Source organism: Chlorocebus sabaeus, chromosome 22 (genome assembly GCF_047675955.1).
Source record: "Chlorocebus sabaeus isolate Y175 chromosome 22, mChlSab1.0.hap1, whole genome shotgun sequence".
Lineage (NCBI taxonomy): Eukaryota > Metazoa > Chordata > Mammalia > Primates > Cercopithecidae > Chlorocebus > Chlorocebus sabaeus.
The window spans coordinates 84,250,929-84,322,576 of NC_132925.1; the positions used below are offsets into that span (position 1 = coordinate 84,250,929).

General features: G+C 44.9%; 1 protein-coding gene across 7 annotated transcripts; it reads left to right on the forward strand.

The window, feature by feature from the left end:
• The first annotated feature begins 12,545 nt into the window (after window positions 1-12,545).
• WNT5A (Wnt family member 5A) lies at window positions 12,546-39,836 on the forward strand. 7 transcript variants are annotated; one of them, XM_007984632.3, is made up of 5 exons: window positions 12,546-12,569; window positions 24,683-24,816; window positions 26,058-26,308; window positions 31,005-31,297; window positions 35,001-39,836. In XM_007984632.3, exons 2-5 carry the CDS (start codon window positions 24,722-24,724, stop codon window positions 35,457-35,459), a joined length of 1,098 nt encoding a protein of 365 aa, XP_007982823.1. In that variant the 5' UTR covers window positions 12,546-12,569; window positions 24,683-24,721; the 3' UTR covers window positions 35,460-39,836. The 7 variants fall into 7 exon arrangements, with proteins under 7 accessions (XP_007982823.1, XP_037859710.1, XP_007982820.1 ...); XM_038003782.2 differs by lacking the exon at window positions 12,546-12,569 and adding an exon at window positions 15,540-15,646; XM_007984629.3 differs by lacking the exon at window positions 12,546-12,569 and adding an exon at window positions 17,140-18,660.
• The last annotated feature ends 31,812 nt before the right edge of the window (window positions 39,837-71,648 follow it).

Consider the following 71,648-nt stretch of genomic DNA (forward strand, 5'->3'; position numbering starts at 1 on the left):
CACACTTGTGCTTGGGAAAAGCATATAATCATGTAACTGCATGTGACCTCTGTTTCTGAATATAATCAATGGGAATAACATGGCTCCCAACTACCTGATAAGGGATGTGAGTGGACAGAACAAGGCAATTCATGAGAAAATACATTTTAATAACAAAACTTTTCCACAACTCTAACAAAGTCCTAGAGCAGCTTGTTTTCATTTTTAAAATCTACATTCAGAGAAGGAAGTCTTCCTCCTTCCTTGCACAGGTATAAGATACTCAGGTGATAATGGCTTGGCTGTGTTCCCACCCAAATGTCATCTTGAATCGTAGTTCCCATAATCCCCACATATTGTGGGAGGGATCTGGTGGGAGGTGACTGGATCATGGGGGTGGTTCCCCCATGCTGTTCTCATGATAGTGAGTGAGTTCTCACGAGATCTGGTGATTTTATAAGCCTCTGGCATTTCCCCTGCTTGCACTTCTCCCTGCTGCCACCTTGTGAAGAAAGTGCCTTGCTTCCCCTTTGCCTACCACCATAATTGTAAGTTTCCTGAGGCCTCCTCTGCCATGCTGAACTGTGAGTTAATTAAACCTCTTTCCTTTATAAATTACCCAGTCTCAGGCAGTTCTTTAGAGCAGCATTAGAATGAACTAATACATTGGGTGAATAAATCAAGCACCAGATTTGAGAATAAAAGCTCTTCAGAAGGAACTATTGCTTCCTGCTGCTACAGGAAAAAAATCTTACAGTATACTGGGTGAAAGCAGATGTACGAAAGAGGACATACTATGTGATTCTATCTATGTAAAGCTCAGAAAAAGACAAAATTAATATATAGGGTTAGAAGTTAGGATTCTTGACCTGGAAATTTATTACATAATCATGTTCAGTTTGTGAAAATTAATTAAGTGATATACTTACAATTTGTGTACTTTTCTACCTCTCTGTTTTATCTCATTTAAAAGGGTTAGCCTAGGCTGGGCATGGTGGCTCACGCCTGTAATCCCAGCAATTTGAGAGGCTGAGGCAGGCAGATCACCTGAGGTCGGGAGGTCGAGACCAGCCTGACCAACATGGAGAAACCCTATCTCTACTAAAAATTCAAAATTAGCCGGGCCTGGTGGTGCACGCCTGTAATCTCAGCTACTTGGGAGGGTGAGGCAGGAGAATCACTTGAACCCGGGAGGCAGAGGTTGTGGTGAGCCGAGATTGTGCCATTGTGCTCCAGCTTGGTCAACAATTTTTTTTTTCTCAAAAAAAAAAAGGTTTACCCTAAAAAATTTTAATGCCATTAAGCATTAATCCAGTTTCACATCACAGAGGTTGGAAAACTAAGGCCTATGGAATAAATGTAGGCTTCAGGGTTTCTTCTCTTTGTCTGTTTTTGCTTTTTGGGGGCAGGCATGATGTCTCAAAATTTTCTTTTCTTTTCTTTCTTTTCTTTTTTTTTTTTTTTTTTGAGTCTCACCCTGTCACTCAGGCTGTAGTGCAGTGGCATGATCTTGGCTTGCTGCAACCTCCACCTCCCAGGCTCAAAACAATCCTGCCTCAGCCACCCGAGTAGCTGAGATTACAGGCTTGTGCCACCACACCTGGTTACTTTTTGTATTTTTAGTGGAGACAGGGTCTCTCCATATTGGTCAGGCTTGTCTTGAATTCCTGACCTCAAATGATCCACCTGTCTTGGCCTCCCAAAGTTCTGAAATTACAGGTGTGAGCCACCGTGCCCAAAAATTTCTTCTCTAGTTGCTGTTTTTTTTTTTTTTGTTTGTTTGTTTGTTTGGGTCAGAGTCTTGCTCTGCTGCCACACCTGGAGTGCAGTAGTGCAATCATAGCTCACTGCAGCCTCCAACTCCTGGGTCCAAGCAATCCTCCTGCATCAGCCTTCTGAGTAGCTGGGACTATAGGTACGCACTACCATGCCCAGCTAATTTTTTTATTTTAGAGAGTTGGGGTCTCACTATATTGCCCAAGCCAGTCTTGAACTCCTGGTCTCAAGCTATCCTACCTCAGCATCCCAAAGTGCTGGGATTATAGGCATGAGCCACTGCACCTGGCTAAAATTCTTTGATGGTGCAGTAGTGGTAGGCTTGGAGCTCTGCAAGCCTGTGGAAGTGTTGGGTATACTTGCCATTTCCCTTGTCCTCACTTCTCTCTAAAATGTTACACCTGGCCAACTTCACCCTTGCGTATAACCTGCCTGACCCCTGAGTGCATCTGAGTTTACAGTCTCTTAAAATCCTGACTCCACAGCATGCCAAATAAGTAACCCTCGACCAGTTATTCAGTCTCTCTGTGTTTGTTTCCTCATCCTAAAATTGTAATACAGCCCCAGAAGGTTTGGTTTTTGTTTTTTAACAAGGATCAAATGGTTATTTAACACAATGCCAGCCACATAATAGATCCTGAACAAATGGAAGTGATAGCTATTATTACCAGTAATAAAATCACAAATAATAAAAATGTTCAATCAAGTAAGATTGCTGACTCCCAGTCATTCTCTCACAAGAACCACTGCTGAGCTGGTCCTTGCTCAGATCCCATTTGCCACGTCAGGGTTTTCCTCGACCACGTTTAATAACCAGTTTCCAGATCTGGATATTGGGGGCTGTAAATTTCCCTGGTTACTGTTGCCAATGACAGGGAAGGAAAGACTTGTATAATTACCACTTGTACTTCCACAAGACCCAAGAACTCAAGTTGAGAGCAAGAGTTTTGGACAATAAAACACCAGGTTTTAAAAATTCAGGAAAGACCTGCCCAACTTGTGTGATAAGAAATGTGGGCCTGGTTAGAAAAACAGAAAAAGACCTAATGCCAGCATGGCATATGCACCATAAGCCTTCAGTTTGAATAGGACCATTTCCTCTTTCCCACACAAATGCTGCATATTTACACATCTGTAAGAATTAAGGCTTTAGGATTAGCCATGGGTTGGTTAGGAATCAGTACCTTTGCCTATGTCCAAAATCCGTAGCCTTGGTTTTCAATGTTCTTTTGTAATACAGTTGCCTGTCTTAGTTGATTTTACAGCACGATTGTTTGCCATGTTGTTCAACATTCTTCAAACAAAGTAGCTGAATGGGTTCTATGAAAATATCCCATGTCTGAAACCTACTAGGACTTTTGGAAATATTAAGACATTATAAGGCCATTTGGAACTGCTTAAGATAGATCTTTGCAAGGTGTCAGATTTGGGTCCCAAACTCTAGCTGATGATGTTCTGGTTTCTGAACATTATGTTTTTAGCTTCAGAGAAACGAGGTGGAACTGGGTTGCAGCGAAGGAACTGTCTTGACTTTTGATCCCACAAAAGTGTTCAATTTTTGAAAAAAAGAAAATAGAAAAGCTTTACAATTGTTTCCTTCACAATGTCTGTGCATTAGCAAGCTAGCATCCCTGCAGTAGGCATGTCTCACAGTTGGTGTTTCTGAAAGGAGCTGACCCCATCAGCACAGGACCAAAGGGGTTGAAAAAAGATTGAACAGATTGAGCAGTGATAGGAGACAGAATTGGAATTTCTTGAGGTGACCAGTCCCAAATCTCCTGTACTTCCAGAAATTATGAAGTCATGGGAGAAGAATTTCTCCAAGAGTCTGATTTGGCTGCTCAAATAAACTGAAATCCAACAAATCCAAAAGTGGCCACTGAATTCTTAAAGAACAAGCTCATAGCATGACGTGTGGCTAGTTGTAAAGGGGTTGTTGCCCTCCCACCAATCTAACTAAATGGGGCCTTATTTTCCTTTTGGTAATAACAATTTCACCAAAACCTCACCTTGCCCCAAACCAGTCAAAATTGATAGAGTAATTTATTTTAAATCACCAAAGACTCAAGTGGACAGAAAGGAATAAAAATTTGCTTCAGGAATTTGGAAGGGCAGGGCCTTTTGCAAAATTGGACCAGAGGGGTCATTAATAGCATTTTCTCCAACAGACCGATTTTCTTTGCATATGCCCTTGAAATTATTAGCTCAAAGAATAGATTTCTCTTGGCCCACCTGGAAGTCTCTTTTCCTAAGCTATGACTTTGGATTATACAACTTTACCTACTGTTAAAAGTATACAGCTGAAAAGAGTAAAGGGTATTTGACTGAAGAGTGAACATGAACTCAAAGGTAAGTAATTGGATTCCAGATTTTGTACAATTCAAAGATCATTTATGTTCATCTTTTCTTAGTCTCAACATCAGAGAAATTGCAAGATGCTCCCTAAACCTTTTTATGTTCTACAGATTCTCTAAAGAAAAGAACACACAACTAGCACTTCTTTGTAGAACAATTCTCCCTTTATCCTCTAAAACTGTGCACACAGGTCTGATTAAATGTAAGAACTAGGTAAAATGAATACCACATTTGGAGCAAGGAGTTGTATTTTTTATTTTTTAGCCAATACTTTAGAAAAATCTGATGTCAGTTTGGACATTGCTATTGAACCAATCCAGTTCGATGCAGCTGCAGAAATCTCATTTAAGGCCAGTCATTTAAGGAGGAGGGCATATAACTGGATATTAGCACATGGTGGTAGCCAGCCAATCAGTTTTTGCATTTGATTGGAATTTCGGAAGATAATTGTTTCATTCCCAGGCCTGTCTCTGGCTCGCCATTTGACCTCAAACTAATTGCTTAATCTCTCTTGGCTTCAGATATTCTATCTTGAAAGTGATAATAATAATAACTTCCAACTACCTATCTCATCCGGGTATTGAGTGGATTAATGGGGTCATGTTTGTAAAGTCTTGGAAAATTCTCAAGAGAAAAAACGTTCTACCTCTTTTTTGATTCTGGTTGGTAATGTTTTAGGGCCATAGATGGGTAGGGCTGCATTTAATGAAGTCATTATTACAGAGTCATGTTCTTTCCTTCTTTATAACTAAGAAAAGACCTCTATTGAAAGCAGAACTTTTCATCACTATGAAATCTCTGATTCTCTTTGTTGGTGCTGGAACTCCTGTGGTAAACCAGGCTTTCTCCTCTATCTAAATAGTACATGAAGCTCTGAGGAAGTAACTATGATTTCATGGCCACAGGGAATTACTCAGAATATTTCTACTTCAGTAATTCATAGACTTTTGGGGTTAAACAGACAGGTTTGAGACCTGTCTCTGCCACTTCCTGGCTGAGTAGCCCCAAGCAAATCACTCAATGTTCCTGTGCTACCTTTATGCTTAGCAGAATGTCCAACACATGACAAGCTGTCAGGAAGTATTGTCCACATTAATAATATGTGTAATAGTAACTGCATGCATTTTCTAGTGTCATGAAGAAGTATAATGAGTGCTAGTTCTTAGTGAACCAAAACTTAACTCATCAGAGTTTGTGCTTAACTTGGGTATTCATGGCCATCTATTAACAATATTCTCATTCTGTGAGCACTTTAGATTTAGGAAAATAGTAAATCAAAAGGAAATTGTGTCAGGGATTTATGCAAATTCCCATAGTATATTTTTCTGTTCGTACTGATTTAGCCCAAGCTCTTGATTTTCCAGGTGCAATCCTGCAGGGTAGCTATGAAGAGCTGACATTTACTAAGAAAAAATTACATGATAAACACTGTGAATCCTGTTTTCTCATTTCCAGAAGGGCAGAAATTTATCTAATTTTTGCCCAACTCTGTGGCCCTGCCTGGTACATAGGAGGCTTGCAGTAAGTGTTTACTGTGGGATAAATTGCTGAATCCATAGGGAAAATCGAGTTAATGTAATTAAAAAAAATTTTTTTTTGAGATGGAGTCTTGTTCTGTTGCCCATGCTGGAGTGCAGTGGCGCTATCTCGGCTCACTGCAGCCTCTGCCTCCTGGGTTCAGTTGATTCTCCTGTCTCAGCCTCCCAAGTAGCTGGGACTACAGGCACGCGCCATCAAGCCTGGCTAATGTTTGTATTTTTAATAGAGATGGGGTTTCACCATGTTAGCCAGGCTGGTCTCGAACTCCTGACCTCAAGTGATCTGCCTGCCTTGGCCTCCCAAAGTGCTGGGATTACAGGCATGAGCCACCGTGCCCGGCCTTAAATTTTATTTCTAATGGGCATAGGGCATCTAAGGTCTTTTCTTCTCCCCTGTGAAAATTTAGACTTTAACACTTAAAGTCAACCGCTAATGGATTTAGTTTACTTAAACCATTTAAATTATGTTTCCAAAATGAAATAGTATCAGAAAAAGCACAGCAATCAATAGAACTTTTCAAAGACAGTTGGTGACTTTCCCACTGATAGTCCCAAATATGTCAAAGCCAGATGTCCTGTAGATGTAGGTGTAGGTCACAGGCTGCATCTTCTGTCAGTCAGCCTCAGAGTGGTCTGTCTCTAAGAGAAACTCCTCACCTACTGTTTTCCTGCTTTGCATTCATGGGCTTGTCCTCAAAGTACTCCCAAGCCACTTGCTTGACTCACATATGGAATCTCCTCCCACACTGCACCATTAATTCATCAGCATTCACTTCCCATGGTTTCTTCCGGGCCGGACAAGATATTCTGCCTCAAGAGAAGATCAAACCTCCTGTAGCCTCTGTGAGGCTGTCCAAATCCCAGCAGGGAACAGGGATCTTCCATTTAACTCTAAACCTGACTTTGTCTTTTTTACTTAAACATTAATTTTTCTAAAACAACCAAACATTTTTGTACTGTCAGAGCTCTTTCAACTGCAAGGGATAAACCTTGATTTCCGAGGAGCATAATGGCCTTAGGCACAACTGGATGTGAGGGCTCTAATGAGGTCAGAAGACCAGTGTCCCATTTTTCTTTGCTGGGCTTTACTTCTAGCCCGCCTCCATCTTCAATGTTGCTTTTGTTATATGATGCCTCCCAACCCTTACCCAGAAACTCCACGTTTACAGCCAAAGAGGTTAAAAATTTCAAAGGAAAGGTGGCTCCCCTCTGTCTCTATTGAAAAAAAAAAGAAAAAATCCTGAGACTATCCCTGTTAGTCTAGTCTATGTCACATGACTCTTTTCTGATGGGCCCAACCTTAGTCACATGCCCCTACCTTAAGTCAGGGGTTGGAGCTAGCCCCACCAAATCATCTGTCCCGGAAGGAGAGTATAGGTGAGTCTTCAGAGGAGAGTCAAAGGTGCTCTTAACAGAAGAAGAAAGAATTGATGCTGGACAGGTGTTCAGACTAGGTGCTCTGTCTCTATAGCTGACATAATCCTTTGTCTTCTTTCTTCAGTAGTGCATCTACTTTTCCTCTATGCCTCGTGTCTCCTACGTACCTCATTGTGTAGCATTAATCAGCGTTACTCTCATCATCCTTATTGTGCAGGCCTGGATACTCTGCTTTATTGTGAGTCCTTGAGAGCAGGAGCCGTGGCTCATTTAGTTCACCATCCTCACTGATTAGCATAATTCCTGGCACATACATAGTAGATAATCTGGTGAGTTTTCCAAAAAGGAAGCAATTGATGATCCCCCTGGAAATCAAGTCCCTAACTGGGGTGACACTGTTCAAAGGTATGAACATGGTCTTAAGGCTCAAGTGAAAACTCCATCATAAACAGCGACAGTTGTCACATAAGGAAGACACCTGGAAGCAAACTGAAGAATGTGCCATTATGAGTCTGCACTGCTGGGTTCAAAACAAAACAAATAGAAAGAAGCCACCTAATTTTGGCCTTGTGGACATTTCATGAGGTGTATGGCAACAGGCAACTGATTACAATTTTGATTTAAACATGAATACAATAATTTGAAATCCTGCCAGGATTTCATTTTAACCTCTGTACATGACAAGTAGAGGACAAATGTAATTCTTTCTCACTGCTTTTCTGGGAGAATTGTCTTGGCATCTTTCTTTCTTCCTAATTCCCTTCTCCATCCTTTTCTTCCATCCTTCCCACCTCTCTTGGCTCTTCCCTTCTATCTCTCTTCATCTCTCCTATTTTTCTTCTGCTCCTGTCTGCTTTTGCCCTTAGCAGGAATCATAGCTCTTGATTTACAGGGCTCATTTAAATTCTGCCTATGTGACCTTGGGCAAGTTGCTTCATCTTTTGGAGCTTACTCTCCTCATCTGTAACATTGGAATATTAATATACATTACTAGTATTCCAATCAGGCTCAATGATATTACATATGTAAAATGCTCAGCACAGACTAGAGGGAGTGCATTTGAAGAGAAGTAGGAGAAAATTCTATTTGCTGTGGGGTAGTGGGGATTGTAAACAAGAGACTGTTTTAGTTCTAAGTTCTCCCTCTCTCAAACCAGTCTTCTCTAACAGAGTCCAAAGTGCCCAATCTGTTGGATGACAGTGCTTGGAAGCCCTGCCAATGAAATGGCCACTGCCGAGTGTTTGTCTCCTAATAGTGAGTGACTCACTTGCTTGCTGGATCCCCTTTGGACAGATTTCTAGGGTTAGCCAGCCAGCACAAGGAGGAATCCCTAATGTTGAACTTGGGCTTTCAGGCCTTTAGCCCTGTTCCAGGACTACTGAGCTAAGAGGCCACAGGCTTAATGACTGCCCATGTAGCAGTAACATCCAGGATATGTTCACAAACATGTTTAGGGGGCTCCCACCTCACCTATGCATTTGAGACTGTCTTCCAGAGCCTGTTCAAGTCTGGCACTCAGCAAGTGCTCAGTAATTACCTGTTGACTAAAATGGACAAACCAGTGTGATCTGGCATGTACAATACTAATTTGACGAATGAATGAATGGGTGGGCCACAAATGCTTGTTAAATGAATGGTTGATGATCCACAGTAGGTGACCCGTAAATATTTGTTGAAAGAGCAAACAATGGGATGAATGAATGAATGCACAGTGTATCGGTCATGTCTACGGCCCTTACTTTCCATAAGCTTCAAGCTACTCTTTGATTTATTTTTTGTAGCTATAATTCAGTCCCAATAAACTTTTTAAATTTATGATTTGCTTTTATTTTCTGTTGGCAAATTTTGAAATAGATGTTGATATCCTCTAGATGGAATCCCATTTTCAAACAGCAAAGAGAGATTTTCAAACCTCCTTGAATGGAGCATGCATGCAGCACAAGAGAGGGAAGGCGCTTATGTTCCCACTAATCTCTGTTATGACATAGCTGCATGACTAAGGACTGAGGGCCACAGTGGGAGGATCATGCTCCTGGGTTGAGCAGAAGAGGGTTGTCCGCAAATGACACGTGAGTGGAGCCATCATGTTCCTGTATATACTCAGTAGATATATGTACCTGCCAGAATAGGTAAATTTAATCCTTTGCTATTATTCACTTCACTTTCCTGAATTCTGTGGTATTTCCAAAAAGTGACTGCTCTTCTCCTGAGTTAAGGAGAAATCTTTGCTTACGTCAAAACCACTTACCTTAAATACATTCAATGACATGGGGATCTTTTGCCCTGGGAATATTTCTGATGTTTTTCAAAGCCAATGAATTGTCATTTGACCTTAATGGACACATATAGATCACTGAACTGAAGATTAAACTGAGTGGAGAAAAGAAGCTTTTATCCAAAATTCACTGATTCATTGAGAGATTTTGGGGAAGTCATAACAGAGTCATTTTTTTCACCATTGATGATTATAGCAGCAAAGTACACAAAATTAAAAGGACTTGGGATTTAATTCTGCTGTTTAGAATTACATCAGGTATCTTTTAAGGAGGTTGGGGATATTTACAATGAAAAAAATGTATTAGGGTAACTCATGTTAAAATTCAAAAACCTGTAAAATTTTTATGTTCTAACTTTTCAGAACATTCTTGAAAATTTAAAAATATACAGTCAGTCAGCTTCCTAGATGTTTTGTGTACAGCTTGATGTCAGGAATACCAAGTAACTTACTGAATGACTAAACTCTGTCCTTTTCACCTAGAAATGTTGAAGTATTGTGTAGCTCTCTTACCATTTTTCTCTCCATTGGTTTAATATTAAAAATTGTGTAACATTTATCAGTGGGAATGTAAATTAATGCAGCCATTATGAAAAACAGCATTGAGGTTCCTTAGAAAGCTAAAAATGAAAAACTACCGTATGATCCAGCAATTCCACTTCTAAGTATATAAGGAAAAGAGATCAGCATATTAAAAAGATACCTGCACTCCCATGTTCATTACAGCATTGTTTATTACAAAAAATATGGAGACATGGAATCAAGTGTTCATCAGCCGGTGAACTGATAAGACAAATGTGGCATATATACACAATGGAATACTATTGAGTCTGACAAAAGAAGAAAATCTTATCATTTGAGACAGCATGAATGAACCTAGAGGAGATTATGCTAAGTAAAATAAGCCAGGCACAGAAAGGCAAATACTACATGATCCCACTTACATACGAAATCTAAAAAAGTTGAACTTACAGAATTCAAGAGTAGAATGGTGGTTGCCAAGGTAGGGAGAGGGACGAGGTCTAAGGAGATGTTGGTCAAATGGTGCAAACTTTTGGTTAGATAGGAGAAATAAATTCAAGAGATCTACTGTATAATATGGCAACTATAGTTAATAACAAGGTATTGTGTACTTGAAAATTGCTAAGACTACAAATTTTCACTGTGCTCATCATAAAAGAATGTTAAGTATGTGAAGTAATGGATATAATAATTAGCTTGATTTAGCCTTTTCACCAAGTATACATGTTTCAAAACATCATGTTGTACACCAGATGTATGTACAATTTTTGTCGATTAAAAATAAATCAATTTTATTTATAGAAAAATTTTTAAAAATTATGTTATGTGGTAGTCTTGAGATTTGAGGATGCACTTTTATTCTTTGGCCAAAGTCTAACACTTGTCCAAATGTGTCCCCAGGTAGGCTTTCCAGGTGGCCATGAAAGGAGGACTGTTTGTTGCTTCTTATCTGGAAGGGATACGTTTGATCCATCTAATTTTGCCATTAAAAGTAATGGCAGCCTGGCGCGGTGGCTCATGCCTGTAATCCCAGCACTTTGGGAGGCTGAGGTGGGTGGATCATGAGGTCAAGAGTTCAAGACCAGACTGGCCGAGATGGTGAAACCCTGTCTCTACTAAAAATACAAAAATTAGCCAGGCGTGGTGGCAGGCACCTTTGATTCCAGCTACTCGGGAGGCTGAGGCAGGAGAATCGCTTGAACCCAGGGGACGGAGGTGGCAGTGAGCCAAGATCACACCACTGCACTCCAGCCTGGGAGACAAGAGCGAGACTCTGTCAAAAAAAAAAAAAAAAAAAAAAAAAGAAAGAAAAAAAAAGTAATGGCAAACACTGCAATTACTTTTGTACCAACCTAATATGTTTGAATACAGTTTGGACCAAACCTGAGCATTAGCTGGCTGCTTTCTCATGAGCTCTTATACTTCTGCCATCTGTTTTCACAGCATGCTGAATTGGAAAACTTTGAAAACACTCCACTTTCCTAGATTTCCGTTCCGGAGAATGGACTTAGTCGAGCAGTTTAAAAACCTGCTATTATTAATACATACCTAGGAGTATGGCCATGTTTGAGTTGTTTGAGACCAAAAGTAATTATTGAGAACAGTCAAATCAGATTTCCAAAGCCCAAAGCCACAGATTTAGACATATAATGTTGACAATTGCAAAAATAATAATTAAAAAAAACCCAAAATACAATCCCAGCATTTTCTCCCATCTCTCTGATAAAAAAAAGTCTACTTCTTCCATGTAAGTTAAGGGATTTGTATTCCCCAGAACCGGTTAATCTATATTCTTCTAAACCCGGCATGTAGATGATCAGTGGGCCACATAGAATATGAAATGGAAAACACAGGACTGAACATACCAGCTACCATTCATAAAACATGACAGTTAGGAGCAAACAACTTTTCAGAAGAAACACTATGACGAAAGGGGAGAGTAAATGGAATCCCGTCTTTCTTCAGATGAAAACTATTTATCTTATTAGACTCTTTCCACTAAGCCAAGCCTTATACAGGTGAGGCCAAGGGAAAAAGTGGGGGCACATATGGGAAACCAGAGAGACATCTTCTAAAAAATAGTTTTGTCTTTATTTATAGGTAAAGTGTGGTGATTAAGTCCCTTGTATTTAAAGTCAGATTACCACGGTTCAAACTTTTGCTTAGCAGTGGCGTGGCCACAGGTAAGATCATTCGCTTATTCACTTATTTGGAACACGTTCTTTGTGTGAGTCAGTAGGGGGTTGTATCACAACTATGAACAAGGCCAACCAGGTCCTTGCCCTCCTGGAGCTTACATTCTATTGAGAAAAAACAAGATAGACAAGTAAACAAATACACTTGTAAATAAGATAATTTTAGATCAAGATGAATGAAGACAATCAGACAAAGTAAGGGAGTAGAGAATCATGGGGGAAGGACAGCAGCTTCTTTGAGATTGATGTGTACAACGAGGAGGTGACTTAAAGGGAGTGAGGGTGACTTCAGGTCAGAAGGGACAGCGTTGCAGGCAGAGGGAAGAACAAGCACAAAGGATGCATGTGGATGACGCTGTCCTGAAGTCCAGGTTAACTTGTTTTGATTTTATCTGATAAACTCTGGGGAGCCTCTGAAGGGCTTTAAGCAGAGATGTGACGTGACCTGAGCAGCATCAGGGAGAGACAGCCCTCGTGCCCTCATTCACTCCTTCAGGGATAACAAGCTCTTTCCAGAGAGAAGGGAATTCTCAGGGCACTGCCCAATACAAGGTAAGAATTCAAGGTGAATTGCTGAGTATGGATGCTGTCTTTCTTGAGGGCGGTGGGGCAAGGGCAGAGACGTCAAAGCCAGCCAGTTAATGAAATAAGAACAAATCTTTGACAGCTCCATTGAGCTGGGCTTGAATCAGGCGTTCCTGGTGTGACTGAATCTGGTTATGTGCATGTCTGGTGTTCAGTGGAGTGAAATCAGAAGCTGTCAGGATTCGCAACTCCTAAAACAACTTGGCTTTATCAAAATCAGGACCTCTTTGAACTTTCCCTTTTCTCCACAACGCAGATAATAATAGGATCTATCTCACAAAGTAGTGAGGATGAAACAAGGCAATGAATGTAAAGAGTTTAGACAGGGCTGGCATCTGGCACATAGAGCTCAGTAAGTGTTGCCAGCAATCATTGTGATTGTTTATTACTGATTATTATCTCAGCACATACCTGCCTCATCTTTGTTGAATTCCATCATATAGGCATAGCCGGTGATCCTATAATTGCCACATTTCTCTCCTCTTCCCAGCCCTTACCCCTACTCTCCTCAGGCTCCTAGTTTTTCTCCAGATTTCACCTGGGGACCCAGGGAGAGACATTTACAGTGCAGAAATCATCACAGTAGCTGCCATTCATCAAGCTATCTCCATGGGCAGAGCTGGACCAAGGTCTTTTATACATGATCTCAATTATGAGAACAATCCTAATATGTTTGTTTCCTATCTCCACTGTAGAGGTGAGAAAATTGAGGCTCAAAAGGGTAAGTGACCACTACAGGGTCACTCAGTCAGCAAGAGGCAGAGCTGGGATTCAGACTCACATCCATCTGACCCTCATGTTCCCTAACATGAAACAAAATTAAAGCATCCATTTAGTGCCCCCCAAGGCACCACTGACTATGAAATGGTCATAGTCAACATAACATATAACACATAACACATAAGTGTTATATGAGGGAAGGACACCCTATTCAACAAACGGTACTGGGATAATTGGCATATAACACATAAGTAAGTTAGGAGGGCATAGTGAGTAATCAGGCTCAGTGCAAGGAGAAATTGAGAGTCTCAAAGAGCCTCCTGGAGTTAACCCAGAATCCAAAAATGTCCTATAATTTCAAGCGAGCCTTTTCCCCCCACAGGCCAGTGGTAGCACAAAGTGATAGTATTACTTTGACTGTGGCCATGTGGTGGTAAGGAAGCCCCTGACCCCTTTCCGGCCTCTTTGTCTTCTTTAGGGCTCCATCTGTGGCCCTGCTCACACAGCCCTGCTGGTCTTGACTCTGAGGCGAAGGAGTAAACATCTTGGGGCTCTTTATTAGTTTATTTCAGAAGATGGAGCCTGTTTGCCCCTGGGGCCCATCCCTCTTTTATGGCCTCCAGCCTTTCTTGACAAATTCTGGTGACTGGAGAGAAAACCGCTTTCTACAGCAGATCATTAAAACACCACCATAAACCCAGGGCCATAAAATATTATTTGCTGGGCATAAAAGGGGGGTAGATTTTCCCAGAATGACAACCCAGGTCCTGCTTTCTCCTGCTGGGAAAGGCGGCACAGGGATGCAGTCGTTCATAAATTCCTTATCTTGCACTCTGCTTTGTGAATAATCCGGTTGGGAGAGCAGCCAAAAATATTGATTTATTTGTTCCACAGATTCAAAAGCATTTTTAATGAGTAGAGCGTGGTGATGCCTTGCCAGTATGTCTTCGGATGACTCAATCTGAGGCACACACCCAAATGCACACACGGTTTGCAAGGGGAAACATGAAGTTCCAGAAACTGGAGGTCTGTCGAACACGAACCTTCACAGATGGAAAGGCATTGATATCTCTCCTTCCAACTGTCTGCTCATTTCCCAGCCAAACCAATCAATACCATAATGGGACTGGTGCTTACAACTGAGCCTGGCTTTCTAAGGCAGTCCCCACCCCTACCCACTATTGAAGGGTCAAAAGGGATTTCAAGTTGGTTCTTCTTAACACCGTCCTCTGAAATAATTCTTTCATCCATTCGCCCATTCATTTGGTTGTTACTACGAAGCACCTACTAAGTGTCAGGCACTGTTCTGAGGACTGGGGTTCCAGCCATGAAAAACGCAGATGAGGTCCTGCTGACATGAAGCTTATTGCTTCTGGGGTATAATCTCAGCACACTCATTATTAATATTAGCAGATAAAACTCACAACTCTTTATCTGAAGTCCTTGGGACTAGATGGTTTTGTTGGAAACTTTGGGAAAATAAAATTGCACATTGATATTAATTTGCAAGCAGCCCAGTGAGGTCTGGGGAAATACCCAGTAATCAAATGTATTCATATTTATTCAGTGAAGAGTATTCCTAGCAAGTGGAATAAATCAAGACTATGTCTTGTCATGTGAGGTCCGGTTTTGCCACCACAGGAGTTTGAAAACCTCTGTTTTCAGAGCTGCTTTTTTTCTAGAAGAGCAGGCATTGAGTGCCAGGTAAGTGCCTGACCCATGCTAGGAGCATTCCTAGACATCATGTTTCATTATCACCACTCCCCTGATTTTCAAGCTCATCTCATTTCATTCTCAATGCATTTCTACAAGGTAGATCATGAAATTTCTGTTTGCTGCTGTTGTGTGTAAGAGGGTTCTGAAGTGCTGGCTGAGAGGCTAGAGAAGGTGTGACAGCTGGAAAGTGGCAGGGCAGGGACTGGAACTCTAGATTCCACAGCTGGCACTCTTAACCACTAACCAATACCGACTTCCACTAGAGGAAAGACTGCAGAACAGGAAATAGCACTGTTTGGGCTGTGTCTATACAAGCAAAGGCAATTGGAGAGAAGCAGGTGATTATCCAGATAACTCAGAAAATAGCCATTAAAAAAAAAGGGGGGGGGTTTGTGGTTGGGTAGCCAATGTTTCTACACTGGCTGTGTGTGTGGAGGAAATTCCCAGGTTAACGGCCCTGTTCTTCATGGAACAGGATCCTCTACACGCACTGCCTTGGACTCTGGGACACTGGGACGCTAGTTTCTCCGTTCTTCACGAGCGCCATTTGGCAGCCTCTTTCATAGTCAGCTCATATCCTGCCACTTCTCAGAGCTGCTGCACGTAAGGTGGGTCCCGGAGATCCATGCCCGCGGGGAGGGGCTGGGGTGTCTGCCCAGGAGGCACGTGCTCTCCCGCAGCCAGGGAATCTCAGTCTGCAGCTACTGGGCAGAACAGCAGGGGAGAGGGGGAAGGGCGGAGGGACGCAGCCCAGGGGCGATTTGCCGGGCGGAGACCCTTTTTTTCAGACACCTTCCTCCTGTGGGCAGATCTCAGGTTAGATTCGAAGACTGTAAAATGCCCACGGGTAGGGAAGTGGTCAAGGCTTACAGAGGAGGTTAGAGGAATGGAGACTCAGGAGGTAAAGGGAGGTGTCCCAAGGGGAGCTTTGAGGACCTTGGATTCCCTCTCCTTAAGGCCGCACACGCCTTGGGGGAAAGAAAGCAAGTGGGTTGGCGGGGGGAGGGTGCTAAGCAGGAGCATCTGTCTCTGGTACTTGGTGGGAAGTTCACACTGCCATCTTTGCGCGCCAGGAAGGAGGCCAGGGCTGGGGAAGGGTTCAGTCGGCTAGGACAATTAAGGAATGGGAAGGGGCTATGGAGGGTGGAACGGCATCGCTGGAGCCTGGGCCGGCGAGCCCTGGGGTGTGGGGGTGGAGGGACTGGAAGAACAAAACAGCCACCACCCCAAAACACCTAGGCCACGGATTTTTCGCCTTAAGGTCAAGTGCATGCCAATGAGCGGAGAAAATAGAATCGTGTGTGTGTGTGTGTGTGTCTTCACCTTTGACAGCTGGAGGATGCGGACGGCGGAAAATAACTATTACGCTCCAGTGTAAGGCACTGTTTGTGGGGTGGGGCCCGCGTCGTGCTGGAGGTAGCGGACACAATCCACCAACCCTGCCCCTCCGGAGTCCCCAAAACCACGGGCATCTGGAAGCGTCTAGAAATTCCGGTGCCCGGAATCCGGTTTTGCCAAACTTCACAATCTCCTCACCTGAGGGCACCGGCCAAGATCTCCGTGGCAGGGCCACGCATCGCGCCTGGATGCTCTGGGCCAGAGCCATATGAGCAATCATGCATCCCAGTACCCAAGTCCCTACTACTCTGGGGACTTTGCAGGAGGTGGGCGCCTAACCCTATCCGTCAGCCCCAGGGCTTAAGTATCCTCTCCCAGAGGTAAGAATAAGGAGGTCCCCCACGAGGTTCCATGTCAAGGTAGCAGTCTCCGTGGAGCCCCAGTGGGAGCGGTCTGGGATACGCGAGCGAGCCAAGGGGTCCAGCCGGGGAAGTTGGGGTTCAGCTTCCCGCCAGTCGGTGGCTCTGGAAGGAGCGCAGACAACCAGGCGGCAGGCAGGCAGCGGCTGCAGAGTGGACCTCTCTCTTTCAGCAGATGCCGCGGGGGATGGGGAACCTAGAGACGGGGAGACAAGGGGGGTGTACCCCGCCTCCCGGCACCCCAGCCCGTAGTACGGCTTTAAAATCCTGCAGAGTTTGTCATAGGCCGGCCTCACCACGCATGCGCATAGGAGAAGTTGAGTTTTTTTCTTTCGTCCCCCCCTTCCTTCTCTCTTTCCAGCCGCCCCTAGTTCTGAAACTTTGAAGAACTTTTTTTCTTTCTTTCTTTCCTTTTTTTTTTTCTTCCTTCTGAGAACAACAGGGGAAAGAGGAGTCTGGAGAGAGGGAGGGAGAGAGTAAGGCAGTTGGCCAGAAGGGCCGGGGGGTGGGAGGGGGGGACGCGTCCCCGAGGTCGGTCAGTCTGTCTGCGGGGCACAGGATCGCGTGGAAATCTGCTGCGAGCTCCACGGAGCCGCCTTCGCCGCCTAGAGCCGGGGTCCGTGCGGCAGCTGCCCAGGGAGCCCTTCCGCCGCCGCCGCTGTGCCCGGGACCGCCCGCCTCCCGCCGGCCCGCTCTCCCGCCCCTCGGACCCGGGCGCCAAACGAGGAGGTGGGCAGCCTCGCCGGCCATGGACCGCCGGAGCTGAGTCGCCGCCGCGGAGCTCCGAGCTCTCGCCCCTCCCCAGCCTCGCGCCCGCTGTGCACTCGCTCCTCTTCGCCCTTCGCCCTGGAAAAACGGGGGAAAAGAGAGATTAACCCGAAGAGAGAAAGAACGGGATACGGGTGGGGGGAGCCCGCGTCTCCCCTGGGTTAGTCGCCCATCGCACCACCCTCCCCAGCTCACCGCACAGCAATAAGTTTCGGGGCAACTTTCACCTATTTTGCGCCCCGTTTTTGCCGAACCCTAAAATGAAAGGACACAATTTGGCGCTGACTCTTGCAGCTCTGATGGCGACTTGTGCGTTTTCAGCGGCATCTCCCGGAGAAAAAGCCATGCGCGCCTGATTGTTCTGTGGCCCCAAAGCTGCAGCGGGGGTGTGTGTGTTGGGGTGTGTGTCTGTGTATGTACAGAGACGTCCACACTAACTCGCGGCTGCAGGATCAGCGTCTGGAAGCAGACGTTTCGGCTACAGACCCAGAGAGGAGGAGCTGGAGATCAGGAGGCGTGAGCCGCCAAGAGTTTGCAGAATCCGTGGTGTGAATGAACTGGGGGCACCTGGGCGCACAGATCGCCCCCCCCTTCCCCCACCCCGGGCCAAAGTTGAGTAGTGGGACATTTTTTTCACCCTCTTGTGAAGAATTTCTTTTTATTATTATTTGTCGTAAGGTCTTTTGCACAATCACGCCCACATTTGGGGTTGGAAAGCCCTAATTACCGCCGTCGCTGATGGACGTTGGAAACGGAGCGCCTCTCCGTGGAACAGTTGCCTGCGCGCCCTCGCCAGACCCGCGGCTCCCTAGTTGCGCCCCGACCAGGCCCTGCCCTTGCTGCCGGCTCGCGCGCGTCCGCGCGCCCTCCGTTCCTGGGCGCATCCCAGCTCTGCCCCAACTCGGGAGTCCAGGCCCGGGCGCCAGTGCCCGCTTCAGCTCGGGTTCACTGCGCCCGCCCGACGCGCCCCGGAGGACTCCGCAGCCCTGCTCCTGACCGTCCCCCCAGGCTTAACCCGGTCGCTCCGCTCGGATTCCTCGGCTGCACTCGCTGGGGTGGCGACTTCCTCCCCGCGCCCCCTCCCCCTCGCCATGAAGGTAGGTGTTCAGTGCGCCGCCGACTCTCGCCACTTTTTTTCTTTACTTCCCCCCACCCGCTGTTGGAAGTTAACTGAGTTCTCTTCGCCTCTTCCTATCCCTCCATTTCCCCAACCGCCTGGAGAAGCTGGAACTCCAGCGTCGCTGGCCGGAACTCCTACCCCTTCGACCCCCACGCTGGGCGCACTGCCTCAGTGCCCCAGGAGATCACTTCTCGTCGCACCACCCGTTCTGCAAACCTTTTCGTCTTTGGAGAAACACTGGGGAAGAGCGATAGTAGAAAAACTGAGTGCGGTTCACTGACGACTTTCCTTTTGCTCTGAGAACATCGAGTGTAATTTACTATGTATATTTCAGTAACAGGATAATGATTCAATTCAACAAATATTTACCAAGCGCCCACTGCGCGGGCACCGGGAGGGTATGTGGCCGGGGCTCGGGATGGGGAAAGGGACTCCTTGGTTGAGAGAACCCGCAGAGGAACCAGGGGCCAACTACCCCAGAGCGGCGTACACCTTCCCCACACACCCCCGCACCGACGGAGGCCAGATTGTAGGCTTGCCTTGGCCGGGTAACTCGAGCGCTTCAGGCCCCTTTGCCTTTAAGAGTGCCTGGCGGGGGGCCAGCGCGCACCCCGGCGCGGGGAGAGGGGTCGCGTTATTAGCATTATTAGCCGCCACTGGGTGAGCTCAGGCACTTTGCAGCAGTGGTGGGGGCGGGGAGTTGTGGTGGTGTGGCTGTAATCCCGTACTCCGGGAGAGCGCTCCCCGGCCCCCTGAGCGGAGTCCGCCTTGTCCTTTAGAAAACACTTGGGCCTCCGCGTTGGGAGAGCAGGCGGGGGCCAGTTTGTGAACTCTTGTTTGTTTTAATTGTCAGTTGTATGTTAAAGCCGAGTCACACACTCAGAGGGTCACTGAGAGTTCACTTTTACGAAAAGTTAACGTTTCTTCCTGCCAACATAAGTTGTTATTTTCTAAACAATTTTTCTTATCTGCCCTCCAAGCTTCGATTCCTATTTCCATTTTTCTGGTCTTTCCCATTTTCAGTTTCTTAGAAAATAAGGTTAGAATTGAAATTAAGATGTTTCCTAGAAGAAAACAACCCCTCTTCCCCCAAAAAGGTAAAAAAAAAAAAAAAATCTGGAGACCACACAGCCCTGTTTTACTTTCTAATCCCTGGCTGGTATCGAGGCCCCTTCTCTCTCGCCTGTCTTTTCTCTCTTCTTTCTTTAAATAGGCAATTCGCTGTTAGGAAGTAACTTGGGCCTGTCCGTGAGGTCGCACCTCCTCAGCCCCTGCCCTCCCCCCAGTCAACATTCGCACATTCACTGCCGAACCAGTCAGATTTAGTTTCTAGACAGTCTGCCAGTGGAGTTTCGAGGGGGCAATGCGGAGAGTGCACAGCAAACCGCAGGCCAACAAATGTGTGTGTGTGTGCGTGCCTGTGTGTGTGTGTAGGGGAGTAAAGGATCAGTTGTTCTCGGGTCCAGGACGTACTAGCCTTCGTCTCCTCCACCCCCCGACCCTCTCAGCGGAAGACCCTCCCCAGGAGGCCCGGCCCAAGAATCCCCTGTCTTCTCCCCCCCTCCCCAGTGCGCTGCGGTGCTCCAGGGGTTAGCACTATGCGCGCAGAACTCGGAGCCATCCCCGCGGTCTTTTCTTCCCCGCGGTGCGGTGCCGGCTGCCCCCTGTTGGCCGCCTTGAGGTAGGACTCCTCCGAGCCTCGGTTCCTTGGGGCGGGCGGGCAGCTGCTCCCCTCTACTTCCCACCCCTGCTCCCTTCATCCCTCGCGATCACCAGACCCCACTCTCCCAGCAGGGGCCCTCGGAGGCCCCCAGAGGACCAGTTTCGCTGCGCCGCCAGTCGCTGCAATATGGAAGGGGCCACAGGTCCGGCCCAGCAAATGGGACTCGGCCAACTGGACACAGGGTTGGTACCTCTTCTTCCGGGCTTGGGAAGGAGAGTGTCGCCCTAGGAGGCCTCGGGTCTGGCCTCAGCTGCCTCCCAACTCTCTGTGGTCGAGAACAAGTGTTGCTTTCCCGCTTCTCACCCCACTTCCATCGTCTATTAAAAATTGGTAGCGAAACTACCTTTAAAGAGTAGGGGTTTGACTATCATTTCACTTTCTTTCTGTGTCCAAGGACTCTGCTCCACCTCTGGACAAAGTTGATCCTCTGCCGAGAAGGTTAGACATCCTGTGTGAGAAGGTGTGAGTGGTGTGTGTGTGTATCCTGGGGTTGGAAAGCCCAGTCTAAGGGATGGACGAGGGCGTAGGAAACAGGAGAACCAGGCCAGATTGTTCTTCCCCTGGGGACTCACTGTACCCGAACCTGGAACCTGCCTTCAGTGCTGAGGCCTGGGTGGCTCTCTTTTGTCGCACTGATTCTGGCTCAAGGTGTAACCTCCGCCTTCTCTATCTGGCAATTCCCTCCTCCCCCACCCCGCTCTGCGCGCGCGCCAACACACATATTGCTGTGGACACAACCCTTGCGCTCAGGCATGGGGCGAGGCATGGGCAGTAGTGGCTCCTTTGTCTGCTCCCCTAAAGCGGACCTCCTACCCGCCTGGGCCGGCCCATTCTTCAGCTCCTCGCGCCGCTCCCCGCATTCTCCAGGGCAGGACGTCCCAAGTTTTTGGCTGCAACTGAGTGCTTTCCTGCTAGTTTCTCCATCTCTCTCCTTGCTTTAGGGAGAGATCGGAGTGGGCAAAACAGCTTTCTTTTTCCACCAAGAGTGGAGATTCTTTTTGGAGTTTCCTATCCTCCCCTTCGATGCCTTGAGCCTGTGTCAAACGGGCTTATTCCACCTAGTTGGCGTTCCTCATCGTTTGCACTCCCAGAAACTTGGGCCCTAAACGTAGAGAGTCTAGCAAAAGGGGATGCCTAGATTGAGTGTGGCAGCGCCCCGGGGCCGAAGGGAGAGGATCTTTGCCTGGCCTTTAATCTTTTCCCTTAAGGGGCTGCATGCGGAGGACTTGGGTGTTGCAAGACTTTAGGTGTGCATTCGGCTGCTCCCCGCGCCCTTCGAGCGTCCTCTGAACAATTTTGCTACTGAGGTTTCCTCTCCCTCATCCCTCATCAGCCCCGGCCCGCACCGCGGTTGGTAAAGAAGGATCAGGAACACCTTTAATCCGACGCGAAGGCTTTCAGGGATAAATAGAAAGGGAGCCACGTCGTTGAACTGCTCTGGATTGAAGACAAGGGCGCAGGAATGCCCTCCTCCACCTCACTCCTCTGGTGCGCTGAGCCCCTCAAACTCCCCCAGTCCTCCTCCCCGTGGCACGCGAGGAAGATTCTCATTGTCCTTACAGTCATCTTCCCTGGGCCCCGAAAGTGTTGGAAAACATTTAGCCCCTTCTTTGGGAAACTCAGCTTCTGATCAGAATTTTTGTTTTACCCCTGGGGTTGACAGTCTCCCCAGAGGTCTCATTTCATACTGTCTTTTCGGATCAGATCTCTTGGTAAACAGGCGGGGATGTTTTACCCTACAGAGCCGATGTATGTGTGAGTTCGCTGTGAGTTCCTTGAGTATCTCAAACTTGTGGGGCCTTTTCTGGGTTGCACCGGGATTGAAGCGGGAAGAGGGCCAAGGTGTTTCCGGGCAAGCGGCGGGGTTAAGTGGAGACGCGACTCGTGAGGCTCTCCTTTCCGATCCCCCTTTGGGACACCCTCTGCCTACCTCTACCCTGGAGCCAGGGAGACCCAAGTCGTGGAGAACGGATGGGCCCGCTCACAGTTGGCCTGGGCTCTGGGAACTGGTGGACTCTCCCCGGGGGCGTCGGGCTGGGAGTGGGTTCGGTTTGTGTGGCTTCGGCTATAACAAAGAGATCCGCTGTAATCCGCCGAATCTGTTATCAATTTCTCCGCTGCTTGAGCCCCGCCCCACGCGCCCCGCCCGCCGGGAAGCTCGGAAAGTGCAAGCGGCCAGCAGCAATCTGGGCCGCTGACTTGGAAGCATGTCGCAGCGTTTGTGTCTGTGCACGCGTGTGAGTGTGTAAATGTGCCCGAGTGTGAGTGTGTATGAATGTGTGCGCGCCCGGCATCGGCTGCCCTTGGGGAGAGTTGACTTTGCTGCCTGGGCTGCCCGTGAATCAGACTTTGCAGCCCACCCCCTCCCCTGGAGGAAACTTGACACTTAGGGCGGGGGTGGGGAGATAGCCGGAGCTTTCTCTCTCCTAGCTGGGGAAATCCCAGATTTCCATTCTCCGGGATGCGTCCCCCCACCCAGCTTTGCAGCATTTTGGGGACAACTGGGCCTTGGGTGCGGAGCTCTGCTTAGCAGGCGCTGGGGACCACATAAGCATTTCCTCTCTGAGAAGCCCCGAAGCGTCCGGGCCAATGGGGCGGCTCATGGAGAAAAGCCTTGGCAGGCTCCTGAGCCCCATAGCTTTACCAGGGCTGCCTAGTCCCGTCTGTCCCTTTTACGGCACAGGTTCCAAGCCAGGCTCTTCCACCGCCTTAAAGAGGCTCATTTTTCTTTTCTTTTCCATGGAAGGGGCTCCTTAAGGGGCTATGGGCGATGCAGCGCAGCAGGGTTACACTTATCAGAGATGTGAAAGGAGATTTTTAAAACCCGCTCCTCCCACCGGCACCGTCCACCGACTTGCTCCGCCGCCGCCTACAGGTGGAGAAGTCACCAGTGGGGAGGAACGGCAGCGGAAGCTTCCAAGGCCAACTCCTACCCCAGAAATTCTTCAGGAAGGGAACCTTCACCGCTGGGGGCTTCTTTGCCCTGGAATCGATGCGTCCAGATGCGGCTCGGGAGCCAGCGCCTCTGGCCCCGTCTGGACTCATCCGCAACGGCTCTGGCCTTGCCCCGCACCCCCGCCTTTCGGGACTGACCGAACCGAGTCTGAGTTGGGCTGGAGAGGCTAGACTGGAGGCAGGGTGGCAGAGTTCCAACACCAGGCTCGCAGTGCCGCGATGGCAAAGTGACCCACAACCCCAGATCAGGACCAAGGGAAACTGGAGTCCCTCTGGACCTCCCATCTCCTCCCTCCCTGGTATCTACCAGGTGTGGGGTGGGAGGGAGAGTGAAAAATCAGAATTTGGGAGAAAGCTGTGGGGAGGGCAGGGAAGGAATCTTCTCTCTGGGCAGTGAGACCCAGAGTCCCTTCTTTCCTCTAGGGGAAGTTCCATCCCTTCTCTCAGTCCGTGGAAGAGGCCACAGGCGACGCGGGTGTGGGTGGCACTCCTTTCCGGTTTCCTCGGTTGGGAGACCAGACCTCTCTCTCCATTATCCCCTAGGGCCCCCATCTCCTTCTCTCTTCCCCAATCTGGCTGAAGAGCGTCCTGAAGGAAATCCGGGTTGCTCTTCCCCATCTGGAAGTGGCTTTCCCCAAATCGGCTCGTAAACTGATTATGAAACATACGATGTTAATTCGGAGTTGCATTTCCCAGCTGGGCACTCTCGCGCGCGCTGGTCCCCGGGGCCTCGCCCCCCACCCCCTGCCCTTCCCTCCCGCGTCCTGCCCCCATCCTCCACACACCGCCCCCCCTCCCTGCGCTGGCCACCCCGCCTCCTCCGCAGCCGCTGGCGGCAGCGCGCTCCACTCGCCTCCGTGCTCCTCTCGCCCATGGAATTAATTCTGGCTCCACTTGTTGCTCAGCCCAGGTTGGGGAGAGGACGGAGGGTGGCCGCGGCGGGTTTCCGAGTGAATTACCCGGGAGGGACTGAGTACAGCACCAACTAGAGGGGAGCCAGGGGGTGCGGGACTCGAGCGAGCAGGAAGGAGGCAGCGCCTGGCACCAGGGCTTTGACTCAACAGAATTGAGACATGTTTGTAATCGCTGGCGTGCCCCGCACACAGGATCCCAGTGAAATCAGATTTCCTGGTGAGGTTGCGTGGGTGGATTAATTTGGAAAAAGAAACTGCCTATATCTTGCCATCAAAAAACTCACGGAGGAGAAGCGCAGTCAATCAACAGTAAACTTAAGAGACCCCGATACTTCCGTTGTTTAAACTTGTATGCTTGAAAATTATCTGAGAGGCAATAAACATCTGCTCCTTTCTTCTCTCTCCAGAAGTCCATTGGAATATTAAGCCCAGGAGTTGCTTTGGGGATGGCTGGAAGTGCAGTGTCTTCCAAGTTCTTCCTAATGGCTTTGGCCGTATTTTTCTCCTTCGCCCAGGTTGTAATAGAAGCCAATTCTTGGTGGTAAGTTCATTCTATGTGCGTGTTCTTCCTCTTCTTTTTCTTTTCTTTTCTTTTCTTTTTTTTAAAAAAAGATTTGTTTGTATGATGCGGGGATATTTAAAGCTGGATAGTGAGTGTGGGTGTATTTATCCAAGACGTATGTATATAGTTTACTTATATGTAGTTTTAAATCAGAATTTTCTTTTAACTTGTTAATATTGTAAAGCTTATCTTCAGCTCCTAGGAAATGGGAAACTATAAATCTAGGCCTTTTTCTATGAAGCCCTTGTTCAGATGTGTGCTTGTAGTACATCATGCAATAAAAAAGAACAGAAATTCACTTTGCTAATAATTGTAAGCCTATCTATAAAATTTACTTTTTGCCACCTCTAGGTAGTAAAAGTGAGGTTTCAACTTTTATTTTCTGTCACTTGAGATTATTATTAACCTACAGAGTTTGAAGTAGGCAGAGTTCTAGGAGGACAGCTAAACTCCAAGTGCAGAAATATTGGGGCTGTAATGTGATCAAAAGGAGGTTAACTTGAAGTAGTCAAATGTACCCAAGTGGGGGTTTCTTACTGGGTAGGGACCTTGTAGATAGACTGTAATATATCCAGAGCATTGTTTTTGATGGTGTTCTGGATATTTTTTTTCCCTATAAATGAACAGCATTTTTCTGACTGTCAAACATAACTTCTGTTCACTGGGTACCCTGTCTTGGGTCCCTCACAATCACATAAGGAGCCCTTTTAAAATGTCCAGAAACGTGGTGAATTTTCTCCATTCTGTATACTTGTCCCTCTGTTCTTCCATCAGTCAAAAGGAACTGCTATCTCCTACCTGTATCTAATTGCGTCTACTTTCAGCATTCATAAGTTTTTAAGGCAGATTGGTCCAATTTGTGGGGCAAAGTGGGTCACTTTCTCTAATGTCAGAGGCCTGTCCCTCAAACTGCTGTTTCCCCCTTTTCTGAGTGGATTTTGGAAATACTGGTTCAGGTATATGGTGACAGGGGCTAGGAAGGGAGTGAAAATACTAACTGAGGAGCCAGATGGCAGGATGGGGACTGCACAATACCTCCGTTTTCTGAGTGCAGTTTAAACAGAGGAGTTTTATGAAGCCCTTCTCATACTTTGTCATGAGGACAAGCAGGAGAGAAAAAAGCATCTGTGTGCTTAAAACTATGTATTGCTGACATGCTTTCAGGGGGCCCACCTCGAGATTTCACGTAAATCTTCAATGCACATCTCCCCCCCTTGCAGGTCGCTAGGTATGAATAACCCTGTTCAGATGTCAGAAGTATATATCATAGGAGCACAGCCTCTCTGCAGCCAACTGGAAGGACTTTCTCAAGGACAGAAGAAACTGTGCCACTTGTATCAGGACCACATGCAGTACATCGGAGAAGGCGCGAAGACAGGCATCAAAGAATGCCAGTATCAATTCCGACATCGAAGGTGGAACTGCAGCACTGTGGATAACACCTCTGTTTTTGGCAGGGTGATGCAGATAGGTAGGAAAACATTTAAAATATTTTTTTAAAACATTAACTTTTTTTCCTAGAAGAAATCCTTAGCGTTTACTTCATGCTTGATAGAAAGCATGAAGAAGGATGCCTTCCAGCTTGGGTTGTGGCTTGGGCATTTTTGTCATTATAGCAAATGATGTTAATTCCTGTCCCTACACCTGATGATAAGTTTTGGATTTTAATTAAATCAGGAGGCAAGTATCACAGACACCTTCATTTTTACAAACACTTAATTTTTCTATAAAGCATTTTGTTTAAAATAGAAGCAGAACACTTATTTTGGTTTCTTAAAAGTAGGTGGGGGAAAGCAAGTCATTTATACGCTTTTAAACGTCGAAACTCTCTTGCCTGTTAGTTTTTTAAGCCACAAGTCAAACGGCCCGAGCATCAAACTAAAAATTGCCATCTTTTAGAATCCTGGATATATTGAAAGTGAACAAAGTTTTTAATTTTCCTAATAGAACTATTTCCTGAGGCTATAAAGATATAGACGTTAAAAGCTTTATTTTTAGTCCCAGAAAGAATTTTAATTAAAAGTGATCCAATTTATGTTTGTGATTTCAGCAACTGATATAATAAAAGCACATGGTTGAGATGTCAACCTAGGAACTTTAAAAAAAAAAATTAAGAGTATTGCTCACGGTCCGAGTCTTAATTTTAAATACGTTGTTGAACATCTTACTTCCCCATTCAAAGAGACAGCATTTCAAATGGGCTAAAGGCAAAGATTTTGAAAAATCTGTTTGTTTGCCTCTGCTTTTGTGTAAATAGTATAGGATACTATTTGACAGATGTGGTACAATGTGTGTTTTCTAGTGTGACTATTTTAGGTTTCTCTACTTTTATGCAAAAAAGCCCTTATAATTAATATGACTGCAGTGACTCCCAAAGTAAGAAGCAGTTTATCAAGGCAATTAACTGTTTATACTGACTGAAGAGAAAAAGTTGGCTTAATATCCATCACAGATGGATAAAATGCTTTTTTTTATTAAAAAAAAAAAAAAACCCTGAAAATTACGTTCATTGAGAACAAAAAAGAGTTGTCAGGTGATGTTTGAGCCAAGCAGTTTTATAAACTAAAATAATACAAGACTGAAAGCTGTTGCCCTGATTGAATGGGAGAATGGCCTGTAGCCTCAGCCTGCAAAGTTTCATGGGGCTTTGTCCTTTCCGTTAATGATTAAAATGTGCTAATGTATATACTGGGATCTGAATCTAAGAGCTAAGCTTCAGGAACACAGGAGTTTCCCCTGCCTGTGGGCTGTCTTATGTAGTTAACTGGGAGTGTGGTAGATTTATTCTCCCGTGTGCTGATATCGTAAGTGAACTTAAATACTTTTGAAAAATTCTGTGAGGATGGTAAGTTGTGAACTTTTCCCCCTTCTTATATGTTCCTCCTAAACTGCCTTCCTCTCAAACTATGGGACTACTTTTTCACATGTATATGAGTTAGCAAAAATCATACACCTCTGATGGTAACCAAGAAGGAAAACAGCAATCGGAACTGTTTATCTGTGTAGTCACTTGAATACAGCTTTGATTTAAGATCCTCCTCTCGTTTTCATACGTAGCCTGTTTTGGGCCAAAATGTTCAGAATAAGCTATCATTTGCTAAGTGAATTTGAGTTCTGCTGGAGATTTATTTTAAATGCGGTCCAAGATTCAAAGAGCCTGCTTCCTCAGGGAACAAGCAGAACCCTTGGTACAAAAGGCTATATTTAATTGTCCCTGAAAAGTATGCTCTCTGGTCTTCAGCTGCACGGCACTACTGTCTGGGTCCATGGGAAGTGGATGGGAGTGGTACCTCCCCAAAGCCTCCGAGACAGCCCTCCTAGATACTACCATCAAGTCAGCTGATGTCCTGGGAAGATGACAGTGCATATGGCATCCTCCCCTGCCAAAGGTCCCCCAGGTGCCTAGCGTCTCAGAGCAGAAAGCTGCTGCTGGGTGGCTTGTGGTAGGACACCGATGGGGCCTTCTGTTTTTTACTTAATTAAAAAAGAGAGAGGAGAGAAGAGAAAACAATAGATTTTTATGAAAGAGGAACATGGACCCAGTTCCAATAGTTGGAAAACTTCTTCGCTTTCACTTTTCCACTTAACAGTATACTTGAAGAGAATGAGCTGAGGGAAAATTTAAAATACCTTTGATGCCAAAAGGTGTGTGTGTGTGTGCGCGCGCGCGCGCCCACCCCAAAGCCCTCAGTATACCAAGGATATTGAGAGTAATTCTTCTTTGTGAGAATCTGACCTTGTGATGGGGCCAGTGTCTGAGAAACTCAGGCCGCCACCTCTGACCCCCTCTTCAACTCATTTTTCTGAGATGCCAGTTGCCTTGGAGGCACCATGCACAATTACTTCATGAAGGGCCCACTCTTCATTTTGGAAACTTTCTCATTTTTCATCATGCTACCCTTTCCTTCCAGCTTTTGTCCCCATCTGTCTCTTCTTTGTTTCCATGCTGTGAAAAGATATGTAAGGAAGGCACCACTTGTAAGGGGTGTAGATGTGGGTTTCACAGGAAGGGAAACCTAACTGAATCAGCAGTATTCCAACAAGGATGACTGTGTCCTCCGGCAATTAGCCAAAGAATACTTTTCAAACTGACGCTTACCCTGCAGTCGCCAATTAGCTTAGAGGGATCTCCCAGGTTTGTATTCTGGGGCATAAAAGGAAATGCTCAAAATAGACTTATGAAAAAAGCAGCATTGTTTGTGTTTTGTATAAAGCCTTCTTATGCTCTGTATACTCAAAGGACAGTGTCTTCTTTTCCTCTATCCCCAGAGGATCATTTCATCTCCTCTTCCTCTAGCTACTACCTCTTTGTTCTATAAATCCCCCATCCAGGGCCACGGCATTTTCTGTACTATCAAATTACTCCTTAGAAGCTATATATTGTCCTCATTCTTTTCCATTCCCCTGATGTACTTTGCCTCTCTAATCCTGCTAGATAGATGTAACGCATCACAGGAACTTTCTAGATCTTCCTGCCAACCACCAGCACATACCTTCAAGTCATTCATTTTGAAAATATGGGAGGAGGAGGATATATGGTAAATCAGAACCATCACCATTCACAAATGGCTGTGACTGGCATGGAGCCAAAGACCAAGAATGAGGTTGCCTGCTGGATGCTTGAACTGGCATCACTGTCCTCCTGCAGAATAACCTTTCTCGTTGAGACTGAATCCTGTTGTCAGCTTTTCTTGTGTTCCCCACTTCCCCCTCAGAAAAAAGATTGTTAGCAAGCTCTCAAAGTAAGTATAGGAGAAACTGATTGGGGTACATGAATTTCAGCACCAGAAGAGGTCCCTTTCCTTGCATCTATTTAAGTACCCTTATTTTGCAATTGAGGAAAGTGAGCCTGCCCCCCAGTCCCACCCCTACCCCATGCTTCAGCTGGCTGGATGATAGATAACTCTTTCTCTCCCAGATTACAGTATTTTTATTAACTGGCTCTTGTTACATGCAGAAATGTCTCTATGTACAAGTGAAGTTTAGGGTAGTCTATGATAGCCTCCAGTTTTTTCCTTACAAATAGGGTCCCTGTAACTATTATATGCAGAGATATTCCTTACAAGTTTTGAGGAAGAAGATAACCTCCCTCCCTCTTTTCTCCATAGGTTGTGCTTTTTTCCTTCTTGCTGTCATTCTAATACTTTGAGGCAAAGGCAGTGGAGGAGTGGGCAGGGGGTGTTTGCAGAAGTGGCATTAAAGAACAACAGGCTGTTTTAAAAGCAGACACTCATTCTTGAACGAGAAGTATCAGGCCAATCAGCCCGGGATTTAAGAAGAGCAAGCTTCATTTATAACTCTCTGTGAGCTGATTTAGAATTGTCCTCTGGGAAAGTAAAGAGCCTTGTCCTGAGAAATACTTTCTGCTGCGTGAAGGAAGAGGGAGGAGAGGTTACAACTGCCAGAGGAGGAGTGGACACAAGGCCAAAACGAGTGTGGCAGAAACTAGTGTGGCCGCTGGCAGTGTCTGCCTTAGACTCAAGGCCTAGCAAATTCTGTAATCCTGCCCTATATGTAACTAAAATGAAAATAATACTAAACATTAAAATAAGTGTAAGACAGTCTACCCATATTCTGAGTGTTCCTTCAATGACTTCTTTCACGTGCATTTTTGGAAATATCAAGTTTTGACTATTTTCAAAAGAGTCACAGAGAAAATCAATCCAGCACTGCTTAGAATCCGGCCTTCAGCTCTGAAATGGCTGAGCAGAGACACCGGGGATCTGCTACTCCTTTGCTAATTGTTGCTTCTGTGTGGTTTGGGGGATCTTGCTCGGCTTCCCCTCAAGCTGGGCCCAGGGCCTGGTGCGTGTTAAGGATGGGGCAGCCCGAGCTTTTACCTTGTTGATCCCCTTCTCCCTACCCCCACCAACCCCTACTCCCTATCCTCTACCCCCACCTCCCCCAACCCCTACCTGCCCTTCTACCTCCCCTCTACTCTTGCTTCCCCACCTCCTACTTCCCCCCAACCTCCAGCCTCTCCTACCTTCTACCTCCCCACTCCCTTCCTCGCCCCCACCCCACCTCCTACCTCCCCTCCATCTCTACCTTGTCCCCCTCCTCCTACCTCCCCTGCATTCCCTACCTTGCCCCCATCCCCGCCCCCGGCAGCAACCCGACCCAGCTTGTGGGGCAGGCGGCCATTGACCCCTTGTTCTTACCCGCAGGCAGCCGCGAGACGGCCTTCACATACGCGGTGAGCGCAGCGGGGGTGGTGAACGCCATGAGCCGGGCGTGCCGCGAGGGCGAGCTGTCCACCTGCGGCTGCAGCCGCGCCGCGCGCCCCAAGGATCTGCCGCGGGACTGGCTCTGGGGCGGCTGTGGCGACAACATCGACTATGGCTACCGCTTTGCCAAGGAGTTCGTGGACGCCCGCGAGCGGGAGCGCATCCACGCCAAGGGCTCCTACGAGAGCGCTCGCATCCTCATGAACCTGCATAACAACGAGGCGGGCCGCAGGGTGAGTGCCCCCGCCCACGCATCTCTGTCCCCTTGCCTTGCCCTCCAGCCTCCCTGTCGCTCCTTCCCCTCCTCTGCCGCTCCTTCGCTATATGGTCCTGTCTGTCTCTCTCCGCCTCTTTCTGTCTCTCCTTATCTTTCTCTGTCTTTCCTGTCTCTTTGCTCCTCGTCCTGTTCCCGTCTCACTTTCTTTCTCCCTCTTCCCTTCTTTTCCTCCTTCCCTGTCTCTCTCTTCTCCCCCTTTGTCTCTCTCTCTTTCCTCCATCTCTCTCCATAGTTGCCCCCGCACATCCCAGAAGGGCCTCCTGGGGAGATAATCTTCCCTTGCGCCCCCAGCTAAGGTGATCCAGCAGTTGTCTGAAAAATACCTTTCCTTGCCTTTTTAGTTAGTCCCCGGTACCCTTGGCTAGTGGAGCACAGAAATAAGAATGGGAATAACTGTCTGCCTCCTGCCTGGACGATGTCTGTGGTTGGCTTTCAGTTTGGGACAGGGATTTTTTGTCTTCCTAGGTCCCCAGATGGGAAAGCCCTCACCCCAGCTTTCAGGCTCTTTCCCTCCTTTCTTTCTCCCTGCCTCTCTTTATGTCATTAGGTAGCAGGCCTGATGGATGCAGGGTTTTTTTAAAAAGGGCTTTTCTAGGAAAAGGACAGCATTTTTAACAGTGTGGGATTTTATAGGTCTGACCATCAGGCCAATCACAAAGTGGCTCTGGAGAGAAGAGAGCAGCAGAAGTGCTCAGGGAGGACCATCTTTGCAGTCCTCACAAGTCTCCTGGTTCCCCTTCTTTCCTTCCCCTGGTGGGGATATGAAAAGCTACTTCTCAATAGTTAAAAAGACCCTTTTTTTCCTGCGGTTAAACACATGGCACTTTATGGCTGTTTTAAAATGAAGGGGTGAAAACTTTTCTTAACTTTGGCAGCATTGAAAACCAGGGCCATTATTTTTTCACAGAACCCAAGGTAGGTGCCAGGAACTTTCTGGTCAGAGATTTCACTCTTCTGTATTTTGGGGTGAGGGAGAAGGAAGATAATCACAGAGTAAACTGTAGATTGGGAAACTGAGGCCCAGAAAACCACTTCATGACCATGGGAGAAAATTTAAAAATGGAAATATAAGCCTAGGTACATTTTTATTGAATTCATGCATCTCAGCTAAGTGGTGAAGAGCTAGCAGTGTGGGAATTAGAGAAATCTCAGTTAAAATGCAGCATTGTCTGTTCTTTGCTTTTTTTGAGCCTCTGTTTTCCCATTTCCACATCTGTTAAATGGCCATGGCAAATAATCACATGAGGTTATTGTGAGGACTGAGATCATCTAGTAGGTTGAACCATGTGAAATTGCCAACATTTGACTCTTTTTGACCTCCAAAATAACAGTTTCAGTTGGTTTAATTAAAGGTCTTAGTTTAGTGTCGGTCAGTAGTAAATGCTTGATAGATGATAACTACTAAACATTATAAGCAAAGGACATAGAGAAGTCAAAGATCGTGTAGATAATTCCAGCTAGCGTATCTTCTCAAATTTGATGTTAAACATTTGGGTGTATTGGGGAAGGACTAAACTCTACAGAATTTTGCCTGTGCTGCCCTGAGGGGTCGAATAATTGCTACAGACAGAGTGTGGCCTCTCCTTTCTCAGGCCTCTCATTGCCATGGTGTCTGCAGTGTTGGTTGCCTCCTCTGTGGTGGACCCAGGGCCATATGAAAATTTGGGGGGGGTGGGTTGGGATCAGCCCCATTTTCTCTGGAAGCCCATAAAACCTTGCTTTCACCCTCTTCAGGGATGCATCACTGGGATCTCTATATATGACATGCCTCAGATCAGAAATGCCTCAGATCAGAAATGCCTCCAGAAGAGAGCTATGTCTGACTCTTAAAGGCCCCTATCCAGGGGTATGCCCATATTTGGTACTCTCATACATCTTTGGGACTTTCTTAGCCTTCTGTCATGTCCAGAAATCATCAGAGACTTGGCAACCAAGAAGAGAGGGTCAAGGGATTTCCAAGTGGCAAGAGAGGATTTGGGGAAGTTTGAAAAGCACTATAATGTTACACTTCTGCTTTTTTTTAGTAGACAGTTTTTTGGGGGTAAATTTGATCATTGGAGTAGTGAGCTGAGTTTGGATTTCGGTGAGTGACTTTACGAAGAAGATAGTTTTTTTCTCTAGGATGGTGGGGCTAGGGGATGGAAATTTGGGCACCATGCCAGGAAATCATATTAGAATTTCCACAGGGCATTAGCTTTTAAATTTTCCTCAATGTGGAGCAAAGGTTAAATACATTTGCAAAACCCTTCCTCAGACTAGCTGAGTGCCTGAAACTCCTTATGCCAAGAGAGTACACTTTGGCCCCCTTTAAAAGAGCCCCTGTGAATCCCTGGAGGAAGAAGGTGGCTGTTGTCTGTGGAAGAGGCCTTCTGACACACGCCCAGCCTCCAGGTTCCTGACAGGTCTTCTCCAGCACACTCACACTATGTGGACTCTGGAGAGTCACTGGCACAAGGAACTGTGGGCAGCCGGGTCTATAAATAGGCAACCACCACCTCCCAGACTGCTGGGCAGTGTTGTGGGCCCAGACCCATGGGCACTGCTACTGGGAGGCCCGAGGTGACTGAGAAAGGGCCCAGATGCCATGTCCTCATCACTCTGGAGAAAGACCAGATTTATTGTGTCCCTTGTCACCCTAAAGAAAGACCAGATTTACTGTGTCCTAAGTGCCAAGCACTTTCCACATCTCCCCTGATTTTATCCTTATAACAGTGCTTGGAGGTTGGTGCCATCACTGCTGCCTTCACAGATGGAAAACAGAGGCCCAAAAAGGGGCAACCTGTTGTCTGAATTCAAGGGTAGAGTCAGGAACACAATCCACGTCGCTTGGCTCCAGGGTGGGTGCTCTTGGCCTAGGGGGGTGGTGGATGGGGTAGGGACTGTGTGAGAAACAGGAGTGAGGATACCTGAGTTCCAGACCCAGTCCCCCCACACTTTAGCTGTGTGACCTGTGCAGGCTACTCAGCATCACTGTGCCATCATCCAATCCAGCCCATGTCATAATGTTGCTGGGATGGTTAAATGAGATCATGAGTATAAGGACACTTACAGTGCCTGGTGCACAGCAATAATAGTAGTAGTGGGTTAAGATTTGAAGGTTGATCCCACTAGGGCTGGACTCCTCCCAATTCTGCACTTACCGGCTGGATATCCATGGGCAAGTCCCTAAGCATGGGCTTGGAGTCCAGCTGCCTGGGTTCAAATCCTGGCACCCTTACTCCCAGGAGTTGGTTGAGTAGCTCATCTTTCTGGGTTTCACTTTCCTTCTCCGTGAAATGGAATGATACTAGCACATCTCACCTAGCTGGTACTGGGGATGAATTCAGGTAATGCATTGTGAACAACCTCTGGGATGAGTGTCCACATGTGCTGTTGCTGTTTCTCTGAAAAAAAGCAGCTGGAACAATTTTTTTTCCTGTTCCTATTTAAAAAACCACGGTTGTTGATAATGATGATATAATAATGAGTGGCTAAGAACATATTTATTTGGAAGAATTTTTAAAGAAGGCAATACAAGACTTCTGGTGAAGGAAATATCATACAGCCCTTAATTCAGCTGGGGAACATAGCTCCGTGGAGAAGGTGGAGAACTTTGTTCCCACAGCCTGCATCTGGCTCCTCCATGAATGTGTGTACTGATTGTCCCCATTTCCCTGCAGACGGTGTACAACCTGGCTGATGTGGCCTGCAAGTGCCATGGGGTGTCTGGCTCATGTAGCCTGAAGACATGCTGGCTGCAGCTGGCGGACTTCCGCAAGGTGGGTGATGCCCTGAAGGAGAAGTACGACAGTGCGGCGGCCATGCGGCTCAACAGCCGGGGCAAGTTGGTGCAGGTCAACAGCCGCTTCAACTCGCCCACTACACAAGACCTGGTCTACATCGACCCCAGCCCTGACTACTGCGTGCGCAACGAGAGCACCGGCTCGCTGGGCACGCAGGGCCGCCTGTGCAACAAGACGTCAGAGGGCATGGATGGCTGCGAGCTCATGTGCTGCGGCCGCGGCTACGACCAGTTCAAGACCGTGCAGACGGAGCGCTGCCACTGCAAGTTCCACTGGTGCTGCTACGTCAAGTGCAAGAAGTGCACGGAGATCGTGGACCAGTTTGTGTGCAAGTAGTGGGCGCCGCCCAGCACTCAGCCCCGCTCCCAGGACCCGCTTATTTATAGAAAGTACAGTGATTCTGGTTTTTGGTTTTTAAAAATATTTTTTATTTTTCCCCAAGAATTGCAACCGGAACCATTTTTTTTCCTGTTACCATCTAAGAACTCTGTGGTTTATTATTAATATTATAATTATTATTTGGCAATAATGGGGGTGGGAACCAAGAAAAATATTTATTTTGTGGATCTTTGAAAAGGTAATACAAGACTTCTTTGGATAGTATAGAATGAAGGGGAAATAACACATACCCTAACTTAGCTGTGTGGACATGGTACACATCCAGAAGGTAAAGAAATACGTTTTCTTTTGTCAAATATGCGATCATATGGGATGGGTAGGATCCAGCTCAAAGAGGGTGGTAGAAATCTATTCACAATTCAGCTTCTGTGACCAAAATGAGTTGTAAATTCTCTGGTGCAAGATAAAAGGTTTGGGGGGGGAAAACCCCAAAACAAACTTCCCTTCCCCAGGGGGGCTGCTAGCTTGCTTTTTGCATTTTCAAAATGATAATTTAAAATGTAAGGACAAGAATCTCATATTCTCAAGGAAAAAAGGTATATCACATGTTTCATTCTCCTCAAATATTCCGTTTGCAGATGGTCATATTCTAATAGCTCATGAAATTTGGGCAGCAGGGAGGAAAGTCCCCAGAAATTAAAAAATTTAAAACTCTCACATCAAGATGTTGATTTGTCGCTGTTATGGGAATTAGGATTCCAGATTGTAAAAAGATCCCCAAATGATTCTGGGCACTAGATTTTTTTGTTTGGGGAGGCTGGCTTGAATATAAATGAAAATATCCTGATATTTTCTTAGGGATACTTGGTTAGTAAATTATAATTATAAAAATAATACATGAATCCCATTCACAGGTTCTTAGCCCAAGCAACAAGGTAATTGCGTGCCATTCAGCACTGCACCAGAGTGGACAACCTGTTTGAGGAAAAACAGTGAAATCCACCTTCCTCTTCACACTGAGCCCTCTCTGATTCCTCCATGTTGTGATGTGATGCTGGCCACATTTCCAAATGCTAGCTCCACTGGGTCCCCTTTGGTGGTAGGACAGGAAATGAAACTTTAGGAGCTCTGCTTGGAAAACAGTTCACTACTTAGAGATTTTTGTTTCCTAAAACTTTTATTTTGAGGAGCAGTAGTTTTCTATGTTTTAATGGCGTAACTTGGCTAACGGAATTCACAGAGGTGTTGCAGCATTTCACTGTTATGATCCTGTGTTTAGATTATCCACTCAAGCTTCTCCTATTGTACTGCAGGTGTACCCTAAAACTGTTCCCAGTGTACTTGAACAGTTGCATTTATAAGGGGGGAAATGTGGTTTAATGGTGCCTGATATCTCAAAGTCTTTTGTACATAACATATATATATATACATATATATAAATATAAATATAAATATATCTCATTGCAGCCAGTGATTTAGATTTACAGTTTACTCTGGGGTTATTTCTCTGTCTAGAGCATTGTTGTCCTTCACTGCAGTCCAGTTGGGATTATTCCAAAAGCTTTTTGAGTCTTGAGCTTGGGCTGTGGCCCTTCCGTGATCATATCTTGAGCACGACGAAGCAACCTTATTTCTGAGGAAGCTTGAGTTCTGACTCACTGAAATGCATGTTGGCTTGAAGATATCTTTTTTCTTTCCTGCCTCATCCCTTTGTCTCCAACCTCCATTTCTGTTCACTTTGTGGAGAGGGCATTACTTATTGTTATAGACATGGACATTAAGAGATATTGAAAATTCAGAAGCATCAGCAATGTTTCTCTTTTCTTAGTTCATTCTGCAGAATGGAAACCCATGCCTATTAGAAATGGCAGTACTTATTAATTGAGTCCCTAAGGAAAATTCAGCCCACTACATAGATAGCTAATTTTTTTTTTTTTTTAATAAGGACACCTCTTTCCAAACAGTGCCATCAAATATGTTCTTATATCAGACTTACATTGTTTTAAAAGTTTGGTAAGATATACATCTTTCATACCCCTCTTAGGCAGGATGGCTTTCATATCACCTCAGCCAACTGTGGCTCTTAATTTATTGCATAATGATATTCACATCCCCTCAGTTGCAGTGAATTGTGAGCAAAAGATCTTGAAAGCAAAAAGCACTAATTAGTTTAAAATGTCACTTTTTTGGTTTTTATTATACAAAAACCATGAAGTACTTTTTTTATTTGCTAAATCAGATTGTTCCTTTTTAGTGATTCATGTTTATGAAGAGAGTTGAGTTTAACAATCCTAGCTTTTAAAAGAAACTATTTAATGTAAAATATTCTACATGTCATTCAGATATTATGTATATCTTCTAGCCTTTATTCTGTACTTTTAATGTACATATTTCTGTCTTGCGTGATTTGTATATTTCACTGGTTTAAAAAACAAACATCGAAAGGCTTATGCCAAATGGAAGATAGAATATAAAATAAAACGTTACTTGTATATTGGTAAGTGGTTTCAATTGTCCTTCAGATAATTCATGTGGAGATTTTTGGAGAAACCATGACGGATAGTTTAGGATGACTACATGTCAAAATAATAGAAGAGTGGTGAATTTTACCACAACCAAACTATTTGGAAGCTTCAAAAGGTTTCTATATGTAATGGAACAAAAGGGGAATTCTCTTTTCCTATATATGTTCCTCAAAAAAAAAAAAAAAAAAAAAAAAAATCAAGCAGATGGCTTAAAGCTGGTTATAGGATTGCTCACATTCTTTTAGCATTATGCATGTAACTTAATTGTTTTAGAGCGTGTTGCTGTTGTAACATCCCAGAGAAGAATGAAAAGGCACATGCTTTTATCCATGACCAGATTTTTAGTCCAAAAAAAAATGTATTTTATTTGTGTGTGTTTACCACTGCAACTATTGCACCTCTCTATTTGAATTTACTGTGGACCATGTGTGGTGTCTCTATGCCCTTTGAAAGCAGTTTTTATAAAAAGAAAGCCCCGGTCTACAGAGAATGAAAACTGGTTGGAAACTAAAGGTTTGTTGTGTTAAGTGCAATTAATACAAGTTCTTGTGCTTTTCAAAAATGTACACGGAAATCTGGACAGTGCTGCACAGATTGATACATTAGTCTTTGCTTTTTCTCTTTCCGGATAACCTTGTAACATATTGAAACCTTTTAAGGATGCCAAGAATGCATTATTCCACAAAAAAAAACAGTAGACCAACATATAGAGTGTTTAAAATAGCATTTCTGGGCAAATTCAAACTCTTGTGGTTCTAGGACTCACATCTGTTTCAGTTTTTCCTCAGTTGTATATTGACCAGTGTTCTTTATTGCAAAAACATATACCCGATTTAGCAGTGTCAGCATATTTTTTCTTCTCATCCTGGAGTGCATTCAAGATCTTCCCAATACAAGAAAATTAACAAAAAATTTATATATAGGCAGCAGCAAAAGAGCCATGTTCAAAATAGTCATTATGGGCTCAAGTAAAAAGAAGACTTTTAAGTTTTAATCCAGTTTTATCTGTTCAGTTCTGTGAGCTACTGACCTCCTGAGACTGGCACTGTGTAAGTTTTAGTTGCCTACCTTAGCTCTTTTCTCATACAATTTTGCTAATACCAAGTTTCAATTTGTTTTTACAAAACATTACTCAAGCCACTAGAATTATCAAATATGATACTATAGCAGAATAAGTACTGTAAATAAGAGACCGATACTAGCTAACTCCAAGAGATCATTAGCAACATCAGTCCACAAAGACTGAGTGGCCCACAACATATAGAGAGATAGAAAAGGTAGTTATAACTTGAAGCATATATTTAATGCAAATAGGCACCAAGGCACAGGTCTAAAATACTACATTGTCACTGTAAACTATACTTTTAAAATATTTATTTTTTTAAAAGTATTTTCTAGTCCTTTCTCTCTCTGTGGAATGGTGAAAGACAGATGCCTTGTTTTGAAAGTAAGATGATGAAATGAATTTTTAATTCAAGAAGCATTCAGAAACATAGGAATTAAAGCTTAGAAAAATGATCTAATTTCCCTGTTCATACAAACTTTACACTTTAATCTGATGATTGGATATTTCATTTTAGTGAAACATCATCTTGTTAGCTAACTTTAAAAAATGGATGTAGAATGATTAAAGGTTGGTATGATTTTTTAAAATGTATCAGTTTGAACCTAGGAGATTGAATTAAAATGCTGTCTCAGTATTTTAAAAGCAAAAAAGGAATGGAGGAAAATGGCATCTTAGATCATTTTTATATGCAGTGTACAATTTGCTGGGCTAGAAATGAGATAAAGATTATTTATTTTTGTTCATATCTTGTACTTTTCTATTAAAATCATTTTGTGAAATCCAGTGCAGTCATGTGTGTGTGTTTAGCAGAGAGAGTGTTCATTGAAGTTTGATGTGGGCATGGATTACGGCTTAGGGTATCCAGAAAATAACACATACATTTCAGGTATGTAGATGATATGGTGGTTGAAGCTCAAGCATGTATTTTGTACGTTAGTGCTCATTTTTCTTTTGCCTATTGCTGATTTTCTTCATTTCTTACCTGCTCTGCTGCTGTTAATCCCTAAGAGTTATAGTGAGATTTTTTTTTTTTTTTTAGTGTAGGCATTTAGCACAGTGAGATGGGACTACTATGAAATTCTAGGGCAAGGAAAGAAAGAGTGACTTGAGGAGAGAAATAAAACAATGTTGAAGATGAAGAACAGACTGAACCACCTGGAATATTCTGCAGGTGGCTTTTTTCATCTTGCAACAGTTGGCAGTAAGCTCTTTAGATTTTGTTCCGGATGCTTGATCTTGGCACTATTGGCATTTTGAGCTGGATAATTCTTTGTTGTAGGGATTTATTTTATGTGATGTTCAGCAGCATCCCTGGCCTCTACCCACTAGATGCCAATAACATCCTTCCATTTGTGACAATCAGAAGCATCTATAGACATTGCCAAATGTGCCCCGGGGAGCAAAATCACCCCCAGTTTAAAAACCATGACTTTAGTTGGAGGGACTGAGGTTTGAGCACTTGGGAAATACTGGCTGACCACCATGGTGGACTGTTGCTTGCCTAGGTTGACTCATGAGTGAGACAAGTCCTCGGGAGTTTCACTGTGTGGAGTATGGAGAGGTGGCATCTCTTCCAGGGAAGCCTGGCTTAGCAGTTAAGAACATAGGCTCTGGAGCCAGATTGCCTGGGTTCAAATCCCAGTACCCCTTTCACCTTGGGAAAGTTGCATAACCTCACCCTGTTTCTGAGGCTTTTGTCTTTAAAATGAGAGAGAACATTGCTATCTACCTCTTCAGGCTGTTGTGAAGATAAAAATGAGTTAACACTTAGGGAGTGCTTACAGTATGTTCTACTGCATAGTAACAGCTCAATAAATGTTAGCTGAGAGAGAAAGGTGTTGAGGAAAGGGACACTGGAATAAGTATGAAGCCTAAACCAAGGCAATGTGGGCTCAGTGCTGTTGAACACACCTAACACTATTGGCTCAATGCTGGGAAGGCACACTTCCCAGTGTTTTAGAGAGGTTGCAAACTTATGGCTTGCTGTCTACACCACAACTCCAGATGTGTTTTTTTGACTGGCATAGTATTTAAAAAATTAGTTGCCAACATTTAAAAGATGAGTATTTTCACCTTAAAATTTGGATTTCTGGCTTGAAAAATGGGGAGGGCTGGTCACCAGGTAGCATGTGGCACAGGTCCCATGTAGCAACAATCATCTGGATCCAAGCAGCTGCTACTCCCTTTCAGACAGGGCTAGGCATGTCTAATTAGCCAGTCATTTATGTCACCTAACTGGTCCCTGCAGGCTTTTGCATTTGTAATTGTTTTTTAAAGTGTTTTCCCTCTGAGAGTTTCTCAACCTCATTGCTATTGACATTTTGAGCAGGATAATTATTTGTCATGAGGGCGGTCTTGTGCATTATAGTATGTTTAACAGCATCCCTGGCATCTGCGCACTAGATGCCAGTAGCACCCTCCCATTTGTGACAACCAAAAATGTCTCCAGACATTGATGAGTGTCCTCTGGGGGGCAAAATCATCCCAGGTGAAAACCACTGGTTTAAATCAAAAACGTCTGTACATATTTATAAGCTAGCCAATGAGGCTAAAACAAAGAAATAAACAAAACGGATTAGTTTCTTGGTGTAAAGAATGCCTGGCCTATCACAGGAACTCAATAAATATTTAATAAATGGATGAAAAACACAACCATTCCCAGGTTTCAGCCTCACTACTTACTTGCAGTGTGGCCTTGAACAGATGCTTGAATCTCTCTAAACTTAGCGTCCACAGGGAGAACATGAGAACAAAAGCCACCACCCAATTAGGCTTGATATTTAAATTACATGATAGAACCTGCAAAAGGCCACCTCCAAAGCCTAATGATAGGAGCAGTTCCATGAGAGGTGGAATTCGTTTTAAAAACAAAGATAATAAATTGCCAGGTAAATGTTTCTAGCCAACCTGCCCTGCATAGCTAAATAAACACGAGCTCCAGGCCGGGCGCAGTGGCTCACGCCTGTAATCCTCCCACTTTGGGAGGCTGAGGCACGCGGATCACCTGAGGTTGGGAGTTTGAGATCAGCCTGACCAACATGGAGAAACCCCTCTTTACTAAAAATATAAAATTAGCCGGGCGTGGTGGCGCATGCCTGTAATCCCAGCTACTAGGGAGACTGAGGTAGGAGAATGGCTTGAACCCGGGAGGCGGAGGTTGTGGTGAGCCACGATCGCGCCATTGCACTCCAGCCTGGGCAACAAGAGCGAAACTCCGTCTCAGAAAGTAAAAATAATGGCCGGGCGCGGTGGCTCACGCCTGTAATCCCAGTACTTTGGGAGGCCGAGGCGGGTGGATCACGAGGTCAGGAGATCGAGACCATCCTGGCTAACACGGTGAAACCCCGTCTCTACTAAAAATACAAAAACATTAGCCAGGTGTGGTGGCGGGCGCCTGTAGTCCCAGCTACTCGGGAGGCAGAGGCAGGAGAATGGCGTGAACCTGGGAGGTGGAGCTTACAGTGAGCGGAGATCGCGCCACTGCACTCCAGCCTGGGCGACAGAGCGAGACTCCGTCTCATAAATAAATAAATAAATAAATACGAGCTCCAGTTTTTGATGCTTGTTTTTGAGTTGCAGTTTCCAAAGAGCGTTCCATCACTCACAGATCCAAAGGATGCTCAACAGGAAGTGTTTCATGGCCGAACAAGTTTGGGAAATGAGGACTGATGGCTCCTTGCCCCGCTGAGAGATGTATGATGGTCCTTAGCGTATTGGCAATGCTAAAATCAAAGAGCTGCAAGAAAGAGATCTGTTCTTTAACTGGGAGTTTTGTCAACTTGAGTTTTTGACTTCCTTTCATGGGAGACCTGTTAATATTACCATCCTCTCAGCAAGTTGGGAAGTGCTGGGGTGGAGCAACCCATTTCTGGCAGGTTTTGTGGGCATATGTTCTCTTGAGGTCAAGAGCTCCCTGGCTTGAAATTTATGGCTGCAAAGGTAGGGAGTGCTACCTGGTGACATTTCTGTTCCTCTTCCTAATGGAGGGCTGGTCCCAACTGGCGGTTAATCTACTTATTTATAGCCCGGGTGGTGGGATGGGGAAGAATGTGCTCTGGGAGGTAACAAGGAGACTCCTAAGACATAACTAAACCTAAAGGTGGGAGAGGGGAAGAAAGAAAAAGCAGAAAGGGGATAGGAAAGGAGGGGAAAGGCATAAAATGCAAAGGAAGCAAATGAGGAATGAGAAGATTTAGCTGTCCTCTGACCATGACCTTCAGAAAAATCTCATTTCTACTAGCAAAAAAAGTTACAGTAGTTTAGGAAGGTAATATATGACAAGCATTTCTTCTGTGCCTGGCACTTGGTAAGGATTTTATCTTTCATCCCATTTCAGTAAGATTACCAAGACACTTTTGAGATAATATTGTTATCCTCATTTTACAGATGAAGAAATGGAAGATCGGAGAGCTTAAGTCTGACCCAAGAGTCCATTTGTCCAACAAAAATGCATGCTCTCCCTTTATCAATGTGGCCTTGATCCTGCCTAAACAAAGACTGCATTTCCCAGACCCCCTTGCATCCAGGTATGGCTAGAGGACTAGTTCCCACAAATGGAACGGGAACAGAAGTGAAGTGTGTCAGTTTTGAAGTCCAGGGTTTTGAAAAGTCAGAGTGAGTTTTTCACTGCAACGTTCCCTCCATCAGCTGGGAGCAGACGACTCTGAAGTCCTAGGGGTTGATTGGGCCACACATGGGAGAAACCTGGATCCTTAGCTCACCACATGGAAGAAAGCCAGCAGCTGACCAGAAACTCCTTCCTTAGACTGTTGAGTGACTAAATTGTAAACTTCTATTTTATGTTAAGTCAGTACCATTTTGGAGTTTGATACAGCAATTAGTAATTCTACCCAAAACATTGTTTCTTCTGGTACTTTCCAAGGTTGTCACTGAGTCCCCAAACTCAATGGGAGACCCCTAGCCAGGAGAGTCATAGATTGGGAAGGTCCCTTGCAGGCCATCCCACCCTACCCCAGGGTTCACAGGCTCCTGAGAGGCATGCCATTTCACCTGGAGAACTCCATCCCCTGGGAAACTCAGACACATCCTGATTGGCCACACTCAGTATCAAAAGGGCTCCTCCCTCCATCAGCTGGGATGCCTCCCTGCCATCTGAGAAAGTGGGCCTCATTCCATCAAGGCAAGCCCTTTTCCTGATTCTGACATAACTTCTGTGTGATATGGGTAAGTCTGTTACCCTCACCGAGCCTCTCATTTTTTGTTGTTGTCATTTTTTTCTCTAAGGACTCAGTCAATTCATTTATCAGTTCATCATTTGCACACTAGGAAGGTGATATAGTTTTGCTGTGTCCCACCAAAAATCTCATCTTGAATTATAATCCCCATAATCCCTACGTGTCAAGGGTGGGACCAGGTGAAGGTAATTGGATCATGGGGGCAATTTCCCCCATGCTGTTCTCGTTAAAGTGACTCTCAGGAGATCTTACGGTTTTATAAGCAGCTGATGTTTCCCCTGCTTGCAATCACTCCATCCTGCCGCCCTGTGAAGACGGTGCCTGCTTCTCATTTGCCTTCTGCCATGATTGTAAGTTTCCTGAGGCCTCCCCAGCCCTGCGGAACCATGAGTCAATTAAACCTCGTTCCTTTAGAAATTACCCCGTCTCAGGTATTTCTTCATAGCAGCAAGAGAATGGTCTAACACAGGAGAATTTAATGAACACCCACTGTGTGCTAGGTACTGATTTAGGTGATGAGATTACAGAGGTGAGCAAAGCAAACTCTGTTCCTGTCCTTCCAGGGCACATGTTTCCCATAGTGAGCAGTTGCAGTGATGGGGATCATGGAAGAATAGGATTCCATGAGGGCTCAAGGAGGAGAGACACACCCAGACTTGGAGAACTAAGGATGCTCTCTGGAGAAAGGGATATTTTAGCTGAGATTTTAAAGACAAGCTAAGGTTATCCAGGTTAAGTAGGGGAAGGGTAGGTAATAGTATTCAAGAAAGAAGACACAGCTTGAGCAAAGGCCAAGAGGTGGGAGGGAATGCAGTACCCCCAGGAGCTGTGAGTCTGGAGGTTCATGGGAACTAGAGGGTGAAGAGGGAGTGGTGGAAGATGAGGCTGGGCACACGGAGACTCAGACTGCAGTCAGTAGGGCCTCTGATAAGGCATCTAGACTTCCTCCTGTGGGTGAAAGATATTCAGCAGACATGGGGCAGGTTCAGGACTAACCTTTAAAGCAGACAGTGGATGCCAGGTGCAGTGGCTCATGCCTGTAATCCCAGTGCTTTGGGAGGCTAAGGTAGGAGGATTGCTTGAAGACAGAAGTTTGAGACCCACCTGGGCTACAAAGTGAGACACCGTCTCTACAAAAGAAAAAAAAAATAGCTGGGTGCAGTTGTACGTGCCTGTAGTCCCAGCTACTCAGGAGGCGGAGGTGGGAGGATTGCTTGAGCTTGGAGGTCAAGGCTGCAGTGAACCATAACTGTGACACTGCACACCAGCCTGGGAGACAGAGTGAGGCAGTCTCAAAACAAACAAACAAACGAACAAAAACACATGAGCAAACAAAAGACCCTGGGGAGACAATGCTGCCTCCACAATTCCTTAGTTCCTGGAGCCTCATTTTGGCCATGGAACCTCAAGGTCTCCATGATCTTGGAGATATTTTGTTGTTGCACTGGCATGGCTCAACCACTGCCCCCCAACCCATCCTGAGTTTCCTGCCACACTTGGAGCGGCCTAATGTGCCTGTAACTGAGACAACTCTAGCCAGATGCTTGCCCACCCCTGCACCACCAGGATGACTGGCTAGAAGTTCTACCTCATAGTCTTGTCCCAGGGCTGCCCTCTACAAACACGCCCCCACCACCCACCCACCAAAGGGCTCACCTCCTGACCTTTGTCTCAGTGTCCCTAACCAGAGCTGCCTGCACCAGCACTGACCTCCTCAACACTGATGATGCTCACGCTGTGCCAGGCTCAGCGCTCCATGATTTGCAGGCTTCATCTCATTTATTCTTCACACATGATTCCCATATTACAGATGAGGAAACCAAAGCTGGGAGAATTTAAGTCACTTGCTTTATTTGTTATCTATCGCCTAATCACACACCATACCCATACCAAAACTTAATGGCTTAAAACCATAGCCACTGTATTTGCTTATGATTCTGTGGGTCAGCAGTCTGGAGAGGGGTAGCAGGGAGGGGATTTCTTCTGCTGCCCTCACTCGGGGTCTGGCAGATAGGCTAGGGGCTGGATGATCCTAGAAGCTTCACCCACAAGCCGAGAGTTGATTCTGGCTGTTGGCTGGGTCTTTCTCTTCATGTGAATATTCATCTCTTGGGTGGCCAGCCTGGGCTCTTTCACTCTTTGGTTCCACATTTCATGAAGGTGAGGCCTGGACTTGGAAGTTACACTATATAACTTCCACCTCATTCCATTGGTCAAGGCAAGCCCAAGGATAGCCCACATTCACAGAGGTGGAGAAGTAGACTCCATCTTTCAATGAGAGGATTGGCAGAGTCATGTTGCAGAGGGGCATCTATATAGGATGGGAGACCTTGCTGCAGCCATTTTTGCAAAGTCTCCCCCACTGGGCTGAGATTGCACTGTGTATACAGGGTGCTTTACCTATTCTTTCCTATATAATAGCACCTTCAGGCCAGGCGTGGTGGCTTACACCTGTAATCCGAGCACTTTGGGAGGCTAAGGCAGAAGGATTGCTTGAGCTCAGGAGTTTAGGACCAACCTGGGCAACACAGTGAGACCCTGTCTCTATAAAACAATTCTTTTTTTAAATTAGCTGGGTGTTGTGGCATGTGCCTGTAGTCCCAGCTACTCGGGTGGCTGAGGTAGGAGAATTGCTTATGCCCAGGAGGTCAAGGCTGCAGTGAGCCATGACTGTGACACTGTACTCCAGCCTGGGTGACAGCAAGATTCTATGTAAAAAAAAAAAAAAAAAAAAAAAAAAAAAAGCACCTTCAGTAGAATATCTTTCTCTTGCTACAAACCCACCATAAGCATGGTGCACATGGATGAAAAAGAATTTACAGTCAAGAAAACCTGGCTCCAAGCTTTGCTTGTATTAGCTGCACATCCTGTGGCCAGTTAGTGAACCTCTCTTCAGTATTCTCATGCATAACACAAGGCTGTGAGAATGCTACCAGCTGATTGTGAGGATTGCTCATCATGAAAGTCAAGGGCCCTGACACAGAGTACGCATTCCAGCAGTAGTAGGGATGAGGATGGTGGCCATTACTGGCATTGGGGAAGAGCCAGCCACATTTCCATCACCGACTTCAATGACTCATGAGCCTCCCTGACTCAGCAAATTGCAGGGTGCTCCCTTCAAGGCACTGGGAGGGGGCTCCTGAAGGTTCTCGATGAGGTTCAGGCTGGAGAAACAGAGGGTAGGGAGGCAGAGGATGGGCTTAGCCTCAGATCAGACAATCCAATCCCTCCCCCATCCATGGGAAATGCTGCAGCATGTTTTCCCATGTCTCAGGAGAGACCTATGACATGAGCAGGGTGGGGACTTACCTTCTCTTTCCAGAGTGAGATTCTGAGGCTGAGAATAGGGAAATGATGTTTTCACTGAGAAGGTGAAAGCCAGTACTGCAACCTGGGCTCCTGAATTTTAGGTGGACACACCTTTGCACCCCACATCGCTCCTGTGGGCGGCAAGCTGTGCTCCCTCGGGTAAGCCACTAAGCTTCCCCTGGGCCTCACTTTCACCATCTATAAAATGGAAAAATAAGACCCACGTACCTGCAACACAGGGTTACTAGCAACTGCTCTCATTTACCAAGCACATTGACTGGGCTTGTTGTTAAGTTTTTTCATTCACGTTATTTTGTTTGATCTCGTGGCATCTCAAAAGGAAGTGTTAGTCTCCTTATTCCACAGATGAGCAAATAGAAGCCCTGGAAGACTAAGTGTCTTTCCCCAAACTACATAGCTAGTAAGAAGCAAAGTCAAGTCTCTCTGATTTTATAGGTCTTGGTTTCATCCACGAAGTGATGGTGCCTCAGGAGTAATGGGAACAGGAAAATGGAGGGTTAGAAATGCTGGAAACCTAACACTGAATTCCCGAAACCAAGGCAGTTGGCCTATTTTTCCAGTTGAGGCCACCTCAGAGTTCCTCCTCTACGTTCTCACTCTTGTGTCATCGGAGGGCCCCGGTGAGTGTCAGGTAAGGATGTTTCCTCCTATACATGACCACGCCTGGGAGAATCCTGGACCCAGACTCCATGACTGGCCCAAAGGGACTTTCACTGTCGGGATTCTGGTTCCACTCTGGTCACCATTTTGCTGTGGAGCTTTGGGCAAATCCTTTCTCCTCCCTGGATCTCTTTCCTTGACATGTGCACGATGGTTTACATGGGGTCACATGAGTGAGTCTGATTAAACAACATCATGCCTCAAGAAGTTGATGTTCTATCGAGGTGGAGAATAGGACGTCAAATCCTGCCATATGGGAATAAAATGGATGCAAATGGAATCTGGCCTACACTGCTTTGACCCAGCAATACCAAATGATGTAGGGACAGCTTCTCTCTGGCATGTCCTTCTATACACGCTCACACACTCACCATATCTTTATCAGGTGCTCTATCCAGCACGGGGTGGGGGAACAGGAAAACTAAGAGCTTTGGAATCAGAAACACCTGCACAATCCTGGGCAAGTTTCTTGACCTTTCTGAGCTCTCATCTCCTCATCTGGAAAAGGGGCAAACCCTCTTCACAGTGCGAGGGTTTCGTGAGGATTACAGAGGAAGGGGTTTGTACAGTGAGAGGCACATGTAACCACTCAATAAATTGTAGCTATTGTATTATTATCTTCATCCATAATCTCTCACTTTTGCTGGGACCGCTTCTGCCCTGGAGAGAAAAACCTGATAAATTATCTAGTGGAAGGTAATTCATTAGTACAATATGCTGTTCAGCTCATTGGCTCGTGAGCCTGTGTTTGCTAAGAGAATAGACGGAAAGGGGGCAGTTCTCACCACCCCCGTCTTCCCATTCACCCTCGCAGTCTTTAATGGAGGGATTCTGGCATGGAGGTGGATTTCCCTTCCCAGGGCCTCTTTTGACTTTCATGATTCAGGCCGTGCACGAGGGCTGTCTGGGTTTATTCTTTCATTCCACATTTCCCGAGGGCCTCTGTGTGCCAGGTCTCTTGCTGGGTGCAGAAACAAGTAAGACCCTCTCCCTCCTTGAGGAGCTCAATGTCTAGATCAAGGTCTATATGTGCTGCAATTCCAGGGGGAACCAGGAGTGAAGACTCGACTGTGAATTCCCAGGGCGGCCTCCATGTGCTGGCAGAAAAACCACACTCCAAGCACGTTTTCAACGAGCAGTTTAAACCACTTGAATCCGAGTCTCGAAAACCAAAAAACCAGTTCTAAGTGTTTTCACCTCTCCCACTGCTTCCTCCTAAATTTCATTAGGGCTGACAATTTGTATATCCACTTACAGTGTAATATGATTTAAATGGCTGACCGTAACTGTTAGAAATGGAGTTTTCCCTGGGCGCAGTGAGCAGAGAAGGCAGCTGGGGACGCTTCCCAGGGTAGTGAGGCCCTCTCCTCAATGGTGCGGTATTTTAAAGGCCTGAATGCAGCTTGTCACACGTGGTGTCCACCCGAGGAGATGGGAGGGACAGCTTTCTGGCCCCCTTCCCTCTTCACCCTGAAATCACTTTTGTTCTTGGAGGCTGAGCTATCTTGGAGTTTTCGGCATGCAATAAAATATGCTCAACCACAAGGGCTGTGTCGAGCCAGGACGGCTGGAGGAGAAAGCCAAGCCCGCTGGCCGGACCGTCTTCATGGTTAGGCAGAATTGATAGTGTGTGTCCTGCTCCATGGCTTTCCTTTTTGTTTTGGCTTTGTAACTAAAACAGAGTTGATGCCTGAGAGCTGATGGGATGTTCAGTTTTATTTTGTCCCCTATCAAAGTATTGCACACATTGTGTATAGCGGTTATTGCATCGTAGATTGGATTTGGGTTTGAATCCTCGTCCTCTCACTTGATGACCTTAGATATGTCATTTTCCTTCTCTGGGTACCCGTTTCCTCATCTGTAAAATGGCTGGTGCTTCATGCCTTGCTGAATTAATTACAGTATCTAGAACTGCACTGTCCAATACAGAAGCCATTAGCTGTGTATGGCTATTTAAATTTAAATTAAATAAATAAATAAAATTAATAAGAAATTAAATATAATAAATAAAATAATAAATAAAAATGATAAATAAAATAAAATATTCAGTTCCTCAGTTGAACTAGCCAGATTTCAAGGGCTCAATAGCCACAAACCCAAAATGATAGTATGGCTATAGGATTTTTCACCATTGTGGAAAGATCTACTGGACAGCACTGGTCTAGAACCATGCCTGCACCCACTAGATGCTCATTACAAACCTAAAAGAGGAGCTACGATTTTCACTGTCTGTCCCTCGTACAAGCACCTGCAGTCAACAGTGGATGGAATTGTCAGAAATACATTTTACAGACAGCAGTGTCCCCTAGTATTTAGAATTTGAAACTCTCACACCAGTTGTCTTGTTCTTGTGGACCCCTCTTCTTGCATATATAATGTCCAAACACGGGAAAATGCTCCCCAGCGTGGCAAATGAGCCATGAGAACAGCACAGATTGCAAAGGGAGGGCTGGGACCCTGCGGGTGCTTGGGGTCCTAACGTTCTGGACCATATTAGCTAAGGTTCTTTTAACTGCAATTACAGAATCCAATTCCAACTCAAGTAAACAAGACGCAAAGTCACTGGAAGAATGTTGAGATGTCTCCTGGAATCCAAGGAGAATCAGGGCAGCTCTGAGGGTGCCACTGGTCAGGAACTCAGAAATTTGCCTTTGCTGAGGTTTCCAAATTTGACAGAACTTCAGAATTGACGAGGATATTGGTGAAGTACAGATTCTAGTCCCGTCCCTTGGATATTCAGATTCATTATGCTTGGAGTGGGTCCTGGATATCTGTATTTTTCTAGGTTCCTTGGGTAGACCCAAGCAGCCATTCAAAACGCTGTGCTGTGGTCTGCGCTCCTCATGGTGGCTCCTTAGCTCTCAGATTGAGCACTGTGTTCCTGAGCCAGAGGATCTCATTGGTCCAGCTGTCTGTCCATTGTCCAAACAGCACAATGCAGGGGTAGAGAAGGGAGGGGAGTCTAGTGGCTCAGTCTTGACTTTTGCGGGCTAGCTTCCTCAAATTACCATATGATCCAGCAACCCCACTACTGGATCTATATCCACAAGAACTGAAATCAGGACTTCTAAGAGATACATGAACTCTCAGTTTCATTACAGTATTATTCATAATAGCCAGGCATAGGGGCAACCTAAATGTCCATCCCTGGATGCATGGTTAAAGAAGTGGTATCTACATACAATGGCATATTATTCAGCCTTAAAAAAGAAGGAAATCCTGCCATATGAGACAACAGGGATGAACCTACAGGACATTATGCTAAGTGAAGTAAAACAGTCACAAAATGACAAAATACATGTGATATGGGATTCCATTTATATAAGGTATCTAAAATAGTAAAACTCATAGAAACAGAATGGTGGTTACCAGGGGCTAGTGAGAGAGGAAACCTGGGAGCTGTTAGAGGGTATAAAGTTTCAGTTATGCAAAACGAGTACGTTCTAGAGATCAGCTGTACAACACTGTGCCCATAGTTAACAATACTGCATTGTACCCTGAAAAATTTGTTAAGGGGATAGATCTCATGTTAAGTGTTCTTATTACTAGAAAGACAGAGAGAGAGAGGAGAATTTTAATGAGGTGTTCAGGCGTGCAAAAACGTCTCCTTTTGGAGGGTAATGCCATTTTCAGTGATTTGGTTTGTGATGTCTGGGGGTGGTGAGGCAATTTGTTGTGCAATAATAGATAACTAGTAGCTAGAGTTTCTTTTGGGTGGAATCATTTGAAAGTATTTCTCTTACTATTTAGTGTGTTGTTGATTATGGAACATTTTAAAGAAAAACATAGTTAATCTCATGAACAGCAGAGATTGCAAAATGGGAGCTGCTTAATGCCTGACTTTGATGGTGTCCAAGGATCTTTATTCTTTTTTGGATTCAGGCTGAATGCCTATTTCATAATGGGAATGAATGGGTACAATTATTCATGTGTGTATGAAAAAAAGCAGTGCACCAAAGTGTTCCCAGTAATTATCCATAAGTTGCAGAATCAGTTTTTAATTTTATTAATCTTTTGTTCTAATTTTTCTGGGATGAACATGATTTCTTGTTGCAATAATTAAAGGTTTTTAAACATCAGAATGGATAAATTAAATAATGATTGACATGTTTGTAATTACCCTCTTGAAAACTTTGGGAAAGGATCTTTGTTCATTAAGGGCTACTTTCATGCTTGAAGCTGGGAGAAGTTTTAGCTTCCACTATTTTAGGATTGCTCAGCAGTTTGGCAGTTTGGTATCATAGCACCTCACCTCTCAGGATGTAATAGGAGCAGTCTTCCAGGCTAGCTCCTGACAGTCAGACTGGGAACTATCAAGAAGTTTTTCCTGTGTAGCTAGGACAGTGCCCAGCACCTAGGCAGTGCGCTAAAGTGTGGATAGAGTGAAAGCATGAAGAAAGAATCTGAGAATCTGATTCATGACCTCATATAGTAAAGCTTGGGGATGAAGGAAAATCAAAGACGGTTATTTGACATAGAGCATTTGGGTTCCTTTAGATTTCTGACCTGGGGCTGGAAGAGCAAGAGACCACTGATATTTGTTAAGCAATTGGGAACTTAAGTGATGGCCCTTGAGAAACTGTGCAAAACAGTAGCCCAGACATCAGACTACCTGGCCAGCAGCTGGGGGAAACGAAGCCGTGTTGAACTTGGGGAGGTCTTTCCACTTGAGGAAGGTGGTAAAGGATGATCACATGCTCTTAGCATGGTGACGCATCCTCCGCCAACACGTGAGTTTGTTCCCTGGTTTGGACAGACCTACTTCCTGTCTGTGGATGTGTTTTCCCAGTCACTGGAAGATGCAAGTTAATTCATGGCAATTTACTCATTTGTTCATTTGATATCTTTCTGGGTGAATGGAAACTTTTATTATCATATAGTGTCCTTCTTTATACCTGATAATGTTTTACACCTCAAAATCTGGGTTTGGCATTAATATGGCCACTGTAGTCTTATTTTGGTTTGTATTTGTCTCTTTCAACCCTTTTATTCAACTGCTCCTCTGTGTCTTTAGGTTTTGAGTTTTTCTTTTAAACATCCAGGAGTTTAGTCTGATACTCTTAGTCATTTAACTCAAGAGTTTGGTTCATTATATTGATTGTAATCACTGTCATATCTTGAGCTTTCTATTTATCTTACCTTTAATTTTTATTTTCCTTTTTTGATCTTTTGCATTGGTTTTTGTTTCTTTATTCTTACTCCATTTCCCCTCTTTTTGTTTGAAAAGTTATATTTTCTTTTTTCTTTTCTATTTTTTTTCTTTTTTTCTTTTTTCTTTTTTTTTAAGATAGAGTCTTGCTCTGTCACTCAGGCTGGCATGCAGTGGCTTAAACTCAGCTCATTGTAACCTCCACCTCCCGGGTGCAAGCGATTCTCCTTCCGAGTAGCTGGGATTACAGGTGTGCACCAACGCATGTGGCTAATTTTTGTATTTTTAGTAGAGACAGGGTTTCGCCATGTTGGCCAGGCTGATTTTGAACTCCTGGCCTCAAGTGATCGGCCTGCCTCAGACTCCTAAAGTGCTGGGATTACAGGCGTGAGCCACCGTGCCTGGTCTATATTTTCTATATTTAGTTTTTATATGGCTACTTTAGACACGCATTTATACTTAATAAAGTCTAATCAGTATTTTGATCCTTTTTTCAAACAGTGTGAGATTCTTAGATCATTTTGTTACCCTCTTTCAAATATATATGCTTTGTTTTGACCCATGTGTTAGCTGTTTAACCCCTAAAATAGCACTTGTAATTATTATTTTATATATTCAATATAAAATAATATAAAAGTTTTTCCAAGCTATTTGCCAACATCTTGTCTCCTAGAACTTCCATGATCTGGATTCATTTTCCTTAGTACCTGAAGTACAACCTTTAAGAGTTCCTTTAGTGAGTCGGTGAGAATTGTTTCAGTTTTTGTTTTATTGAAATCATCTTTATTTAACTTTCAGTCTTGAATGAAGGCTTTCCTGGGTATGAAATGGATAACTATCCATCCATTGTTTTTACTCATAAAATATTGTGGTCGCCAAGTTCTATGTTGGACATAAAAGATCAATCATGAGATTAACCAGATAATTGGAAACACAGACAACTAAATCATCACACAAATAAATGTGAAAGTACATGAGATGGTTCAGCTGTGTCCCCACACAAATCTCATCTTGAATTGTAGTTCCCATAATTGCCACATGTGTGGGAGGGACCAGGTGGAGATAATTGATTCATGGGGGCGGTTACCCTCACGCTGTTCTCATAATAGTGAGTGAGTTCTCACGAGATCCGCTGGTTTTATAAGGTGCTTCTCCCCCTCTGCTTCGCGCTGCACTTTTCCTTGTTGCCACCATGTGAAGAATATGTGTTTGCTTCCCCTTCCACCATTATTGTAAATTTCCTGAGGCCTCTCCAACTATGCTGAACTGTGAGTTAATTAAGCCTCTTTCCTTTATAAATTACCCAGTCTCAGATATGTCTTTATTAGCAGTGTGAGAACAGACTAATACAGTACAATTGACAAATTATATGAAGGACTGACTCATGGTGCTCTGAGAGTTTGTAATAGGGAGCTCAATCCAATCTGGGGAAACAGGGAAATTTTTCCCAAAGAAGGAGAAGTTGAGCTAGGGATTAAACTAAGCCTTGATAAATATGTTAGAAGTTACCTTGGCAAAGACAGGCTGGGAGGAGTGAAGTTAGGAGAGAGTATTTCAGGCACACATGCAAAGGCCCTGTGGTGGATGACATATTTGAGAGCCTGAAAAATGGCTGATATGACTAGGTGACCAAAAATGAGGGGAATGGTGGCCATTTGGGCTGGAAAGATCAGCTGAAAGTCACAAAAGCCTTATAAATTATATTGAAGATTTTAGGCTTTACATCAAAATTCTGTATATCTATTTGTAATTCAATGTAAAGCAGCTGAAGGAAGGAGGGAAGACAGAAAGGGAGGCAGGCTTTATTTCCAAGGAAGAGACAAGATCCAGCCTGAACTCTGAGTCACTTGCTATCAAAGTCTTTCTGCTAACATTTCACAGCTAGGAATGAATATGTTATAGGAGGATAAACTTGCTACAGCTCACTTTAATAAGAGATGAGAAAGATGGATAACCACTTTTTTTCTTGACCAGTTTTTCAGAAGAGTTGGTAAAAAGCATTAAAATCAGTGTCAGCAATCGCCTGTTCTATTCTTTACTTGGGTTCCTGCTCAGTCCCTTCCTAAATAATTACCGCAAATCTCTTTTCCCAACACTAGAATCAATGTTTTTCATCTTCTGAATGTAACTTTAAATTACACGGGTGCAGTACCAGATTGCAGTACCGAATTGTTTCAGAGAATTAATTTCCAATTTTCTATAAGCCAGTATTTTGTATGTTTCATTATATTGCAAATAATCATGTCCATGTTGTATAGCAAACAGAGTTCATACACTACTTACAACCCTAAACTATGGGATTTCTTTTTTTTTTTTTTTTTTTTTGGTGAATAGAATCACCCTGTAACACATATTTATCCTCTGATGGATTTTTACAATATATATATATATTTAAAAAGTCAGTACATACAAATGTACAAAGTTGTGTGTAATTCATTGCTATTTTCAGCAGATAGTAATTTAGGTGACTTCTAGATGAGGTGTTCCTCCTGTTTTATTTGGAAATGTTCTGAAGAATCTAGTAAAAGAAGATTGTATGGGACTATGCTATCCTATATAAGAGAGCCGACTTCAGACTCTATCACCTTTATTTCTGCCCATTAGTTGCACTACAGCCTGGAGTAATGGTGTTTCCTCTAGAGCCAACTTGGGTTCAATTCTTGGCTACACAACTACTACTGAGTAATCTAGGCCAATAACAAACCCTCTCTGTCTCAGTTTTCCCATCTATAGAATTAGAAATAACATTACGAGATTAAAGAACAAATATGGTATTGCATGTGAAGAGTAGGTTACTTTGAAGCACTCAGTAAATATTGGTATATGCCTCCTCTTTTGCTTATCTATTCTGTAAAGCTGGGCTGTTCAAACCTCTGATTTATTTATTTTGCCAGCCACAAGTTAGTGTCACAAACTGCAGTTAAATTTAATAACAATGTATTTTTAACAAACAAATGTCTAATTCCAGCTGGTTTCAAATTTAAAAAAACATTTATCCTACTTGTTTTTCTTCCAAAGCCAGATTATCAAAACCCGAGTGCCAGTTATTCCTCACTAGTGTTCAAGGTAATTCAAGAGTATCATAAAATGTTATTAAAGGACTAAAAAGAGATAATCATGCTGATGAGTCTGTAGTGAGATGGGTATTCTTCTACATATGCTATTCAGTGTGGATAGTGAGTCAATTCCAGTAATCCTGCTTCTAGGAACCTGTCATAAGAAAATAATCAGGGCTAGGTAGGTGAATAAAATTTATGTAACAGCATGTTCATGACAGCATTTTTTATTGTAGCATGATATTAGAGATGACCTAAATGTCCAAAATAGGGAAATGGTTAAATAAATTATGGTGCAACCAAATGATAAAATAGTATTCTGCCCTTAAAATACGGTTTACAAAAAAAATTTTAATGACAAGGGAAAATAGTTGTGATGTAATATTGAAGGAGAAAGGCCACAGAAGACTATCTGTAGCATGAGCTCAGCTAAGGAAGAATCTAAAGAAGGTCTCTCTTCTCATATAGGCCTTAAAGAGATGGGGGAAAACACACAACATTTTAATGGCATATTGTCTCTGGATGGTAAGATTAACATGTATTTTTTTTTCTTTGTGCTTAAGACTATTTCTGTCTGCACTATTCCTTTTGTAATTGGGGAAAGGAATTGTGTTGTGATGATAGTGGTTTTTTAAAACATGGTCTGGACTCCATGATGTGTGAAGCGTTCAGGTAGAACACACTACTTGGTCAGTGTCCAGGGTGCTGGGCCCTCGGGCTTGTTTCTCATACAGAGACTATTACAACAGATTTTTCTTGGTTAAGGGATCTGTGAGAGAGGTGGTGAAAAGACCATCTTCCTGCATTATCCATTAGGGCCTCCATGCTGAGGAGCTCTTGAGACTTGGAGATTTTTGTGAACCTGGGCAGCACCATTCCTCACCTTCTGAACTTTTCTAAATGAGTAGCAAAAGCAAATCAAACTACTGTCTTAGTCTGCTTGGGCTGCCATAACAAAATACCATTGGCTGGGTGGCTCAAACAACAGAACCTGAATTTCTCACAATTTTGGAGTCTGGAAGTCCGAGATCAGGGTGCTAGCATGGCTTGTTTCTGGCGAGGGCTCTCTTCCTGGCTTTAATTAATTAATTAATTTTTTGACACAGAGTCTCACTCTGTCACCCAGGTTGGAGCGTAGTGGCACAATCTTGGCTTACCGCAACTTCCGCCTCAGCCTCCCAAGTAGCTGAGATTATAGGTGCCCACCACCATGCCTGGCTAATTTTTGTGTTTTCAGTAGAGACGGGATTTCACCATGTTGGCCAGGCTGATCTCGAACTCCTGACCTTAAGTGATCCCCACAACTCAGTCTCCCAAAGTGCTGGAATTACAGGCGTGAGCCACCGTGCCCAGCCTCTTCCTGGCTTTTAGATAGCTGCCTTCTTGTTTCCTCCTCTCATGAGGGTGGGGCTAAGAAAGCTCTTTCGTGTCCCTTCTCTAAGGGCCCTAATCCAGCATAAGGACCCCACCCTCACGACCTTCTCTAACCCAAGGACCCCTTTCCAAATACCACCATGTCTGGGGTTAGGAATTCAACATACAAATCTTGGGGAACCACACACATTCAGTGCATAACATCGACATGCACCCAAATCCCTCTGTCTCACTGTCAGGGTACAGCACCCTCACAGACCATCACTAGAGACTTGGATAAGAAGAATGGCCCAGGGCACATTGCTCATACTCCAGGAGCTCACAGCTGAGGAGAGATCAAGACTGAACACTCATTAATATCAGTAGCTACTGTTGAGACTTATTACATGGCACCTGTAGGCATTGTTTTACGTGTAAACCCTGCACTAACTCACTAATTCTCACAACTCTGAGATGCCTCCCTTTTATAAATGAGAAGACTGAGTACAGAGAGAGTAAGAAGCTTGCACAAAGTCACGGACCTTGAACATGGTAAAGCTGGGATTCAGACCCTGGTCCATCTGTACTCGTCTTATGATACCAAATAGCATGGATGCATAAAGACCAACTTCCTGGGTTCAGAGCCTGGCTCCTGAGTGAGTTCCTCTATCATTCTGAACCTCCTCGGTTTCTTTTTCTGGAAAATGGGGATGATTCTTACCACATGGATTGCTGCAAGGATTAAATGCTGCAGGTGAAAGTGCTAGATAAGGATCCAATGACCTCAGACAATAAATCGGGGCTTCCATCTGTGCCAGTGGTAAGTGCTTCTGGCATCCCAAGAGTGAAAGCATGTCGATCTGAAGGAAGGGAAGCCTGGGGGTAGGAGGGGGTTTCTGGAAGAGACACAGCCTAAGTTCTTGGCGGAAGAGCAGCCAGGGAGACAGCCACTAGCAAAGAAGCCTCTCAGGAGGACCCGAGGGAGCTGGGAACATCCAGTTCCTGTTGCTCTGCCCACTGTCAATGCCTAACAGGTGTGCAGCTTGGGGGTGAGAGGCTGGATCCAGTGGACCCACACCTGTTGGGCATGAGCACTAGGGCGAGGTGGGTGTGGCTGGGCAGCAACCGGCTTCAGACAGAGGGGCAAGTCTGGGCCCATGTTCCCTGCACCCTGGGAGCCAGAAGCTCATTAAAGAGGAGGGGAAGGAACGATTACACGCAAACTTCTGAAGGGAAGGACCACAAAGAATGGGGGCAGGATGGGGGTTTTTCTCTACCTGGGGCCCTGGCATAGCAAAAAGGTGGAAGGGATGAAAGGAGTATGGAGACAGCTTCCAGGGGCCCTTAACTGAGATCAGGACAGGGGCCAGTGAATCTACCAGGGTGGCTTAGGATGCTGGAAAGAGAAACTTAGGGTTGATGTGACCTGTAATGGGGAGCCCTGGTGAGCTCTGGAGCAAGGGAGGGGCAGGCTTCAAAGAGGAGGAGGGTGGGGCTGGTGACTGCACCGACTGCATTTGAGGGAGTAGAGGAAGAAACCCCAGCTGTGCTGTGTCTGGGGCCTGGACTTGGGTTGACCGTGTGCTTTATCCAGGACAGCACTGTCAAATAAAAATACATTGCCAGCCAGATATGTAATTAAAAAGTTTTCTAATAGCCCATTCAAAATAGCAAAAAGAAGACCCTGCATGGTGGCTCATGCCTGTAATCTCAGCACTTTGGGAGGCCGAGGCGGGTGGATCACTTGAGCCCAGGAGTTCAAGACCAGCCTGGCTAACATGATGAAACCCCCCCATCCTTACTAAAAATACAAAAATTAGCCAGGCATGGTGGCAGGCACCTGTAATCCCAGCTACTTGGGAGACTGAGGCAGGAGACTTGCTTGTACCCGGGAGGCAGATGCTGCAGTGGGCCAAGATCAGGCCTGGGCGACAGAGCAAGATTCCATCTCAAAAACAAACAGAAACGTGTGAAGTTAATTTTAATATAACTTATCTAATCTATCAAAAATATGTATCATTTAAACACGTAATTCATATGAAAATTAAGATATTTAATATTTTTCTTGTACTGAGTCTTCGAGATCTGGGCTCTATTTCTTGCAGCACATCTCAGTTGGGACTAGCCACCCTCCAGGAGTCACAGGTGGCTGGTGACTGCTGTCTTGGATGGTGCAGGTGTAGACCTAGAGGTAACTTGTGTGATATTGATTGCAGCTGTGCCTTTTCCCCAAGTTTCCGTTTGGTCACCTCAACTGCCCCTGGAGGGTGGACACTGGCTAGAGGGTTACACTTTCCCCTGACTATGAGACATGAGCAGGGAAGTGCCCCTTGGCTGGCCTCTTTCCTCTCTGCTCTGCTGAACCTGTGGGCTGGGTTGGTCCCCACTGCACACCCGGCGTTGAACATTAACCCTGGATTTCTCAGGGATATTTCGAGTGAAAGAAGTTGTTTTGTTTTGTGTGTATGTGTTTTTTTAAAACTTCTCCCTGTTCAGAAGGACTCTTGTCTTCTGGAGAGCAGGGTGGGGCTGCGGAAGTGGATGTTTCAGTCCCTTGTAGCTGCTCACCTGTGTGAACTCCTGGGAGAGTGGTGAAAATTTAATTTGAAAACTAGATTTGATTTGGGAGCTACAGCTGAGGGTGGGGAGGGCTTAATTTAAAAGTCGTCAGTTAGTTTTTGCAGATAATCAGGTTCCATGAGTAGGAATGTTCCCCCTACATTAAAGCCTCTGAATCTCCTTGATTTAGGAGAAATCTCTGAAGCTCCTTGATTTGGCTTCTAGACTGATTATTTTCTATTCTTGGGATATTGGTGTGGTGCAGAGGTTATGAAGCAGACTTTGGTGTCAGACTATTCTGGGTTTGAGTTTCAGCTTTATGAGCATGGGGGAATCAGGTCACTTTTTAAACCCTCAGTTTCCTCATCTGTGAAATGAAAATGTGAGTACTTAAGATTTGAGGGCTTATTCAAAAGATAAAATGGAAGAATGTATGTGCCTCTTTTTACCCGGTACATGAGGGCTCAGTAGATGGGAAATAATTTGTGGCTATTATTATTACAATTTTTATTCATGGAGCAGGGCCTGGGTTGAGTTTGATTTGGGTCAGGGGAGGCAACAGGAGAAAGATAACATGGGAGGTGGGCTAGGGAGGGATGTCTTCTTCCTAAAGTAAGACTTGGGGATCTCTGATGGGTGAAGGCAGAGCCAGAGGCCTCCAGATGGGTAGGACAAGAGTGGGGGTTGTCCCAGGCTGGCATGTGGCATCACTCTGGCTGTAACCATGAACTGTTTCAGAGGTCATACTCTTCTCCACAGGTTTCTAGCCCCACCTCCCATGTTCAGAGTTACCCCAAACACGTTCCAAACCAGTCTGACCCCTTTCCAATGTGTTCCAGATGCATGTGTGTGGAATGGGAAAAATGCAGAGCCAAGTGGGAAGTTGCCCATTTTGGCACCATGTCCAGCCTGACAGTCTTGCCCAGGGGGCACCCTATCCCAGGGGAGGGATTGCCTCTGCTCCTTCTCCTCTTTGTTCCTCAAGGAGGAGCCTTCCACAGCCTCTTCCCAAGTATGGCATTTGGAGTTACCCCAGTGGGATTTGTCCGAGGCACGCCGGTTGGCTGGACCTCGGGTCTGTCAGTGGGACTTCAGTTCACTCATTTTCTGAAGATTTATTGAGCACTTACTATGATTGAATTTGTATATCCCTAGTGATTAGTAATTGATGAAAGTAGTTTTGATCTTGCAGATTGCCTGAAAGGGTCTTGGGGAGCTTTCAGGGGTCAAGGGTCTGCACTTTGGGAACTGTTTCTTTAAAGGAAAGGTATATGGGCCGGGCGCGGTGGCTCAAGCCTGTAATCCCAGCACTTTGGGAGGCCGAGACGGGTGGATCACAAGGTCAGGAGATTGAGACCATCCTGGCTAACCCGGTGAAACCCTATCTCTACTAAAAAATACAAAAAACTAGCCGGGCGCGGTGGCGAGCGCCTGTAGTCCCAGCTACTCGGGAGGCTGAGGCAGGAGAATGGTGTAAACCCGGGAGGCGGAGCTTGCAGTGAGCTGAGATCCAGCTACTGCACTCCAGCCTGGGCGACAGAGCGAGACTCCGCCTCAAAAAAAAAAAAAAAAAAAAAAAAAAAGGAAAGGTATATGGAGCAATGAGAGCTTAAGACAAGGGAAACTGACCTGGGTTTGGGGGCAAGAGACTAGATTCTAAAAAGGTAGGAAAGACTGGGTGTGGTGGCTTATGCCAGTGATCCTAGCAATTTGGGAGGCCGAGGCTGCCAGATTGCCTGAGCTCAGGAGTTCAAGACCAGCCTGTGCAACATGGTAAAACCCCATCTCTACTAAAATACAAAAAATTAGCTGGGCATGGTGGCCTGCGCCTGTAGTCCTAGTTACTTGGGAGGCTGAGGCAGGAGAATCACTTGAACCCAGGAGGTGGAGGTTGCAGTGAGCTAAGATCATGCCACTGCATTCCAGCCTGGGCAACAGAGTAAGACTCTCTGTCTCAAAAAATAAAATAGGGAAGACATTAGAGAGTGTTTCAGACATGGGCAGGCCATGTGCAAAGGCCCAGGGGTGAGGGAAAACACAGCACCCTGGAGGAGCTTAAGCAAGACCTCATGAAACCTCTGCCTGAGGTATACTTGGGCAGCCACAAGCTCCACACCATCCTGAAATTCCTGCTACTAAAAATGTAGTGAGATGCTGTCACATGCCAAGTACAGAGTCCATCTCTTCCCTCTTGGAGCTGGAAGTCTGGAAGGTGACTACATATTCCTATTCCTGTGCATCATTGCTAGGAGATGTGCAGAGGCAGGGAGTTGGGTTTGATATTGGTACAGGCAAAAGGGGTACAAAAACCAGGTTTGGAAAGCCAAGGCAGCAAGGAGGCTTAGGAGGTTCAGTCTTGAAGGGTGAGTAAGGGTGGTCCAGGCACAGGGGAAGGCGTGTGTGCACCAGGCTGAAGGACAGGAGGGTTCGAAGGCCTGGAAACCAGTGGTTGCACAGGCGCTGGTGGGAAAGGGAAGGGTGCACTAGGGAGAACTGGGGAGACTGGGAAGAACATTGGCCATCCAGTGCAGTGTGTGGATCACACCAGTTGACTCTCGGCTCTAAACCCAGTGTGGTTTGTTGTTAAGGTTACAAGCTAGATTCTAGGCCATGACTCAGTGTCTTATGGACTAGTCACTTCAACTTTTTGGACCACCTTAGAGAGGCTGTGCTTCTTATAGTTTAAGAACAGGGATTCTGGAGCTTATCTGTCTGGGCTCAGATCTAAGATCTGTTATAAACTACCTGTGTGACCTTGGGGAAGTCACTCAACCTCTCTGTGCCTCAGTTCCCTCATTTCTGTAATAGGAATAATTGTGTTACGCAACACATAAGGTTGTATAGGGATTCAATGAGTCATATGTAAAGTTTTAGGGCTTAACTATAATTATTACCAAATTCCTCATGCACAACAGGGATACTCATCCTATCCTACCCACCTCAGAAGATGTGGTGGGAAGTATAGTATCTTAGTCTTGGCAGCAACCCTGGGGATTTCTCTAGTTCAAAGCCCTATATCATTCAGAAGGTCTCCACTGTCCCTGCCTGTCTGTACTTCCTGGACATGTGGCTCTTTGGGCTGTGCTCACTCATGCCCTGTGATGGTGACATTGGCATTGTGAGCACATGTGAGAAGAGCCCAGGGACAGAATAGTCCCCAAGTAGATTATCCATCACTCTTGGTAAGGAAACCAGAAGGGACAAATAAAGTCAGAAAAGTTTAACTCTCACATCTGTGTCCCTTTCTTCCACTTTAGGAAGATGTGATGCAAATGTGTTTTAACCCTAAAGGTAAGACCGTCCTGCAGTTCTGTTATTTCTCTGAAGCACACGGGAGAGCTGCGAGCCTGAGAATGGAATGAAGTGGAGGAGCAGCCCTAACATCATGTGGATCCGAAGAAGGAAAACGCTGTGGAAAGAAGACAAATACTCCAAGATGTGGCAGACAAGCCCATTTGCTTTAAGTGAGACTATTCCTGGAGCCTCCCTTCTGCTCAAGAAGACAAGCTGTCATTTGAGTGAAGAGGGCAGACTTTCCCCACCCTCCTCACTTCTGGTCCAAGGAGGGCCAGGCTGAGCTTTGGCCACACCACAAAGCCCATCCAAACATGAACTCACATTTCTCCAGCATTGTGAGAAGATGGGGTGTGAGAGCAGGGATCCAGGCCTGGTCTTACTGGCCTTCTGGGTTGTTGAGACCTTGCCTGGTTAGAAATGTGTTCACTGCTGTCAGCCCTGGGGATAACTGCTTTCTAACTCCTTGCATGATGTGACCCAACAGTTCCTGGCTTCTCTCCCTGTTCATCCCCCACAGATTTGTTTGGAAGGGCAACTTCACTGTGTGGTAGAAAGAATGCCAACCTTGCCCTCCCTAGGCCTGTTTTACTACAACACTGAAAGCCAGTGCAGGCAGGAGTATAGCTCAGCAAGGAAGAGTTCAGGGGTCTGGAGAAGAATGTGAAGATTTCAATCCTGTCAACAGTTAGGCAATTAGGATGAGTGACTTACTACAATTTGTCCATATGAAAAGTAGGAGAAGACCCATCAAGTAGGTGTAAAGAAGGGTAAAAGTGCCCAGAATTGTACCTGGCACACAGTAGGTGTTCAATAAATGCTTACCAGGGCTTGCCATTTGTGGAGCACTTGCTATTTTTCAAGCAGTATGCTCAACCCTTTGTGTGTGCCAGCCTCCCTCTCTTATCCTCATAATGGCCTGATGAGGGCACCACTAGGATTGTTCCCAGTTTGCAGGTGTCAGATCAATTACCTAAAGTTGCATAGCTAGGAAGGTCCAAACCCAGCTCCATTTGCTTCCAAAGCCCATGCTCCTAACTGGTCTCCAACTTGCCTCCAGCAATAGACGGTTCAAGTCCTTGCTTTGTTACTTTCTGGCTGGATACTTTGGTTAAGCTGGTTCCTTTATCTGAGCCCCAGTTTTCCCCTTCATTAAGAAATGGAGCTCAAGAAGTAGAATGGAAATTGATGAGACCATGAGGTCGAACTTCCACTGAGATCCTGGCGTTGCTCTCCTGCTAATTCTTGGAGAGACTTTGGTTTAGTCATTCCGCTGCTTCCTGCCTCAGTTTCCCATAAGAATAAGAGGATTTGCCTTGATGGCTTCTGAGGAGCTTCCTGTATTGGATATCCTGGGCTGCTTCTGGGGGAGCCAAAGTCCAGAGAGTCTAAGGAACTGGCAAATCATATAATTATCAGGCCATACAAAGCTCTAGGGGCCCTCTGTTCATGGGCTGGCTGAATGTTGGCCCTGGCATTGCAGGACGAACCTGTCTGGTAAGCTGTACTCAACTGAGAGGGCCTTTGGGTGTTGAAGAGCAAAGGCACCAGAATTCAGCCTTCCTGGGACTGAACCCTAGCTTTGCCTCTTACTTGCTCTAAAATACGTGCCTTGATTAGACAAGTGACTTACTCTAAATCTTGGTTTCTGCATCTGTTAAAATGGGACAGTAAGAGTGCCTTTTTCATAGGATTGCTAGGCAAAATGAAGTTATTCCTGTCATGTGCTCAGCCCTGAGCATACCAGATGCAGCATGATCTCTTTGTCCATGCTACCCTGTGAAAGGATCCAACTTCAACTCTCGTCTCCTTGAGAGCAGGGACCTGTCTACCAGTGTCTGTATCCCTGGACCTAGCACAGCATCTGCCATGCTTATCAGATACCTTCTGAAACAGGAAATGAACTCCTTCATGCTACAGATGAAAAGTCTGATCCAGAGAGGGGATGTCCTGTGCCAAACAGCCAGTTGGTGGAAGAACCAGTATACAGACCCCAACTTCTAGATTTGAGCTAGTGGTGTTTCCAAGGCAGCACACAAAACTTTTGTCAAGATAGTCCCTTGATGGTTTCCTGGTACTTGGGATGTCTTCACTTAGTGCCCTCAGGTGGAGATGGCAAATTAATGCCTTGAGTCAGCCCTGGACCTTGGGAGCTGGTAAACACATCTATGAAATGGATGTTGGAATGTCCTTGCAGCTTGAAAGAATGCAGAGGGGATCTCGGGTGCAAACTGGGTAATTTTACGCTTGCAGACTTATAGGATGGAGCTTGCCGGGAAGATGGGGAGCTGGTGCTAGTGTTGCCTGGGAGGTAACCTTCCTAATAGTTTTTCAGTGACCCACATAAGTCATAATGCTCATAGAAGTCTAGAGAGTCCTCTTGTCTACCTAACCACCCTGGAGTTTCCAAGCTGAGCTTTCCTGCTGAAAGCAGGAGGTAGGTTTTTCACAGGCCCTAGTTGCTTGAAGTTGGGCAGGAAACGTTTTTCATGAGACCTGTATAATGGAGTGTGGTGACCTTGTAATAAAAACTCATCCTCCCTCCAAGAGTCCTGCCTATGCAACGACTTTATGCCTAGGGATAGTAGGTAGTGACTGACGTGTGACTTAAGGAGATAATGGGACTCAAAAGATGCTCACAGATGTTTGTCAGATGGCCCAATGCATGTCATCAGGCATTCCTTTAGTTGGAAGAGGAGGGGCATCCTTAGAGCATCTGCTGCTGCCAGCCATGGAAGCCCCTTGGCCTACAGGCAAGGAGGCAGCTAGTGCATGAGTGGGATCTTGAAGATGAGTCTTCTTAAACACACAACCTCAGAAGGCAGGCTTGTCAGATTTTCTGTCTCCATCCCAAACTCTGCTCTGAGTTCCACACCTTTAGATCCAACACCCTATTTGACATCTTTCCCTGGACATCTTAAAGACAAGCTGTTGATTTCTCTCCCTAGTCTTATGCAAACTGTGACTCTGCAGTTCTCCTCATCTCAGCAATGGTGCCACCAGCCTAATTTGAGCCAGAAATCTGGCCCCTGCCCTTGACTCTTCTCTTTTCCTACATCCAGTCCAACACCAAGTTTTGTGGACTCTACCTCCAAAATACATCTGGAGTCTACTCAATACTGGTATTTCCATGCCATCACCCTGCAGTCAAAGTCATCAGGTTCTGCCTAACTCGTCTTTAAAGGAAAAAAAAAAAAGATACATAATGGATGTACATAATTTTGGGATACATGCAATAATTCATATAATTTGTAAAGATAAAATCAGTATATTTGGGATATCTATCACCTTAAATGTATGCCTTTATGCTAAAACCATTTGAAGGCTCTTCTAGCTATTTAGAAATGTACAACAGTTTATTGTAAACTATAGTCACCCTACTGATCTAACACTAGTTCTTATTTCTTCTATCAAACCATTTATTTGTACCCATTGATCAACTTCTCTTTAACTCTCTCATGTTCCCCTCCCCACATCCCATTCTCACTTGCCCCAGCACTTGCTGGTTTTCTGGCTCTTCCTGCCTCAGAGCTTGGTACTTGCTATTTCTATGGCCTGAATTCTCCCTGCCTCCTGCCACAGGCCTTCCCAAGCTAACATTTTGTTACTGGTGAGCCCGTGATGTCTTCTCTGACCTTGTCATCTCACCCCAATTATATCCTCTGTCTTCCACAGTCTGTAACCATCTTATTTTCCTGTTTGGTCTGCTGCCTTCAAAAGCAGAACTTTTCAGTAAAGGTACAGAGAGAAAATGGTCTAGGCTTTGTGGCTGCACGGGCTCTGCCCTGCTGCTCACCTCTGCTGTTTCAGTATGAAAGAACACAATTAGGCAATGTGTAAATGAATGGATCTGGCTGGGTTCCAATGAAACTTTGTGGATTCTGAAAGTTGGAATTCATATAACTTTCATGTGTTTTGAAATATTCTTTTGATTTAGAAAAATCTTTTAAAATATAAAAACTATTTATAGCTCTTGGACCTTACAAAAATATGCAGTGGGCCTGCTGGCTGTAGTTTGTAAACCTCCTTCTAGAATGTAAGCCCCGTGAGGTCAAGGACCTTATCTGTCTTATTCAGCACAGTATCTCAACTGCATTAAGAGTTCTTGGCACAGGCTGGGTGCAGTGGCTCATACCTGTAATCCCAGCACTTTAGAAGGTTGAGGCAGGTAAATTGCTTGAGCCCAGGAGTTCAAGATCAGCCTGGGCAACAAGGCAAAACTCATTAGCCAGGTGTGGGGATGTGAGCCTGTTGTCCCAGCTACCCAGGAGGCTGAGGTGGGAGGATCACTTGAGCCTCAGAGGTGGATACTGCAGTGAGCTGTGATCATACCACTGTACTCCAGCCTGTGTAACAGTGAGACCCTGTCTCAAAAACAAAAAGAATTCTTGGCATATAGGAGCTACTCTAAATATTTTAGAAAAGAAAGGAGAGGAGGCTATACATTGAGCTAACTGGACATGTCTCAAACATGGGACCACTATGTTTCTGAAAACATGAAATAAAGGAACAAGGAACAAAGGAAGGACAATCTTAGAGATGAGGCATCTGAAGAATGGTCAACAGGGATCTCTATACACCAAGTCCATCCTTCTGCCTCTAGCTAGAACAACAACAGACCAGTGCTCTGCGTTTCCCAGGCCCAGAGATAATTCTTTTTTTTTTTGGAGATGGAGTCTTGCTCTGTCACCCAGGCTGGAGTACAGTGGCACGATCTTGGCTCACACAAACTCCTCCTCCCAGGTTCAAGTGATTTTCCTGCCTCAGCCTCCCAAGTAGCTGGGATTACAGGTGCCCACCACCACACCCAGCTAATTTTTGTGTTTTTAGTAGAGACAGGGTTTCACCACATTGGCCAGTTGGTGTCAAACCCCTGGCCTCAGGTGATCCACCCGCCTCAGCCTCCCAAAGTGCTGGGATTACAGGCATGAGCCACTGCACCCGGCCAAGGCCCAGAGATGATTCAATGTCAAGCAGTAAGCCACAGCTCCCTGTACTCAGTCCTCCAAACTGTCGATGCGGCCAGGCTGTCCGGGCTCTAACCCATGGAAAGGTCATGAACCTTTTGTCCTGGCACAGGGAGTTAACATCTGAATACATTAACATTTAAATACTCTTGTGAAGAAAATTATGATCTTTAAAAATGAGAATCTGCCTTTTAGTCTCAGCCGGCATTGGTAAGATCTGCATCCCTTTTCATCCTCACCACTTTTGACCACTGGTGCAGAGTAAATATTCCTCTGATTGTTCTAGTAGCATTTGTCCCTCCTGCAATAGCTTTGAGACAAAATACTTTTCTTAATAATACTCTCAGAAAATACTTGGCACTCTCCTCCATAATTTCTGATGGAACCTGTTTATTGCCTTGTGGTCATTCCACTGGCGGTCATTTGATGCTGTGGACTGCTGAATGAGGCACCCTTTGAGCTGTGTCTCTGGACACTGGTAGAAATGCTTGGAAAGTTTAAGAAAAACTTGGGCAGCTTGTTGAATATGGGGCAAAATATAACTAGATCCTCCTCTCAGCTCATATCAAAATCCTAGATGAGTTAAAGATTTAAACAAGATGAAATGATTAATAAACACTTTAAAAACATAATTTGGGGAAAGTGAATGTCTCTAAACATATTACTGAAGGCAGCAACAGAAATATCAAGACAAAGTTGATCATATAAATTAAAAAAATCTTCAGCACAGCCAAAAATTTCAAATCATGAGAAACCACAAATTTACAGATTTATTTGCTGACAAAGGGTTAATGTATTTACTGTGTAAAATACTCTATGAAGGTGAAGAAAGCCAGTCAAAAAATGTGCAAAGAGGCCTGTATATAGTAAAGGACATAAGCAGATAACTCATGAAATAGGCACATTTAGTCAACAAATATTTGGAAAGATGTTCGATCTTACTGGTAATAAAACATAAACCTGAAATACCATGTTCTGCCTGTCAAACTGGCAATGATAAAAAGAATGATGGTAAGTGTGTGGTCAACTGCTAGTGAGGTAGCATTGCTGTATGCATTATTAAAAGCCTCAAACTCAACAGTTCTCCTTCTAGAATTTGAGATTCACACACAGTATTTCGGGGGAGTTTTCTAGATTATCACCAGCATTAGGATAGGGACCTTGTCTGACTTAGTCACCACTCATGTGTTCCTAATAGATGCTTGGTAACAGCTGGTTGAATGAATGGATGGATGACTGAATGAATATGACCAAGAGTGCTAGAGTATTTCGAGTGGCAAAACATAGGAGATATTTTCCGAGTTTATCAGTAGTGTGTTGCTTAAATATGTCAGTAGTCTAGGTTGCCGAATAACCTGTAGTTTAATGAATTGCCTGGCAGTTTGTTGACAAATTGACACTAATTCAGTTAAAAGTACACCTTGAGGGAGTGGTGTAAGCAGTGTTTCTATTCCACCAGGTATTCACATGGGTACACTTTTCTTCTTGCATTGAATCTGGGTCTAACTAGCATATCAAACACTTTCTGTGTTAAAGGGATAAATATATTTATGATCACCAGTTCCTGGATTTTTAAGCAATTGTAAATATGAAGTCAATTACAAATGCCTTTCTTCCAGCCTCCTCTGATGTCAGGATTTTGTAGAAAATACTATCCTCCACTTCAGCAGGCATCACACACATGTAAGTTGCACTTACTTCAGTTCTGGAGTTAATGCCAATATCGTGAACCTTGGAGAATAACATTCTTGCTTGAGGCAATCTAATTAAACTTCTCCGTGTCGACTCGAAGTGGCCCCTGTGGACAGATCAGACCTATTTTTAGGTTGCAAGTGTTATAAGAAGAAATATTTAATTAAAATGGGGGGATATTTAAAATAGCTTTCTCTCTTAACATTGGTGCCTGCTGGCTTGTTTTCCCTGATGTCATTAATCACCAGTGGACGACCGTCAGAATTCACAGTCAGTTACAGCTCCTGTTGAAATCCACCTTCTGTGGGCAGTTTGTCACGTGACTCAAAATGCCAAATCTCTCAGGATTTTGGCATTTTCCCTCAAGCCAATGCTTCTGAGAGCTTTAGACAATTACTTTAGATCATTTCTTTGGAGAAAGACCCCCCAGGCATGGTATTTCTCCCACAGTGCTCTGTGGGCCTTGGTGTTAGCGGAAAGATGGTGGTTATGTTCAGTCTGGGGAGGTAGAGTGTGTTCCTTGGTCATGGCATTGTGAAGGGCTTGATGTTCCCTCAAGCCCTACTTGAAGAACTGGGCTATATAGTAAGTGATGGAAGGGAGATAAAAACTCAAGCTTTGTTAGGGTTCAAATCTAATTTTTTTGTGTTTCTTCCCAGTTCTTCTGGGTCAGCAAGTTAAAATTGTCTTTGGAAATTGGAGAACTAGATTTACTTTGCTTTGTCTACTAGTTGTGCTGTAGAAAGTTACATAGATTACATATTTTTAAAAATGACATAATGAGTACTCAATACATGCCAGGTACTGTTTAAGGGATTTGTGTATGTTTAACTCATGTAATTACCATAGCAGCCCTTTGAGGTGGATGCTATTATTATTCCCATTTCACAGGTGAGGAAACTGAGGCACAGAAAGAATGTATAATTTTCCCAAAGCTGCCCCCTAGTGGGCAGCATAGCCAGGACTAACACATGGTCAGGCTGGCTCTGGAGTTGGATGCTTTGTCATGTCTTACATTTTATGATTTTATGATTAATCTGAAGTTGTTTTTGTTTGTTTGTTTGTTTTTTCGCTATTCCTGGTAGATTTTTAGTAGAGCATGCCTACCTCTTAGAATTTCACCTTCAGGCTTTCTTCCCACCAATTATTGCCCATCTCCCCAGCTCAAAAGCAGTTAGGAAGTTATTATTTGTGAGAGGAATGGGCATTTTTCTATTCTACTTGTGAGAGTGTAAATTAAATCTGTATGACCCCTCTGTTCAATGTTTTTACTTCTAGAGATGTATGTAGAGAAATCTGTTAAAAGTGAACACAGATATTTGTCTTATCTTGTTTCTCAT

Excerpts from the sequence above, each read along its gene's own strand:
- WNT5A (XM_007984629.3), top strand. Across the intron at positions 26,309-31,004 it reads TGGCAGGGTGATGCAGATAG|GCAGCCGCGAGACGGCCTTC; the intron begins GTAGGAAAACAT and ends TCTTACCCGCAG. Across the intron at positions 31,298-35,000 it reads ACAACGAGGCGGGCCGCAGG|ACGGTGTACAACCTGGCTGA; the intron begins GTGAGTGCCCCC and ends ATTTCCCTGCAG.